Here is a 72,089-nt window from a genome sequence, read left to right on the forward strand (position 1 = left end):
GTCCTAAAAATTAGAAGAATGCTAATTTTATATGACTTCAAACATTAGACACCTAAGACTTTTTGTAATTGACATGTTATGATAGATAAATAGCTCATTAGATAAGAAATGTAGAAAACGGGGAAAGTAGTAGTGAAATAGGCGATTTCGGGTAAAAGCCGTCCTAAAACTTAGTAGAATGCTAATTTCCTATGATTTCAAACATTAGACACCTAAGACTAGTTATAATTGACATGTTATGATAAAGAAATTGCTCATTAGATAAGAAATGTAGAAATCGGGCAAGTTAGAAGTCAAATAGGCGATTTTTGGTAAAAGTCGTCCTAAAACTTAGAAGAATGCTAATTTGCTATGATTTCAAACATTAGACACCTAAGAGTAGTTGTAATTGACATGTTATGATAGATAAATAGCTCATTAGATAAGAAATGTAGAAAACGGGCAACGTAGTAGTGAAATAGGCAATTTTTGGTAAAAGCCGTCCTAAAAATTAGAAGAATGCTAATTTGCTATGATTTCAAACATTAGACACCTGAGACTTGTTGTAATTGACATGTTATGATATATAAATAGCTCATTAGATAAGAAATGTAGAAAACGGGCAAATTGGTAAAAGCCGTCCTAAAACTTAGTTCGTTGAATGCTAAATCGGGCAAGTTAGAATGATGTTTGAAATATTTAACATATATATATATTATTTTTTAATTATTATTTTGAATTTTATTTAATATATGAATGGTGTTTAATGTTTGGTATTTTTTTCTTTTCAAAGGTTTGTAAGATTCAAAGGGAAGACCCTTTGACAAAGGAAGAAGTTGATGAAATTCGCGACATGTGGGCTTTTTTTGTGACATTTGATGGCATCTAGGTAGAATATATAATATATATGTGTTAGTTAGATAATGAATTAGATTGAGTTTATTTTTATTTTTTTTTTTTTTTTTTTATGAACAATTAATATTTAGTTACCATATCTTTTTTATTTTTAGTAGTAAATCCATATGTACATTATATTACTTATTTGTAATTAGTAATATACATTATTTATGAGTTTTATATATGTTATTATTATTATGCATTTTATTGTTATTGAATTATTATTATTCCAAAATTTGTAATATTTTTAATTAATTATTATTAATTATTAATATTAATTAATAATATTAATTAAAAATAATATTAATAATAATAATATCTTTTAAAAAATTGGATTAATGTGCATATCAAAACAGGTCACTAATAATATTATTATTATTATTAATAATTATTATATATATGAAAATAAAAAATAAAAAATAAAAAAAAATTCAAATGGAAAGCGGTTTTGGCGCCAAACCGCTTGCCATTCCCCCCAAATGGGAAGCGGTTCTGAACCGCTTGCCATTTACATGGCAATTGGCAAGCCCCCTAAACCCATGCGGTTTAGAACCGCTTCCCATTTGGGGGTTTGAACCGCTTCCCATAATGTTTTTTCTACTAGTGTATAGACATGTCTAACATGGTTGTAGATAGTAGCATGAGCGATGAGAAGAAATTTACAGCATTAATTGTAGACGATAACATTGCCGTTCAAAATGTTGAACAAATGTTGCTCCATAAGAAAGGATTCGAAACTAAGGTTGTGGCAAGTGGCCAAGAGGCTTTTAACATTTTCAGTGAAGGCAAATGTTTTGATGTTGTTTTCATGGAAATGAAATTACCAATCATGGATGGGATTCAAGTAATATTTTGTGCATGATCTATTGATGTCTTTCTTAGTGCTATAAACATTGATGTTAACTACATCACTGTTAATGATCTAAGGCTATTAATATAAATATTTAAAATTACAATTAATAAATCAATAATAATAAAATATTAATTGGGTGATAATACGAATAGGATAATAAAAATTGAACCATTCAAGATAAATTACATGAATTCCGTAATATTACATAAAATTTGAGTATGTATAATTAAATTGCCAATATATATATATGAAAAAAAACTCTTTTGTATTCACGATCTTGTTCATTCCCGATTTTCCCGACTAACAAAAATAAATTTGATGTTGGTAGTAGTATTCTAATAAAACTAATGCATAATTAAATGGAGAAATGTATCACCCTTCATTCTTAACTTATAAATTTAAATACTTATATATCTTATATATTTATATATGTATATTGATTTTGAATTTAATTCTTTTATATAAAGGCAAGTAAAGAGCTGCAAGCTATGGGTGTTAAGTGCTTAATCTTTGGCATGATAACTTCTGAATCCAAGTTTGACATTCAAGCATTCTTAGAAGCCGATTTAGATGGATGTATTATGAAACCTCTGTATTTTGTGAAGATTGATAATGCACTCAAAAGCATCGAAAAGTGATACTGAAAAATTATTGGCACAACAAATGAAATATGTAAAATATGCTTGATAAAATATATTTAGTATCTGGTACTTAAATGGTGTAATCCTGGTTTCAATATTTTTTCATTTTGTTTTTCACAATTTTCATTCAACACATTTATGATTAAACTATATAATATTTCATAGGGAAATTCTAAGTAATAATCCTTTACTATTGCGTTTTTCACGTTGTGCCTCTTCATTTTAGAAGCTACACATAGTAACCCACACTTTAAATCCACACACACTTTAAATCCATTAAAATGTCAAATACTTCTATAGATGTTTAAATCAAATTCATACAAACAAAACTTATTAAACACTAATCAAAATTCTCATAACCATAAATTGATACGTCTTATATGAAGCATCAAATTACAAGTTACTGATTGACTATAGTTTTTAAATTGGCTTGATTAATAAAGATATTTGACAACAAAATTAAAAAAAAAGGCAATATGAACCCAAAAAATCCAACAATAAGCAAATTGTAACAAATTAATAATAAAGAATAAAATAATAATAATAATAAAAAAAACCGAATGATGATTGATTATATTTCAAAATGCAATATAAATTAATTGATAAGTAAACCAAAACTTTTAGGAATATGGAACTTTCAACAACGGTATGTAAAATACTTGAATAAAAGAATCCATTTTAGCATAAAATATAATTTATTGAACATCATATCCATCCGAAAGTATGATTAATACTGCATACAAAATTATCCATTAAAAAATAAAGTATGAGTACACTAAGTGATGACCACAAATTAAATCTTCACTGCAACAATAACATTTGTAAAGACCCAAACTTAAACCAACAAATTTGGCTGATTCAACCATATAATTAGCACCTGAATTGCAATATGAGAAATCATATAACAACGACATCAAAGAAACTAACCATTATCTTGACAAATAAGTTGAATAGGAAATTTGTTGCAAGTGCTTTATGAAACTAAGGAGTCGTCTTAGCCACTTTGCAAGGAATAATAATTTAAACTGTATCATGTAGTTTAATCGAAATTATAGAATTATTGAATAGAAAGAGAAATAAGAGGGGAAGAAGCAAGAGGGAATGAAAGAGATTTCTAAATTGAAAAATGGGATTTTTTTGTTTGGAATGGAAATTGGAAATAAAAAAGAAACTTCCTCAAAAAAAAAAAAGGAAAAAGGTAGTTATGTATTTTTTCAAAAAAAGATTTTAATTTTTTTTAAGAAATAAATTTTTTAGGGAAAAGACCACGTGACACTCTAGATTTCTTGTAAATGTTCCTGTTTTAAAATAGTATATAGATATAGATATTAACAAGTGAATATTGGGCCCCACTAACGGTGATTGAATCAACATAACAAAATTTGTTAATATCAGGGCAACAACAAGGTCACAACATGATTTATATCTGAAGGTTACAATGTGTAACTTCCAATAAGAGGGGGCACAATGTGAAAAAACGCAATACTAGAGGGTGATAATGTAGAATTTTCCTATTTCATTTATTAAGAGTCACATTATTATTAAATCAAAGTTACACACACACACACACACAAACATTCTTATATATTGGTTAGTATATTTAATCAAACGTCAAAGTTTTTGGTCCATTACAATAAGTTTTTAAAGAAACACATAAATAAAGAACATACTGGCCAAGAGAGTATTTACCTTCTCAACAATACAGAATAGGCTGGAGTTTATAAAGGTGTAAGCATTAACATATCTTTTGGAAGACTATTTTACATTTTCAGGTTTTCATTCTATGCTCCCCCCCCCCAAAAAAAAAGGGTTTTCATTCTAGTAAAAGTTGTTAGGAATATTATGACCTTTCAGCGGTTTGCTTAAAATATAACGATCTTTGGATTTTCTCGGAATATTACGACCTTTGACCCTGATCTGCCATAAATGGAGCGCAATTGGTTGGTGACCTGTTTAACAGTGACACTTGTCACTTTGTAATAGGGTTTTTTTTTAAAAAAAAATAAAAAATTAAACCCATAACCACCACCTTTTGCCAGCGCCACCTTCCCTACCCCCACCCCCGTTAGCCCGATCACCCTAAAACCCCATGCCAGCGCCACTCGACCCCTACCCTTGAACCGCCACCTCCTCCTTTCCTTTAACCGCAATCTGCAACCTCCTAACCTTCATTCTACACCTGAAAAAACCCAACACCAATCAAATTAAGGACATGACCTTGGGGGATTTGAGGTGGGGCATGGTTTCGACGAGGGGGTCATGAAAAGGTACGACGTAGGAGGAGGAAGCGCTGGAAAAGGGTTGTTGCTCGATGTCGTGGGAGGGTGCGGTGGGTGAGCGGAGGGAGGAGGTTGATAGGATTTGAGCTCGATAGGCGGCGCCGCAACGGAGATGGTGATGAATGAAGGGGGATTAGCGGTGACAGCCGGCGGTAAGGGGGTGGGTGTTGTATCGGCGCCAGTCGGCCGGCGGGGAAGGGGTGGGGTCTGCAGATACGGGAAGGGGGGCTAGGTTTTTTCTATTTTTTTTCCTTTTATTTACAAAACTAAATAATTAAATATTAAATTTATTTTTAAATCTTAACCAATCAGAACATGCCACGTGTTTAGGTTAACCTGTTTAATAGGCAAACGATTTTTTATCCTATTTATGGCAGATCAGGGTCAAAGGTCGTAATATTCCCAAATAATTCAAAGGAAATTTTAGAAAATAACACCTGAAAAAACACAAAATTTTGTTTTTAACACCACAAATTTTAAAAAGTTTAATTATACCACAACTTAAAAAAATTAATTTTTGGTTTCACCACCAGATAACGGTATACGTGACGGAAAACATGTGTGGGGCCCACAAATTAGTTTACCCTCCAAATTTTACCCATTTCAAATCGATTCTATCTCATTCCATTGATTGTCCAACTACTCCTCCTTCATTGAATTATCTCCTTTATTATTCAACAACCTAAATTACTGTTTACAGTCAAACCCTAATTTCATTTGTGTGGTTGAGAAATTGAATTGTAAATGGAGGTGTCAGATTAGGAGCGTACCAAGTGAGCTGGAAGTCAGCCATTTTCGTCAACAAAAAAGCTTGGATCTTTGTTGGATTCTAACAGGAACAACATCAAGATTCCAAAAGAGGTACTTTTTGGACCATTTAAAGTATTTGTTAGCAGTTGTCGAAGTTAATTATGCCATTTTCATTAGGATTGCAGGGTATTTTGGGGAAAAATGTTGGAACCCTAAAAAAAGTAAAATTGGGTGTGATTGGGAATGACTTTATGTATTGTGAAAACTTGTAATTAAAGTAGTATCTGATTAATTTAAGTACCAATTAGTGTAATTGGTTAATTAATTACTTTAATTGATTGTGTTTGCTGACCTATTGAGTACTGTGTACATACTTTGACTGTTTAACATTGGGTAAAATATGCTTGTTTATGTTGATTAAACTATTGCCTTTGACTGTGTTATTGTACTTTGATATGCTGGTTTTGTTGACTTGCATCACATTTGTTTATTGGATAGATAAATGGCCAACAATCAAGGCAGATTAATTTATATAGTATTGAGAGTGGGGGGGGGGGTGCTTTTGTTCCTAAAAGAGTGTCCTGAAGGAGTTGTGTCTTCGATAAGTGCAATTACTAGATATATCAAGGATCACTATTATGGAGATAATAAGTTCGTTCCCTTGGGGCGTCATCATCTGTTGCTAGACTATGAGAGATGATCTTTGAACTAGTCAAATAGTCCAAAGCTCGTTAGAATGGATCCTATGAGGTCACACACAAGGGTATTGGGTTAAGCAAGTTAGAGGCCCATTAATGGGCAATGAGGCCCATTAATGGGCAATGTTCTTGCTCGATCGCACGTGGAATCACGCTTCAAAGGTACGATTATATGTTCTTTATGTGTTATGCATTAGATCTTGGGATTAGGTACTGTATGAATATGATTCATGTTTTTCCGCTGCGTAGTACCTATAAACTCCTACAGTGGTATCAGTTAGCCTATTGCATTTACGCATATTGACTATAATTCTTTGATAGTCCACAATTTTAATTCAATTAGGAGGGAGAATAATTTAATTATGGGTCAATTATTATATTAAATGTGATTTAACTCTTGGAATTGATTAAATGTGATTTAATAATGCTCAAAATAGCCATGAAGAGATCCGAATTTTTCCCTAGATTACTCGAAAATTTCGAACCCCCACCCTATTTTTTCGAAAATTTCGAAACCCTTACCCTAAATTATGAATTTTGTGTTTTGGTTTTGATTTAATTCGTTTACTATGTAACTAATGATTTTAATCTATTTGATTTCATGATAAATTATGAATTTTTCATGATCAAATCATTTAATTTAAGAGTTAAATTAAATTGGGGATTAATTTCATGAAGAATCCTAATTTCAAGATTGAATGTGATTTAATTTTGAAATTAATTGGACCACATTAACATTAATTTAATTTTACAAAATATGTTTTGTTTTATTTAAATTAAAAATTAAAAAAAAAAAAAGGTTTTTTAGCATCGACAACCACGGCTGGGTGGCGCAGCCACGGCGGCTGCTGTTGTAGGTGGTCCGGAGGGAAGGGCGGGGCAGGGCAGCAGGTTAGGTCAGGGGTGCAGCAACAGCAGCACCGTGCAACATCTGCACGACACTACTGCTGGTGCTGTGCGGCCAACGTGGCCGGCTTCGGCTGGCCACACCACGGTGGCTGGTGCACGATTTTCAAAAAAAAAATTATTTTAAAAATATTTCAAGATAAATATGATTTATTTTGGATGAGATAAAATATTTTGAAAATATGATCTTTTATTTTGAAAGATAAAATCGATTTTATTTGGATAAAATCTTTTATTTTAGGATAAAATCAAATATTCAAAAGTTGTTATATTTGATATTATCCATATTTAAAGTTGTTAAATTGGTAATTATCCATGATTAAAGTGGTTAATTTTGGATAAGATTTGTTAGGATATTCTGAGCATATTCCAAAAGGATAATAATTGATTTAAATAATGTGATTATCCCATGATTAATTTTGGATATAATTGATTTAAAATTTTGTGATTGGCTAGTAATTAGGATAGAATTTCCTAACTTTGTTAGGATAATCTTTGAGGATAAATATGATTTATCTTTTAAGATTAAAATAAGATTTGATTCTATCTCATGACTAATTTAAAATATATGATATTTTATTGATAATGGTCATGAATAATATATGATGTTATCTAATTACATTAATTAAAAATATGAGATATTTTGGTGTCATGTTTCCTTAATTGTGAACAATTGATGTTGTAGTTTAGGAAAGCATGATGAGTGATTTATTATGTGGAAATTTTATAATATATGATATTGTTTATTGCTATATAATGACTAGTATGGCCCAGTAGATTGCTAAATACGATATGCGCATCGTGATGTTTTTTTGTAATCTTAGTACGGTCTACGTGCCGATAAAGTATTTTTGTAATTTATTTCATTTTGTTTAAGTAGTAGATAGAATAGAGTATAATTACAGGTTGCAGTTAATCCAAGAAATCCATGGAGTGAAGGCCCAAAGGAGCAAGATGGATGAGATCCATGAAGGTTCAAGTGGGAGTTTTTTGCTTTATTAGTTTTCTTAGGATTAGGGGCCATGCTATGTCTTGTTTATGCATTCAGTTTGTTATGCATATTAGATTTTATTGATGTTTTGTGATGATGCGCTAGAGTTCACTATTTAATCACAACATAATAAATCTAGGTCCAAGTAATATTGAGGTTTCTTTTCCAATTAAAAACCCGATGAAACCTTCGATATTTATGATAGGTCATGCCTCAGCTAGGTGTCATATTATATCTTAGGGGAGTGGGGGTAAATCACGTTTTACAATTTTAATTGGTTATACTCAACAAGGTTACCTAAAGCGTTTAGAACTGATATGTCCATTTTATATAGTGTTTTATCCCCGTCCCTTGGTCGTTATTAGTAGTGTTTTTGGCTCTTTCGGGCCACTTTTATTACTAATTTGTGTGTTCTAGTGTTTTCGTAGTTTTAGTTGTATTTTACAGGAAATTGCACTCTTGGATCATTTTCCCGGGCTTTATGGAACGACTACGGAAGCTAGAAGGACACGACCACTCTTGAAGCCCAGGATCGGTGAGAGCCGGTGATTAAGGGCTCGGTATGCGATACCGGGGCTATTGGATCAATTAATCAAGACCCGATGAGGAAATCCAGATTGGGCTGAGGAATCGAGCCCAATCGAAATCCAAGCCTCAGAGAAGAAGCCGGGCCCGATCGGGCAAGCATACGCCCGATCGGGCGAGTTCACGCAAAAGCAAGCCTCATGAAGAAGCGCGCCCGATCGGGTGAGCGTAGGATCGATCGGGCGCAGCATACCAAGCAAGGGCAGAGCAAAAAGGCGGGCCCGATCGGGCGCGTGTTTTCTTAGTAGCTGATTAGTTTAGTTTTAATTCTTGTTTTAGGAGAGGTTTAAATACGATTATGTACAGAATTATTTAGCTTACCTTCTTTCTTAGACTTTCTCTCTCTACTTAGTATTTTTCTCTCTCTTAAATTCTCTCTAAACTTTTGTTCCTAATACTTCCTTTAATTCCAGATTTATTTTTGGTACAATTTCTTCCCTTTTAATTTCAGCTATTTTAATTGCTTTTCTTGATTATGTTTTTAATTATTTACTTGGTTGGCTTAGTTATGATGATTAGTGAGTAGTTTCATTCTAGGGTTTATGGGGATCCATAATTAATATGAAGGGATAGTTTGTTATTATTGATTATTGATATTGCATGATAATTTCCTATTGAATTGTTTTAATTCTTTGAAATTAGATTATGAATCGAGCAGATGTAATTTGATTGTGAATGTTTAGCAATATTGAATTGATAAATCGAGCAGATGTTGATTTAATATTAAAGGCTAATTTTAATAGGAACTTAGGTCTAGTAAATTGCGAGAGCCTGTTAGATCTATGTTGATTAATAAATTGCGAGAGCCTGTTAATCATGTTATCTGTGGATTGTTAATTATTAATTACTTCGTTCTATCCCGGAATATTAATTATTGGTGAACCTGTGACCCTAGGCTTCCTTATTATTGTTTCTTTTCTCCCTAAACTTATTCTTCGTAGTATAGAATTCATACATAAAAATATTGGTTACTTAGATAATTTAGATTATAATAATTAATTAGAATTAAAAAGACCTGTTTCCCTGTGGAGTTCGACCCTACTTCCCTATCTACTTTAGTTAGTGATTTAGGTAATTATTTTTGATTAGGGGATACGACTTTACCCTGTCAAGAACCTTGACAGCCGTTGCCGGGGAAACGATTTTATTTTTGTTTTCTGATTATATTTTTGTAGTCTAGATTATCCCCCTTTTTGCCTCAGAGAACATTAGTTCTTTGAGGCAATTCTCATATTTGTCTTTATTTCTTTGTTTATGCCCAGGTGTTCCAGATCAGGTTACATCCCTTTTGATCCTGAGATCGAGCGTTCTTTTCATAGGCAAAGGAAACTCTATAGACAAATTCTGGCGGGTTCTGAGGAGGACAACGATCGAAGAGATCCTCCCCCTGATTCTAGTGACACAGATATTCCTTCAGATTCAGAATCAGAGATGACGTCCCAGAAGAAACTAAGTGACTATTCGCAACCGAAGCTCACAAATTTCCCGCACCTTACTCCCACTCCGGCTCTAGATGGAGTTCAATTTGAGATCAAGCCCCAATTTATCACTATGATAGAGAGGAAGCAGTTCAGCGGAGCTAAGGGTGAAGATCCCAATCTTCACATCGCAGATTTTTGCCAATATTGTAACACCATTAGACAAGCCGGGGTCACGCAAGACCAAATCAAGGAGATTCTTTTTCCCTTTTCATTATGTGGCAAAGAAAAATTATGGTTTTAATGGTTTGAATAGAACTGCACTTGGTATTACTGACTGGGAAACTCTTGCTTTGAATTTTTATAATAAATATTATCCTGCAGAGAGAACAGCGGTGCTAAGGAGTGCTATTCAGAACTTCGCTCAAGAGGCCGACGAAACATTATATGAGGCTTGGGAGAGGTTCAAGGATCTACAGAGATAGAGTGCCCCCATCACAATCTAGCACAATGGCAATTGATCCAAGCATTTTATAATGGACTTGGAAATTCTTCTAGATCAGTACTAGATTCGGTAGCTAGTGGGAGGTTTATGAATTTAAATGTGGATGATGCAGGACAGGTTATCGAAGACATGGCAATACACAACTCCCAATATGGGAATCCGAGAGGGTTTGCAAATAAAGGAAAACATAGTGTCGATTCCGTATCCTTTTTGCAAGCTCAATTAACATCTATTTGTCAAAAATTAGATAATCTTACTGCTGCTCCTAACTCTGTAGCTAATGTTTCTGCTGTTGCTAACCATGAAGCTTTTTGTGAAAATTGTGGAATTGTAGGTCATTGGGAGCAAGATTGTAGGAGCTCTATGGAACAAGTTAATGCCTTTCAAACCTATAGGCAAAATAACCCCTATTCCAATTCCTACAATGCCGGTTATAAAAATCATCCTTATCTTTCATACCGGAGCACCAATGTACAAAATCCTCCACCTCTACAACAACCACAACAACAGACACCACCACAGCAAAAATATTATCATCCTAATTCTGGCCAGAAAAGCCAAGCATCACCCTCATCATCTTCCGACCCTGCCATGACAGAAATTAGAGCAATGCTTGCCAACATGCAAAAGCATATGGAGAGTAGGGATGCGCAAATTGATTCTATCCTAGCCCATAATAAAATCATGGACAATCAAATTGCACAACTTTCATCTACCCTACAATCCCATCCGCGGGGAGCTTTACCATCACAACCTATCCATCCTACAGATCATGCTAATGCAATCACTCTAAGGAGTGGTTCACATTATGATGGACCTCCTATGCCAAAGGAAGATAGACCAATTCCTGATCTAGATTCCTCTATACCAAACGGTAATCCTGCTAGCCCTGCAAGGCTACAAATAGATACTAACCCTACTAATGTTTCTGTGCAGGGTAAATCGCAGGATAAGGGAGGAGATGTGCAGAGCCCAGTTATCAAGCTTCCATTCCCTAATAGACAACTGAAGAGTAAGCTTGATAAACAATTCGGTAAGTTTTTAGAGGTTGTCAAAAACCTGCAGGTAACAGTTCCCTTCACTGATTTAATCACTCAAGTACCTGCTTATGCTAAATTTATGAAAGACATTCTGACTAGGAAAAGGGCCTTTAATGAAGTAGAAACTGTAGCTTTCACAGAGGAGTGTAGCGCTTATTTGCAAAATAAATCCCCTCCTAAATTAAAGGATCCCGGTAGTTTTTCTATCCCTTGTCACATTGGGAATGTTTTTATTGATAAAGCTTTGTGTGATTTAGGTGCTAGTGTCAGTGTCATGCCATCATCTATCTGCGCTAAATTAAATATGGGAGAATTAAAAATTACTAATATAACTTTGCAAATGGCAGATCGTTCGGTAAAATACCCCTTAGGTATTTTAGAGGATGTACCTGTCAGAGTTGGTAAATTTTTCATTCCTGTTGATTTTGTTGTTTTAGATATGGCAGAGGACACACAAATACCCATTATATTAGGTAGGCCTTTCCTCCACACTGCAGGAGCGATTATTGATGTAAAAAATGGTAAACTAACCCTTTCTGTAGGCGACGATAATGTTACCTTCAATTTAGGGAAGGTTTTGAAAGGGCCTATGTTAGAGGAAAATTGTTGCTACATTAATACAATTGATATAATGGACGATATTTGTGATGATAGCTTGCCACAGGTTCTTGCGAAGGATCCCTTAGAGGAAGTTCTCTGCGGGAATTTATCTAGCGACAATGCAAGCGTTTGGGGTAATGAAGTATAGGATATTGAAAAGGCTCTTTCCTTAAAAGAGTTAAGCCCTAAGGAGACAATGAAGGTAGTAAATTTAGTTCAGGAATCAAAACCTGCAGAGGTCAAGAAACCTGAGCTAAAACCTCTCCCTTCTCATTTAAAATATGTTTTTCTCGATGAACAGGAACTACACCCCGTGATCATCAGTACTGCACTCACTGACCTACAATATTCCCAACTTCTAGGGGTTCTCAAAACCCATAAGAAGGCTATAGGGTACAGTATTGATGATCTCAAGGGTATTAGCCCTGATTTTTGTATGCACAGGATTCATCTAGAGGAAAATTACAAGCCCTACATTCAACCCCAACGAAGATTAAATCCCAACATGCAGGAAGTAGTCAAGAAGGAGGTGATGAAATTACTTGATGCAGGTATTATCTATCCTATTTCTGACTCCAAGTGGGTAAGTCCTGTGCAGGTAGTGCAAAAGAAGGGTGGGATGACTGTGATAACAAATGAAAAAAATGAATTAATTCCCACTAGAACTGTAACAGGGTGGCGTATGTGCATAGACTATCGTAGACTAAATATCGCCACTAAAAAGGATCACTTCCCTCTTCCCTTTATAGATCAAATGCTTGAGAGGTTAGCCAATCACAAATTCTTTTGCTATTTAGACGGGTATTCGGGATTTTTCCAAATTCCGATCCACCCTGAAGATCAGGAAAAGACTACCTTTACATGCCCTTATGGCAATTTTGCATATCGTAGAATGCCCTTTGGTTTATGTAATGCACCCGCTACCTTTCAATGTTGCATGATGAGTATTTTTTCTGATTTCATAGAGTCTATTATGGAAGTCTTTATGGATGATTTTAGCGTATATGGTTCTTCATTTGATTCATGTTTAATTAATCTCGCTAAAAGTTTGAAAAGATGTGAAGAGTGCAACTTAGTCCTTAATTGGGAAAAATGTCACTTTATGGTGACAGAGGGAGTAGTCCTTGGCCATATTGTATCTGATAAGGGCATACAAGTAGACAAAGCTAAAATATCAGTGATTGAGCAATTACCCCCCCCCAGTCAATGTTAAGGGAGTTAGAAGCTTCTTGGGTCATGCGGGGTTTTATCGCCGCTTTATCAAAGATTTTCTAAAATTGCTAAACCACTGACACAGCTTTTGCTCAAGGATGCCCCATTTATTTTTACTGACGAGTGTCTTGAGGCTTTTAACAGGATTAAGCAGGCTTTGATATCGACACCCATCATATGTGCTCCCGATTGGAAACTTCCTTTCAAGATCATGTGTGATGCAAGTGACTTTGCACTAGGAGCCGTGCTCGGACAGAGGAAGGACAAGGTTTTGCATGCTATTTATTATGCTAGCAAAACCTTGGATGAAGCCCAAGTCAATTATGCCACCACGGAAAAGGAGTTTCTTGCTGTTATTTATGCTTTAGAAAAATTTAGATCATATCTAGTTGGTTCTAAAGTTATTGTTTTTACTGATCATGCAGCACTAAAATATTTGATAGCCAAGGCGGAATCAAAGCCAAGGCTACTCCGGTGGGTTCTCTTGCTCCAAGATTTCAACATAGAAATAAAAGATAAAAAGGGAGCAGAGAACGTTGTGGCAGACCACTTGTCACGTATCAGGTATGATGAGGGTAAGGATTCTTTACCCATAGATGATTCTTTCCCTGATGACAACCTATATGTAGTTGTAGAGCAACACCCATGGTATGCAGATTTCGCTAATTATTTAGTGGGTGGTACTCTACCTCCTGACTTGTCTTATCAACAGAAAAAGAAATTCCTTTATGATGTTAAACATTATTTTTGGGATGATCCTTTTTTGTTTCGTGAATGTGCAGATGGAATATTTCGCAGGTGTGTTCCCGAATGGGATGCTCATGGCGTTCTTACCGCCTGTCATACCTCACCTTATGGAGGACATCACGGCCCCAGTAAAACGGTGGCTAAGATTAATGAGTCAGGCTTCTATTGGCCTACTATGTTTAAAGATGCTAACACTTTTGTGCAGGCTTGTGACTCTTGCCAGAGGACTGGCAACATTTCGCGGAGGCATGAGATGCCCCAAACTGGGATTCTTGAAGTAGAAATATTCGATGTTTGGGGTATTGATTACATGGGGCCGTTCCCATCTTCCAATGGGAATTGCTACATTCTTGTAGCCGTCGATTATGTGTCTAAGTGGGTTGAAGCCATAGCTTCACCAACAAACGATGCCAAGGTAGTCACCAAGCTCTTCAAGAAGACCATATTTCCAAGGTTTGGCGTTCCACGGGCTATCATTAGTGATGGAGGTACCCACTTCCATGAAAAACAATTGGATAACCTCCTTAAGAAGTATGGTGTATATCACAGAACAGGGCTTAGTTACCACCCTCAAACTAGTGGTCAAGTTGAGGTCTCTAATAGGGAAATCAAGGCGATCCTAGAAAAGGTAGTAGCCAAGTCAAGGAAGGATTGGAGTATAAAGCTTGATGACACACTTTGGGCATACCGAACAGCATTTAAGACACCGATTGGTACTTCACCTTATAGATTAGTTTATGGTAAGGCATGTCATCTTCCCGTAGAATTGGAGTACAAAGCCTTTTGGGCGATCAAAGAGCTTAATATGGATTCTAAGGCCGTGGGTAAGAAGAGACTTCTTCAACTCAATGAGTTGGATGAGTTTAGATTGTCGACATATGATAGTGCGCGGATCTACAAGGAGAAGACCAAGAAGTGGCATGACAAGAGGATCTTACCAAGAGAGTTTGCACCGGGTGATAAGGTTCTTCTCTTTAATTCTAGATTGAAGATTTTCCCAGGAAAGTTGAAGTCTAGGTGGTCCGGTCCCTTCACTGTCACAAAGGTGAACAAGTTTGGTTCGGTGGAGTTGGTGAATGACAAAGGTGAAGAGTTCAAGGTAAATGGCCAAAGGTTAAAAGTGTATCATGAAGGTGCTACCATTAGAGCTGTGGAGGAGACTCTCCTAACTCCACTTCCAACATGAGCTTCAAGGTGGTAAAAAGGTCGTGCGGGACCTAGATAAACCAGCGCTTTGCGAGAGGCAACCCGTATTTCATGCTTTCTAGGCTACTTTCCCTTTTCCTTATTTTTGATTTTTATTTTAGAGAGGCGAGTAGAGTGATATTTCACCAGTTATAAGTGTTGTTGTACAGGTATGAATTTGACAAGTATAAAGACTTAGAAAAATTTGAAGAAGAAAAGAAATCGGAGAAAAAGGAGTGCAGCCGAGTTGGGCTCGAGCCCGATCGGGCGAGGCTCGCCCGATCGGGCGCGCAAGCAACCCAAAATTTTAGCCACAAATTCGCCCGATCGGGCGCGCAAGCAACGTTGAATTCGGACCTATTTTCGCCCAAACGGGCGAAGTAGCCCGATCGGGCGCGCAAGCAGGGTTGAATTCGGAGGTATTTTCGCCCGATCGGGCGAAGCTTGCCCGATCGGGCGCATTTTTGTGGAAAATCGAGTGAAGGAAAATATATGTCGGGCGAGCAAAGTGGAGAAATTTTTCTTCGTGTTTGCGCCCGATCGGGCGGAGCTCGCCCGATTGGGCACGCAACTGGAGTTCTAGAAAATCGTTTGTTCGCCCGATCGGGCGCGCCATCAGCCACGACCCCCTTTATTTTCTTTTCTCTTCTTTCTTTCCTCACTTTCTCCTTATTTCATCTTCTTCATTTCACTTTCTCTCTCTAAAACCTCCATTTTCAAACCTTCAACCTACACTTCAATTCAAGATCTCCTCCAATTCTTCCATCAAAACTCAAAAATTCTTACATATCCCAACTCCCCTCATCTTCCTCTACAATCTACACTAATTTTCCACTACTTTCTCTCAAATTTTCTCAAACCCTAAGAGAGAGAAACCTTTAATTTCCTACTATTTTACAAGAAGATGGCCTCAAAACGTTCAAGGACTCAAAGGGGTGAGAGTTCGAGGGCACCACAACCAACGGTCAACCCGGATCTTCAAATTCCGGGATGGGAGGAGGTTTTCATTACCTCGGAGGAGCAACGGGTTAGGATGGTCAACCTCATCGATCGCCAGGTAATCTCTACCCGTTTTATTCATCATCCCACACTTGTTAGGTTAGGCCTAGATAAATATTTGGAAAAATTGTTCAAAGGTATAGGCATGAGTGGTTTCTTTCAAATGTGCCATGATACATATGACTACTTAACATTGGAATTTATTTCAAGTTTTAATGTTATTAAAATGAATGCACTAATTACTCATGTACAATTCCGATTATTAAACAACGATGTGAGACTAACTCTTAAAGAATTTGGAAAGTTGTTTGATTTAAAATCGGATAAACCAATTGAACCCTCTTAAGACCACACCGCCGTGGTCTATAAGAGGCTAACTGGGGAGGATTTAGTGAACCTCCAGCTTGCCAAAGGGACGTGGATTCAACATCCCGTCCCAAAACTTTGGCAAAGATTTGCCGGCCTCACTATTTTTGGGAGGCATGAACCGGCAAATGTTAGGAGAGATGAATTGGAACTATTGACATCCTATGTAATTCCTACCGCTGAAAAATTGAACATACCCCATAGGATAGCCAATCACTTCCAAAGGGCGGCCAATGCGGCCGAGGCTAGTAGGTCTAGGGCACCTATTTATTTTGGGGGGTTAGTGACCCACATTGCTAGGAAACACCTAGGTTGGAACCCGGATGGGCATAGGAAAGTTGTGGGATCGAACCTCATGGACCTACCCTATTTAGGGAGTTTGAACTGGGTGCAACCTGTGGGGAGTGATACTTGGTGGATAGTCCATCGACAATCGGGTAGGAGAGACCAAGCCTTTATCTTACCCAACCCCGCCTTGACCAAATTTGATAGGGGGAAGCCCTCTTATACTTTCGAGATAAATGGTCAAGGTGAGGTTCAACCACCTCACCCTTCCCCACAACCCCACCATTCCCCCACTCACCATTCACAACACTACCAACCTCCTCCACCCTTCACCTATGGCATGCCCACTTCCTCGGTCGATTACAACATCGACCCCAATGCCCCATATGAATTTTCGGCTTTTAGGAGCCAATTAGACCGCATCGAGACGGGGCAAGGGAGAGTTGAGGGTATGATGCAAAACCTAGACTCTAGGTTAAGCACCTTAGATGGGCGGGTTGGTTACATAGAGAGGAACCTAGGGAGGGGCCTTTATCCCATGTATGATGATTACGCCCGTCGGGGGGCTATTCCTCCCGATTCACTTACTCCCGATTGGTTCCAATACCCCCAAGGAGGGTATTCTCACCCCGGTGCGTATGGTACTTATGTGGACTACTCTTCGGTCCACGGATATGGGGGCGATGCTCCTTTTGGGGGTATGGGTGGGAATGTGGACCCTAACTACTTTGCAGGTGGTTCGGGGTATGGAGGTGGTGGCTCTATCCATGGAGGAGCCGGTTCTAGCCACGGCGGGGGCTATTCAAGGATGGATGAGGATGAGGAGTAGGCTACTCTCCCAAGTCAATGAGGGCATTGCTTGATTTGGCTTGGGGGGGTGTTCTTTCACTTGGTAATTCTCTTCCTTTTCTCTCTTTATTTGCTTTCTAGTATAGTTTTTATTTGCTTTCCTAGGTTAGTTTTATTGCTTTCTTTATATATGAAAAATACAAAAAAATTAAAAAATAAAAAAAAATCAAAAATACGTTCCAATGAATTGTAAATCATGCTTACCTGTGCCCCATACTTGAGAAAAATTGTTTTGATTCTTGGTATTTGATGATGAATATTGTGGATTTGTTGGTCATGATTTGAAGTTTGATTGCTTGGATTCCTAAACATGCGTCAATTTTGTCCAACTACTTGTGAATATAGTGCTTGACTAGTTGATTTGGTTAGGAAATGTGTTATAGTTCCATAGTTCCTGGTATGTCAATGAATTTGAGTATTGATTTGCAACTATGAGTAGTGTTTCATGACTCACTATTATGCACATGTGGAGGACGAAGGCATTTGTTCTTTTAGGTAGCCTTCAGATTTATTTAGATACATTTGTTCCCTTCTTGCTACCCATGTCGTTGCCTTGACTTTTTATTGTTTATAGCCACATTACAAGCCTTAATTGCCCCATTGGTTACTAGTCCCAAGCTTGGCTTAGGGGAGCTATTAGTGAGTGAGGTGAGGGAGTTTGTAGTGTGCACATTATTTGCACAATTTGGGTGGGTTTTGAGAAGTAATTTGTTCTTGATCATATTTTTGTTTTGATGAGTTTAAGAGTTGTATATATTTGAGAAAATAAAAGTGTGATGAAAAAAAAAGAAGTTCAAAAAAAAGTGAGAAATTTGAAAAAAAAAAAAAGAAAGTGAACTTCTAAGAGAAAAAAAAAGAAAAAGTGTTTGATGTTCAAATGTTCTAAGTGAAGGTTAATCAAAATAAAAGAAGAAAAAAGTTGAGTTTCTATGTAAATATTTCAAGTTATGAGTTCAAAGTTTGTTATTCACTCTTGTTCCATATTGTCATATTTTTATGAGTGAAATGGTGAGTGTTGGGATTGTTTATATTGTTTGGAGTATATTTGGTGGATTGTTGTTGGAGTTGGTTATGTTGGAGATGTGTATGATCATTATTTTTTATCATGGGTTTTTTAGGATTTGAGTCCCTTAATGCATAGCTTTTCTCTCACATAATCCCAAATTTATCCTACCTTTACCCTAGCCTTACATTACAAGCTTAAAAGACCTTCCGACCTTGTGCATAGAAGTAATGTAAATGTGAAAGTGTTGTTTATCAATGCAAGTTATGACTTGGCATATTTCGAGTCGACTAGTAGGATGAGCGTTCAATGTTTTTACACACACGAGAGTGTGAGTTGGGAGGGCATTGTTCACATTAAAGTGGTTGGTTGGAGAGCGATCGAGTACATTCTTTACTCGCCACATAAATGAGAGTTGAGTGTGTGAGCACTAGTCTTGAATTCTATATGCTCTTGTGGTTTGCTCTACTTGACAATTGTTGGGGGGGGGGGAAGGGTGATTAGATGAATAAGATTGATTGATGTTGAAGCGTGTTCATTAGATTTGCCTTGAATCGTTGGTTTTTGATTTGATTATTGGGGTGAAGTATGTTTTATATGTTCATTGATGAGCTCTTTGCTTAGGGACAAGCAAAGGTTTGGCTTGGGGGAGTTTGATATGTCCATTTTATATAGTGTTTTATCCCCGTCCCTTGGTCGTTATTAGTAGTATTTTTGGCTCTTTCGGGCCACTTTTATTACTAATTTGTGTGTTCTAGTGTTTTCGTATTTTTAGTTGTATTTTACAGGAAATTGCACTCTAAGAGCATTTTCCCGGGCTTTATGGATCAACTACGGAAGCTAGAAGGACACGACCACTCTTGAAGCCCAAGATCGGTGAGAGCCGGTGATTAAGGGCTCGGTATGCGATACCGGGGCTATTGGATCAATTAATCAAGACCCGATGAGGAAATCCAGATTGGGCTGAGGAATCGAGCCCAATCGAAATCCAAGCCTCAGAGAAGAAGCCGGGACCGATACGCCCGATCGGGCAAGCATACGCCCGATCGGGCGAGTGCACGCAAAAGCAAGCCTCAGGAAGAAGCGCGCCCGATCGGGTGAGCGTAGGCTCGATCGGGCGCAGCATACCAAGAAAGGGCAGAGCAAAAAGGCGGGCCCGATCGGGCAGCCCTTCGCCCGATCGGGCGCGTGTTTTCTTAGTAGCTGATTAGTTTAGTTTTAATTCTTATTTTAGGAGAGGTTTAAATACGATTATGTACGGAATTATTTAGCTTACCTTCTTTCTTAGACTTTCTCTCTCTACTTAGTATTTTTCTCTCTCTTAAATTCTCTCTAAACTTTTGTTCCTAATACTTCCTTTAATTCCAGATTTATTTTTGGTACAATTTCTTCCCTTTTAATTTTAGCTATTTTAATTGCTTTTCTTGATTATGTTTTTAATTATTTACTTGGTTGGCTTAGTTATGATGATTAGTGAGTAGTTTCATTCTAGGGTTTATGGGGATCCATAATTAATATGAAGGGATAGTTTGTTATTATTGATTATTGATATTGCATGATAATTTCCTATTGAATTGTTTTAATTCTTTGCAATTAGATTATGAATCGAGCAGATGTAATTTGATTGTGAATGTTTAGCAATATTGAATTGATGAATCGAGCAGATGTTGATTTAATATTAAAGGCTAATTTTAATAGGAACTTAGGTCTAGTAAATTGCGAGAGCCTGTTAGATCTATGTTGATTAATAAATTGCGAGAGCCTGTTAATCATGTTATCTGTGCATTGTTAATTTTTAATTACTTCGTTCTATCCCGGAATATTAATTATTGGTGAACCTGTGACCCTAGGCTTCCTTATTATTGTTTCTTTTCTCCCTAAACTTATTCTTCGTAGTATAGAATTCATACATAAAAATATTGGTTACTTAGATAATTTAGATTATAATAATTAATTAGAATTAAAAAGACCTGTTTCCCTGTGGAGTTCGACCCTACTTCCCTATCTACTTTAGTTAGTGATTTAGGTAATTATTTTTGATTAGGGGATACGACTTTACCCTGTCAAGAACCTTGAAGCTAAGGGTAATAATTAACCATGTGTTGTGTAATTATTCAACCAAGAGTTACAAAGAGTTGTAATCAGTAAAGAGTTTACTCACCTTGAAGATGCAATACTTGATGGTAGGGCCTCAGTCCGGTCAATTATTGCACAAATAAAGGATCTTGGAATCATTTTATTCCATAGGGATCAAATTAAAATTGAATAAATGCTTTAAAGTTGCCAATTTAATTCGCTTATGGCACTTTAAATTTTTATTAAACATAATTGAATTTTGCGTTTACTTATAGGTAACATGTCGTTCTAATTTTATTATTATATATAATCTCCTCAATTGAAAATAAAGTTGAGAAACGTTCTCAAAAGGTTAAAAGATAATCTAGAAACCTATATTTCAATTTGCTAAGACGGTTCTAAAAGGCAAGTTTTAGAAACCCATGTCACATGTCTAAGGTTGATTTTATTCAAAATGTTTGAGTAAATTACCAACATATCTTCATTTTGAAAAATGTTTCAAGGGATATAATGGGATGGGAGGTACAAACCCTCTAAAAGACAAGTATAAAAGTCCAATAAAATCTCTTATCTTCAATATGATTGAATATAAGAAAGTGATTGGAATATAAGAAAGTGATTGGAAATCTCTATGATCAAAAGTTGATCAAATGACGCTATTCTTCATCCACTTTATATAAGAGTTAAATAGTTGATTAAACTCTATTATAAAAAATGATTGAATAGACTTAGAAAAATCATGAAAAATGCTTAAAGTAGTTAAGCAAGCATCATTTTGAACCTAAGAGAAGTGTTTTAAGTGGCTCAAATGGGAAAGTTTTAGGAATATATGAGGATTGCATTAAGAAGTTATAGGCCAAGAAATGCAAACAAGTTGCTACTTCTCAAACCTAGAACTTCTTACATGCTAAAAGTTGTTATGAACAGCAAATGTTTCAAATTAAATGGACCAATTCCAATTGATTAGAAACTACCTCATATAGTTGGAAGGTAACAGAATGGAAATGTTCCAAATTTAAGAATTGTATTATAGAAATTGATTTAGCATATTGCTAATTCTTGGAAATATGATGTCTTGTTTATATCACTCATTGCACAATGTGGTTGAACTAAAGGAAGAAGTTATGGCTAAAGGAGAAATAAATCTACAAGTTTAGAAGCAAACGTTGCTACTTCACAAGTAGAATCTACGAGTCTGGAAGCAAAAGTTGCAACTTTACAAGTAGAACCTATATTTCACCTTACCTTGTTATTGGCTAGAATTAAATAAATGTTATTCATTCTTGCCATTATCAAAACACCATTCAATGTTAGTAATGACTAAGCATCAAAGATTCAAAAACGTGGAATAAATGTTATTTTATGCTTCATTGAGTCATAATGTGTTTTGAAATTGCTAAACAGGTTTAAAGTTCTATATGATAGAAATAATTAAACCATTTATATATATATATAAATTATCTCTAATATGTCAATTAATTCGAATGAAAAATGAACATTGCATGCGAAAGATCCAAAGGGATGGACTTTCAATATCATTGGATTATGAATCCATTGATATATGTAAATATCATTCTAATTTGAAAGTATTGACAAAGTCACCATTTAGAGAAATGATGATGAGGATTCAAGGTCGAATACATATCGATGTAAGAAAACCAAAGGTTCAAAGGCTAGAGACGGACAATGAAACTTCATTTGTGATATGATCACATGTGCTTAGTTGAAGCATAAGTATGAAAATTTTAAAATGTTCAAAAGGTTCAATATGGAGTTCAGTATCAACTTGATAAGATAAATGTTTACATTATAATATGATTGTAATTGTGAAAATTTGAGTCAAGACATTAACTTGGCAACACATTCAAAGTATTGCGATATGATCGTAATAATGAGAATTTAAGTCAAGACCTTGATGAACATCCAAGAGTTGTGAAATCGTTTTACGACAAACTCCGAAAGAAAACCTTGTGAAGTGTTTATGAAGGGAGCTATCAATCTATATAAGATATATTTTGATAATGGATGAAAATTACCTATCTTCCAACCATTGTTCGAGAGATATAATTTTAAGATAAGCTACAAAACTAAACAAAGAAACATAGGTCAAATCAAAATGTAGCAAAGGTTTCATATGTGATACGGATAAGAAGAGTTCTTATAAAGTCTTTCTACAAAGAAAGGAATAAAAGTTGTATTAAATCATTTAATGCACGATCAATTCCTATACAGAGCACAGGGTACTACTACACAAATCATACTTAGCACAAAATGTTTGTTGCTCAAGTAGGTGCCCTTATGGAAATTATTCCAAAAGGTCAAGTGGGAGTAGTATAAATCTCAGAAGAGTTTGAGAAAAGCAACAAACAAACGTGGTTCAAACCATGATTGGTTCACCTTATGCTAAATGTGCCTCCTCAAAAGGCAAGTGGGAGTATAAGATTCTCGAAAAGTTTGAAAGCCTTAAAAAGTTCAAGAAAAGTGATTTTGAAAATCTTGAAGAAATTCAAGAAGTAATCGAATAAAAGCAACAATATGAGCATGATTCACCTCATGTTACAAATGACAACGCGTGGTCTCATTAAGTATAACAGGAATAATAACCATGTGTCGAAGGTAGTACATTCCAAGTGCACATCCTCAATTGTCGTTTCTCATTGAAAGTTAAACAAAGCTGTTGTATGAGTTTCAATTGTTGCATAAAAACCCACAATGATGACTAGCATATGTAAAACTTAGCCAAAGAAATATGGTTTCATATTGACTAAGAGTTCTAAAATATTTATTTTGGAACATGATGATTATGCAAGTAACAAAGATGATTTGACAAGTTATAACTCCAAGTGGTTTAAAAACCAGGAAATCTGAAATAGATTCTAAATCTGTAAGAAAGTGTATGACCTTGAATAATTTGCCTAATTGGGTGAGACCCATTATAAGCAAAACAGACAAGAAAGAAAAAAAAATTCTAAGTAAGCAAAGACTTGTGAAAGGATTCAACTAATTCATAGTATGACTATGACTACGACGAAAACTTTACATTAGTCATGTTGCAAAGATCTATTAAAGATATTTTAGTGATTATTACCTTATAAGATTTGGTAGATGGACTTCAAAACACTTTATTGAAATTGTTCGTGAAAGAAGATTTGTATATGATACAATCAAAAGTTTGAAGATCCAATAATCCTACGGATGCATAGCATAATGGAGTTAGTGTTCTTAATTTTGTGAGTAAATCAAATCGTTTGATGTTCTCGTAAAATGAAGAAAAGGTCTTGTGTGTACAAGATGTTTTGTGGGAGCTATGAAGTCTTCTTGGTCTAGTATAAAGAGAAAATTATTCATTTCTTGAAGAGTCAAGTGGTGGGTAGTGCATTTTGTATGAAAAACCTTGAAGAGGATGATGAGTACATTTGGGATTCAAGATCTATAGAGATAGGTCTCGAAGGATGTTTGAGTTTGGTTAAGAAGCTTACATTGATAAGATTCTTATAAGGTTCAACATTATATTGAAAGGAGTTTCAATCCCATGTAACATGACACGTTGATTAATGATTCAATGCTTTGAGAAAAGTTGATGAAATTAAGGTTTTGAGTGATGATACTCATGCAATATGCAAAAGATGCATCATGCATGTCATGGACTATACTCGTCTATCTGATTCACGCGTTTAAAAAAACAAGTGATAATAGATTACAATTGAAATCCAATTTGAATTTGGAATACAAATTAGAAATTCCAGGGTTCCTTGCGAAAAGGCGAAAGAAAATTCTTAGTGTATGGAGATGAAAATGATTATAAGATTTAGAAATTGCAAAGTTCATGTCTATGAGAATGTCTCATGAACTCTACTTACTAAACCCCTTCCATTTCCAAAGCATGAGAAACATGCTAATAAAATTGGATTGAGGAAAATGATGTAATTAGGAGTTGTATTTGTTTTTGGGGAAAAACAAGTTACATGTGTAATACATTCATTTGCAGAATTATGTTTATCAATTGAAACAAAGTTTCAATCTTATTTAATCGTGGTTTCAAGATTAAATAAAATGTCCAAAATAATTATGAATTGATGGGCTCATCAGGTTGATGACCTGGTGAATGAAACCCCACAGGTGAACTAAATTCATATATTATTTAAGTTCCTAATTCAAAATCATTAAATTGGACATAAATGATTTCAATTAATGGACTAGCATGTTAAGATTGATTGGATAACGCAGTTTCATGGGCTATAGGAACGTAGTGAAGCTCGGTCAATCACATGGGTATACGTGAATGATGCGTGATCGAACTATAGACCTACTTTGAATTTCAAGTATAGAGCTTTCGGATATATTAGTGGATTCCTTTCACATGAGTGGAACATTGATTCCATTCAATGGATGATTTGACTGTGGTACATTCAAACGTCTGCCCGTAACTGGAGATTATAAAGGATGTTTCCCGGTTACTTCAAAAGTTGAGAAGGAGCTTTGGTTGCCACAAGATTGGATTGAGTCTACCTATTTAATTAGGAATGTGTCTTGGCCCCTTGAAGAGGGAGAATTCAGAAAATGCATGGTCGTGCTCAAATGCATTACATAGTAATCATTTGTTCTGTGAATCTAACTTAGTTTTTCAAGAAAAGATTTGTAGACTAATATGATCACGACATGAGATGCAATCATATTATCAAATCGACACACATTAACTTAAGGAATTTGAATATTGCGCACTTGTCTCAGACAAGTGGGAGATTGAAGGAGTTGTGTCTTCGATAAGTGCAATTACTAGATATATCAAGGATCACTATTATGGAGATAATAAGTTCGTTCTCTTGGGGCGTCATCATCTATTGCTAGACTATGAGAGATGATCTTTGGACTAGTCAAATAGTCCAAAACCCGCTAGAATGGATCCTATGAGGTCACACACAAGGGTATAGGGTTAAGCAAGTTAGAGGCCCATTAATGGGTCTCATGAGCAATTAACTAATCATGAAATGGATTGGGCTAGCATAGTTAGATTAGAATTAGGTTTTGGGCTTTTGACATAGGCTCTTATTTAGAGATGAGATCTATAAATAAGATCCATGCCTAGGGTTGCATCCAAGTAGTCATAATTCACACACAGTGTGTTGGACTTAATGATTTTGATGATGACACAACCTCACTTACTTACAAACTAATAAGTGCTTGATTGTTTAAGTGTGTACTCAGTTACAAAGACTAGGAGAATAAAGGGTCTTGTAAAAATACCATGAGGAACAAGAAGGCCAGAAGCAGAGCTATCCTTATAGAAGAGTTCCCACACAGGAACTGGCGCTTCAAAAATGAAGACTGGAGAAGAGAAGGTTCCCTTAGGGAACAGAAGCTTCAGAGAAGAAGCCTCATCAGAGAAGAGAAGTTCCTCCCAAGGAACAGAAGTCTCGGAGTAGAAGCTTCATCAGAGAACATGAAGACTAAATATATTTTTATATTTTAGGATTTATGTAAGTATAAGATATTAAATAGCACTCGAAAAATCTGTGTGGAATTGGTCTAAAAGATGAAATATGTGCATGCTAGTTTTAGGAAAACTGTTATCATTTAAACGTTTATCTTTTTCTCAAGATAAAAAGATTTTATTTTATTTCTTTTTCTGATTTTCGGAAAATATCTTTTACAAAATAAAATCTCCCATGTTTTCCAAAACTTGCGTCCTACTCTCCCATGTTCTTCTTCAGTCATGGGTTTGCACATTAAGGAGTTCATGGTTCCTTAATTATAGGGACATGATCTTCTTGGTGGGTATGAGTAGTGGCGTAATGGAATTTCTGCACAAAGAGAATTTTCCAAAGCGTTTATTGATCTATAAATAGCCATTAATTTCTGTTGAAAAAACTCACCCTTGCTCACATAAGTTTTCAAGCTTCAAATCGAGTCAAGTGTCAATTCCACACAAGTTCATTAGAGTTTTCTTAATGTTCTTATACTAGAGTTTGTTTATCTTTCGAGTTGTAATTTGGGGAATGGGGAAGTTCGAGTGAACGTTTGTGTTTAAGAAAGAGAAGTGAGGAAGAGAAGAGAAAGAGAACAGAGAACAGAGAAGTGAGAAGAGAGAAAGAGAAGAGAAGAGTAACAAGCTGGGTGACTTGTTCCTCAGGGTCTTAAGTTCATAGAGGAACTTGAGTTTGAGTCTTTAGCTTGTAATAGGATAATTTGCCCTATTATAGTGAAGATTCTTTTCCCAAAATCCCAAGTGGTCGTGGTTTTTCTCCTTGTTAGGGCCAAGGAGTTTTCCACATAAAATCTCTCTTGCATTCTTTAGTTCCTTTAGTTAATCTTTCAGTTCCTTTAGCTAACTTAATTTTAATTCCGTAAAAAGCTTAGCTAATCTCTCATACTACAATTCAACCCCCCTTCTTGTAGTATTCTTTGAAACAACATAGTGTATTTTGACATCAAGGAAACCAATCCCAAAACCCTAATTCCTCTCTCTAACTCACGGTTTTCTCTCTCCTCCCCTCGTCCGTACGGCCGACCACCTTGGTGGCGTGTGTGGTGGTTCGTGGTGAATCGTTGCTCGCACTTCTCCATAGAAGGTCAATTGAAGGGTTCAATTGCAACTAACTAGCATTAGTGGAGGTCTTAATCTGTGCCCGTGGACCAAGTAGAGGAATCACACTTGAGGTTCTTTATCTCCCAATGTTCTTGCTCGATCGCACGTGGAATCTCGCTTCAAAGGTACGATTATATGTTCTTTATGTGTTATGCATTAGATCTTGGGATTAGGTACTGTGTGAATATGATTCATGTTTTTCCGTTGCGTAGTACCTATAAACTCCTACATGTCCAACACCAAAAATTTGCTTTGCTGGTGTGAGGGGTTATGTTATTGGAGAAGGGATGTGGTAGTGGACAAGATAGATGTCCATTATTTGAAGGAAACAGCTGTGCATGGGTTTGTGTATTTTAATGTTCATGTACCTCCAAACTACAGACTGTGGTATAAACAAAGAGGGAGGACCTTTAACATAGGGAGGAGGGAGCTAGTAAATGAGGAGGAAGTGAAGGGGTTGTTAGAGTCAGTGAATGGGGAAGGGTATGTGGAAGTCTTTGTGACTGCAGATGAGACATTAAGGCTCATACATGAGACCCAATCCACTCCAAAAAAGGCTGAGGGAAAAAGGAAGAAAATTACAGGACCTATTCCAGCTAGGAAGAGCCCAAGACTGCACAAAACTAATCCTGATGTGATTTTAATAGAGAATCCTAAACCTAGATCTACAAATGAGAAGGGTAAGGGGATAGGAAATAATGAAGGGGTTCCTTTAAAGAGTGAGAGGGTTTCTAGTAGGGGGAAGCTGTTAGATAAGGGGAAAGGTAAAGTTAAGGTTAACAGGGATTCTGGCAGTGGGAAGGTGTTGGATAAGGGGAAGGGGAGAAACAAATCTGTAGCTAAGGGACTGGTGTTTGATCTGATGAAATCAATGAGGTCAATGAATTTGGGAGTGAGGAAGGCTATTCTTCTACTAACAGGGGTGAAATTGACATAACTTAGGAGCCTGGTGAGGAGGAGTATGATAGTGGGGATGAAAGGTGGTTTATACAGAATTCTAAAGAGATATTCCAGAAGGTAACAAAAAGTCTTGGGAATAAGTTTGATGTATATGATAAGGGATTGTAAAGGATCCTAGGGCAACTTTGACTGAGAACTAACTTAGATGTCAGTGAGGTTCAACTGCAAGAAGAGCTTGAGGGAGAATCAGATGAGCTAAGGAGTTTGGATGGTTCATCAGATGAAGAGGACAAAAGTCCTTGGTTTGATGAGAAAACTGACTTCACTAAAGCTATTGTTCTTGTTAATAGACTGAAGTTCAATAGTGTTGTAGTGTTGAGGAGAGCTCTTAGAGTACATGCCATAGAGAATAGGTATGGATACTACTTTTTACACAATGACAGTAGTAGGATTACTATTCAGTGTAGGCACAGATGTGGCTGTAAGTTTGACACAAAGACAAGTAGGATGCCTATGTGTATATGCAAGGGTGGAGTAAGGTGCAACTTCAAGATTCATGCTAGGAAGTTAGTTAGACAACAGACTTGACAAATTAAAAGCATGAGGTTAAAGCACAACTGTGTGAGAAGCAGGGAGAATAAGAAGGTCACTGCAGAGTACATTGCTGAGAGGTACCTTGAAGATTTCAGAAGCAACCCAACTTGGAAGGTTAAGAAGATCAGGGATAGGGTACTTCAGGACCTAGGGGTTCAAGTTACTTATTTTAGAGCTTGGATGGCTAGATGTAGAGCTAAGTTGATAATTTTTGGAAGTGCAAGAGAGCAGTATGCAAGGGTCTGGGACTATGGCAAAGCCCTAATGAAACACAACCCTAGTTATGGTTGTAATGTGGTTGTAGATGGGATTGAGCAGCCTGAGGCTCCCCTGTTTTTGAGAATGTTTGTGTGTTTAAGGTCTTTGAAAGATGGTTTCTTGAGGGGTTGTTGGCCAATCATACATTGGGGTGGATGGCTGCCACTTGAAAGGTGCTTATCCAGGGAAGATTTTAGTAGCTGTGTCCAAAGATGGGAACAACAAAATTTACCCTATTGCTTGGGCAACATGTGAGGCTGAAAACAAGGGAACATGGATTTGGTTCCTAGAATCACTGATGCAGACCCTTGGGAGTGCATATGGGTCAGGTTTCACCTTCATGTCAGACAGGCAAAAGGTATAATGCTCTTGTTTTTTGAATTGATTATGTTGTTGTCCTATCATTAATTGTTTAGAGTAAGACACATGTGTTTGGATTGTGTTAAATAGGGACTGGTAGAAGCATTTTCTCAAGTTGTGCCAGAAGCAGAAACTAGATTATGTGTTAGGCATATTTGGGCAAGCTTCAAACTGAAGTTCACTGGATCTGTTTTCAAGGAGTTATTTTGGAATGCTGCAAGAGCAACAACACAAGTAAGTCTGTTCTTTACACTGTTTTGAACAACTTATGTATGAAATGGTGTAGCTAATAGTATGAAAGGTGGTTGTGGTTTTGTTATGTGTAGAACAAGAAGTGGGTTGGATAGTAGGTTTTATCCTCTATTTTTTTTGGGTACTTTTCTTTTTTAATTTGTGCTACTAATGTATGTGTAGCTTGATTTATTTTGGAGTGATGTATGTGTAGCTTGATTTATGTCTAGCTTGAATTATGATGTACAAATTTAAGTAGTTGACTAGGTCTATGTTCCTATTTTGTTTGTGTAGCTTGAATTTGAAATACCAATGCAGCAGATTAAGGAGCTTGATGAGGAGGCTTTTGATTACTTGAACAAAATCCCCACTGTGCACTGGTGCAGACATGCATTTAGTGAGAACTGCAGGTCCAACATGTTGCTAAACAACATGTGTGAGACTTTCAATGCAGTTTTTAGAGATGCCAGAGACAAACCTATCCTCACCCAAATGGAATGGATGAGGAGGTACATGATGAGTAGAAACAATGAGAAGTGGGAGGATTCCAAGGTAATCACAACCAACTTGACTCCATATGCTCATAAACTCTTTCAAAGGATGAGCTATGTGTCTAGGAATTGCATTATTCAAGCTGCAAGAGATAACACTTATGAAATGCAACTAAAGGATGACCAGGTTCTAGTTGACTTGGGAAATAGGAGTTGTTCCTGCAACCATTGGCAGTTGACAGGCCTCCCATGTATTCATGCCTTTGCATGCATAATGGATCAAAGAGCTGATGTTGAGCAATATGTCCACCCCTATTACAGTATGGCCACCTATAGAGCAGCATATGAGCTTGCAATTCAACCCATGCCAGGGCCAAAGCACTGGGACAGAGTAAACATGAGGGAGCCTCATCCACAAGCCATCAAGGTGCAGCCTGGGAGGCCTAAGTTGAAGAAAAGAAAGTTGGAACCTGGTGAGGGTACTTCTGCATCAAGGGGGCAACAGGGTGGACAGAAAAGGAAAAACCAGTGCAGAAATTGTGGTTGACTTGGACACTATGCCAAGACTTGTAAGCTTCCTACTATACCAGAACTAACTGAGGAAAAAGCTGCAGGGAGACCACGTTTAAACTCACCATGGGTTGTAGAGTAGAGGAAGAAGAGTGAGATTAAAGCAGCTAATGTATTGTTTGGCACTTGTTCATTTTTGTTTGATTTTTTAAAGCATATACTAAGTGTTGTAATTAACTTTTTTTTTTTGTGCTATCCACAGAGTGCAGTAGGGGCTGGTCCAAACAACGTTGGGAATAAGACTTTTCCCCAAGAGCAACCAGGCTTTGAGCCACTCAGCAAGAGGAAAGCCCCTCCAAAGTCCAACCAGCATACCACCCCATCCTTCAGTCAACCTGAAACCATAAACAGAGAAACAGTGCAGAATGCTGGAGTGCAGACAAGGAGATCCAAGCCGAAGACTTTCAAAGAAGCAGATTTGACTCAATGAGCCTGAGCCTGTAGTTGTTTCCAGTTTCTAAACTAGACTAGACTTTTAGGTTGTTTATTTGAACATTAGCATGTAGTAGCCTAAGTATAACAGTTAGAGGTTGTTTTTTGAACTCATACTTTTGGTGTTAGGCTTCTAGTAATCTTATTTTGATCAACTAATACTGTGGTTCATATTTGGTGTTAATGCAATTACAAGTTTACTAAAATACTTGTTTTATTGATTCCAACCAAAATATTGTTTGCATTACATTGCAAAAGTGGTTCTATGCCACTATTAAAGCATTACACAAGCATTACTACTATTATTCATTCCATTGGACACATTACATTTTAAACATTACAAACCCCCCAATAATAACCATGACTAACATGACTACAGTAATCCCAAAAGCAACACACAAAAAAGGGTGCTCTAATGATCCATTTCTCCCATGCATCTCTCTATTCATCTTCTTCCTATCTGAATTCAAAGCCTTGCATTTCATATTCAGGTTGTCCACTTCATTGAGCAAACACCTCATCTGTCCACCAAGTTCAACTTCTTGTCTAACAACAAATTGTTGATCACCTCAGTTTGCCAGGCTGTCCCATCAGGTTCATCAATCCATTCAAATGCTTTGCAACCCCTGCTCTCAGTTACAGGATCATAGAACTTGCAAGTTCTAAACTTTCGACCTGGTTTCTCCCTTGTCCAACTTGTGAGCTTCGCAAAGGGTACACCACACTTGCACTTCTTCTTTGTTGAAGGAGAGGAACTTATGAAAGACATCTGCATCAATATGCCATCCACAATAAGATAAACCATTCATACTATGATAAACCCCAACAAATGAGCCAAGGAAATTAAACAATCAGTCCTAAAAATCAAAACCCCCAATTCAGTTTTCCGATGAACCCTAACTTTAATTTTTCGCAATTACCATGACAATTAACACATATACTTCATGAAATAAGTACGAATTATATAATTACTTACACATGCGAACTGAATTATGCACTAGTTCAACAACATGGACTGATTTTCGTAACATTTAACAAACCTCGAAAAAATTAGGGTTTTCTGCAATCCTATTGACGCAATTACCTGAATTCAAATCTTCCTCCCACCGAAACTTGATGATTAAATCAAACAGTTTGCTAAGTTTGATTGTTGATTGCAAAATTTGAGCCCTAATTTTGTGTAAACAAATCATCAGTTGAATGCGTTTGAAGGATATCGAAACTATATAGAAGAGTTTGAACAAAATAGTCGTTGGAGTGGGCCCAACAAACAGTTTCTCTAACGTCTTAACCATTTAGGTGGTGAAACCAAAAATTATTTTTTTTAAGTGGTGTTATAATAAAACTTTGAAAATTTGTGGTGTTAAAAAATTTTTTTTGCGTTTTTTAGGTGTTATTTTCTAAAATTTCCTAATTCAAAGGTTGTTATATTTTGAGCGGATTGCTAAAAGGTCATAATATTTACAATTTTTCCTTCATTCTATACATTTTATAAGTTTCAATGAAATATACATTTTATTTTATGTAGGTTGAGAATAAAAATTGGTTAACAAATTAGTAAACTACACTTTCGAGTATCTTACTTGATTTGCATAAATTTTGATTCTCCAATAACTATGTATGGCGAATACGATAGAAATGTATCCCTCAGTACACATCAAAGACGTGGGTTACATTAATACATATGTAAAACTCACATCAAAGATGCACATTTTACATGCTTAAATTCTATACCAGCAAACAATTGGCACAGCAGGCTCACAGAGTCACAGCTTTATTCCCTATCTCGACCAAAACTACCGCCTTGAATGTCTTTGCACATTTCGTTTTCTTGAAATTGAGATGCCCTTGGTCTTCGTGATAAAAATACCTCAGCCAACCATCTGCTTTGCTTCTATGTTAACTTTCCAATGACAGACCATGTTTATTTATTTGCTCAAGTTCTACAACCATACCAATGCGAGCTTGAGCTTCCATAAACAAGATGAACCAAACCCCAAAAGCACGTGGGGCCACGAACCAAACCTGACGAAGGTCAGTGTCACTTACTTACCTCCAACTTGCAATATGAAGACTTTTGAATCTTTCATAGCACGTTACATTCTCATGCTCTTTTCCCACTGACCAGCAGACCTCTAGTTGCCAACCAGAAAACCACATTGAAATTCTTGGAGAGTGCCAAAGAAAAAACCAGCTCTCCATCCTCGGTCGAAAAGCTCAATTAGTCCACATGCCATATCATGGCTATCTTCTATATGAGTGGGTGTAAGTTTTATAACTATCTTGCCAATAGCGCCTGCTGCTACTCCTCTCAAATGGATAGCCTTGACTATAATGCTCAGAGTATCTCCTAGAATTAGTTCTAATATTACTGTTCTCCTTGAGCGCTTTTCTCATATCCTCTTCATCATCATACTCTTCACGCTGAAATATGAAAAAAGAAAAGAGGTCGTTTGAGAGGCTGAACCACTGAAGGGCAATTACATGCTAGCCTAGAGAAGAATAGTAAATATGCAAACAACATATAATGAAATTGCATCGATTGGTCGAACCAATTTTAGGTCTTGTGACCAAGGGATGTCAAGCATTTAGTGTTGTGTAACATTGGCTCCAAGGCACAAATCTGAAATCTCTATCCTTAGTTCCTTATCGATTTGGGATGTATATAAAATGAGACAGTTTTTGGGTTACTTATTGATTTCATGATTAAAGATAAACAAATTTCTGAACAATGATAAATATTACTCCCCCCCCCCCCCAATCCCAGTTTAAGTTAACAATTAGTATGTGGCCCAAAGATAAGAGAAAAAGTAGAAACAAAAACCAGGATAAATAAAATGTTGACTCCGTGATGGAACACTACTTTTCTGAAGATTTACACTCTTAGATATCATCACAAAATTAGTTATTATCCCAAAAATTTCATTCATCGATCTCATCGCGTCGAGGTAAATCTAATCATTATAAATAACAATATATTCTAATTTGACATGCATAAACAATTTAAGCCCAAACAATTGTTACTGAATTTGATGTAAAATTTCGTATTCTATTTTTTAAAATACATGAAATACCACATGCTAGGTCGTCAGAACTCAAAACTGGAGGGATTATTAAGATAAAACCAGAATTACCTTTGTTGGATCTGATAGCACAGCATATGCCTCACCAATCATTTTAAACAGTCTATCTGAATCCTTATGAACCAAATCTGCAATGTCCTTCCAGTGACGCCCTTCTTCTCCAACTTCACCACTTTTTACTAGGGACTGAGCAGCCTGCATGCATTCAGGATATCAGTAAGCCAACATTTTCATTGAATAGTATCTCATTGGTTAAGTAGTATCTCATCGATCAAGTGAAAGATGCTAAGGCCAGGATTAGCTATACAAGAATAGACTCGTTTAACATACCAAATACATGCTTTTTTCATATACAAAATTCCCAGGTTCATAACAACAGAATCAAACAAGCAGAAATTGCTGTACCTTGTCAGGGTGATGTCTAAGTGCTGCCTTCCTGTAAGCCTTCTTGATTTCAGAAACTGTATCAGATTTTTTAACTCCCCTGGAATTGAAATTAACAATTGAGACAGAATGGGCAACAAGATGCAAAAACAATTTTGTCAACTGAGACAGAGAATTTGACTGGCAAAAGCAACATGTTACGTGTTGCTTTTATCTAGCAATTATGTTTGAAGCTATGTTACTCGGACTCTTTCATTTACCTCACGTGTCCGTGTCGACACGACACGTGTCGGACACCGACACTTGGACACTTCATTTTTAACTAAAAACACAACTTTTTCCAAGAAAATGGACGAGTCCGATGCTTGGACACCCGTGTCTAATTTGACACTTCATCCGAGTCCAAGTAACATAGGTTTGAAGAATCATCCTAGGGATTGAAACCATGTACATAATTAGAGAGAATGAGAAAGGATTAGGGAGGTAATGGGTGAGATAAAAGTTGGAGACTAACTAGGAGAGTGGTAGCCTAAAGCTACTAGTTTGTAAAAAGCTATAACTTTTGCAATCAAAAATCAATCTTTCCCTCTCCAAAATCCTGTTATTTTGTGTAAGCACTAGCAGCAATTTTTCTTCAAAAACAAAAAGTTTGCAGTAATTTGAGGCCATTACGAATCATTAGTTAATGAAACAATTCTATACCCCATCTCAACCACACCCCAAATAGAGGAGCTTAAAATCAGTTACTCACAAAATAAGGTAAAGGTCCAATGGGGTATCTCTTTTTGCTTCTTCCTCCATCAGGTAAAGCCGCTGCTGTAATTGCCTTAACTCCTTCCCATTTCCAGAACCAGATTGTTTTGATTTTTCCGCAGATTGCTTCTGATGAAGGGGCAAAAGTCTCTGGAGATCAGCAGCAGCTTGTTTGTAGTCTCTAATCATTTCATGCAAAGTTGCTCTTCTAGAAACTGCCTGAAGGACAGAAAACAAGGAGTTATGAAACAGTAGAAATTCAATTAGGGAAGTGAATGGTCTGCAAATTTAGTTAGACTAGATAGTTACATAAAGGCAATGGTCACAAATTCTGGGAACTACTCTACAGAAGAATATGCACCTGATATACTTCCTACATTTTCTTTTACTTGCAACACAGCCTTTAGGCACACATTTTAGGAGGTGATTAGTGAAGGTGAACAAACTATTTTATCAGATCATTTTAGCACCAGAATTAAGGAAGGGTTAGGTTCCATGTGTAAAAAACTAATTTTGATTAATTTGTTCGTTTACATTATATAATCTCGACCTCAAAGAGCGTGCTACAAGGCTATGTTGCAAGTAAATAAAAATGAAAGTGGTGTGTGCGTGTGCGTGTGCGTGTAACAAAAAAGTAAAAAAACAGCAGCATTAATTCAGACCTTGGCATAGTTTTCATCAAGGGCAATCGCTAAGCTGCAATCTGATATTGCGTCAGGGATTTGGCCCAAAGCTTGGTGTGCAGCAGCACGATTGCAAAAGCAGATTGCTGCAAATGGGCGGGCTTCCATACCACTCAATATAGCCGAGGTATAATGTTCAATAGCCTCTGCATGTTTTCCAGAGTGAAATGCAGTATTACCAGCACTCTGCAGAAAAAGAAGCATGATGAATTGACGATAGATTAAAGATCAAGGACAATTCACAACACATTACATAGTACAGAGAAGATATAGTTGCAAAAAAAGAAATTGAAATTACTAAGAGATATCAAGGACAAGGAAGCTCAAAATCAAAGGCAGAAGAAAGAATTATGAAGATTATATAGAATTTGTCATTGCTTCAAGGATGAGCAGACCGCAGAAGCAAAAGACAGAAAATAGTAAAGAAACAATGTTTCTCCTTTCTTTCTTTATATAGAAGAATATGCACCTGAAGTATGCATAGTGCATATACATATATACATAAGCATAGACTTGTTTTGTTTTAAATGCAACACAACTTCTTGACAGGCTATTTTAGGAGTTGAATTGAGTAAATAAACGAGCGGCTTTATCAAAATAATTTGAACACCAAAATTAAAGAAGGGTTAGTAGCTACGTGTATAAAGTATTTCATATAATTTACCCATTTACATTGCTTAATCTCTTCCTCAAAGTGTGTGCCAAGAAGGTATGTCGTAAAGTATAATATATGAAACAGTAGCTTATATTTGATGATACCATTGATTACGCTAATAATTTACAACAGCTCGAAAATGTTCTGTTACCTGAAGACAGCAGTCATGCAGGATGGAAATTTCTCATCACACACCAATCAAAAAATCCACGCCAACTTCCAAATACTCAATTAAACTTATAATGACAAATGGGCACAATATTACAATCATAAAGAGAGTACCACTGTCTACAAGCGTACCTTCTGCTTTAGCAGCTCATGAACAGTGAGAGCTAATGGGTCTGACGCTCCCTGTGATTTGTTCCTGAACCGATACAAAATATAAGTATAGCAGAGAATTTTAACATCTAAAATGTACTAGGAATAACAAAGGGAGGAGAAGTGCCCCAATAATTAAAAAAATGAGAGAAAAAAAAGAGAGAGAGAGAGAGAGAAGCTGCTGCGTTAAATTGAGCGTCCAAAGAGTTGTTAAAGATAGGATGTGTGATTATCTAGATGGTGAAAATGTATATTTGACTTACACATGCTTCTCCAGAAGATCAAGGGCCACCTCAAGGTTTCCAAGATGAAATTGGCACTTTGATAAGGTACGGTATCTCCATAGACTTTCATTTGAAGAGCCATCAACCTTGGAATTTATAGAAGTTGTAGTTCTAAAGTTCTTTTCAGCAAAATCAAGTGTTTTCTGGCATAGTGCTATTGCCTCCTCATGCCTAGATAGCTGGAAACAAAACAGGAAATAGCATATGGTTAAACTAAGGCCTCCAGATTCGTTCCATACACCATGAACTGGAAAAGATGTAAAAGTTGCATCACATACCATGCAAAGTGCCTGAGCTTTCATTTCAAGTAGTTTTTCAGAGTTTATACTTATTGCCAATGCTTCAGCAATATGTTGCAAGGCATCAGAAGCAGCTTCAGAAGTCTTGAGTTTTAAAAGTTCAGCAGAACGCCTGGTGCACTCAATCACTTTCTGCAAATCAATACAGGTGGGAATCAAGTCAGCTGGAGATATAAATAGTGCAAAAATATGACACTATTTTTAACAAAGGGGCACTCGAGGAGAAAGAAACTATAGAATCTTTCTTTACATACACGCAAGATGAAGAGGCAATGGAACTATTGAGAACACACTGACACTTAATTCCAAATACTTTCTTTTATGAGTTAAGCCATTTTTTGTTCTTTCAAAACCTTTATACTATGTATGTCACTACAACATTACTTACAATGGAAATTTGTGCTAATTTATAATTTTACATAGATTTCATGTTTGGCTTTTTAATACAGGCAACCTAGTGTCAAAAACTTTGCTCACCTACTCAACAGATGTAATATCTGAAGGCCAAAGGGAAATAATTGAATTCTTATTTCAGTTGTTTGGAGTGTAGAGTGTTAAAAAAAATAAGAAAATCTGCACAGAAAAATATGCCCATGTGTCGATTTTCTCACACCAAAATTGCTAGATGCATAATAAATTTAATAAGCAGACAAAAGTGAGAGAAGTCTTTAGCATGAAAAGTTAATATATCTACCTGAGACTTTTGAATCCCATCAGATGCTGAAATAACAACTTTTCTGTCCAGACAAATAACATTACTATCGCCCATGTATTTGCCAAAGCATTGCATGGCTTCCTCTACCTCTCCCAGCAGAAGATAACAGCTGAGACAGAAGAAAAATTGAAATGACATTGTGATAATTTGCAAATGCAGCCAGTCCATCAGTAAACACCAAAATTCGAGACCCTACTGAAGTATGGGATAGAAAGTGAGGGCTAAGGTTAATCTTGGGCCAAGGCTCTAAATTAAAAGCAAAAGCATTTTTAAGCTAGAGTATTACAGAGATAAGTTCGATCACAATTATATAAAACCTTTTAAAGCGCATGGCAACTAGCCTAAGGAAATTCTGCACAAGTTACGCTGTTGCACGAGTCGATTTAATTATGCAATTTATGATGACTATCAGAAGCAGAAATTTGCATTCATGGTGTAAGTGAATTATAAATTTTCCTTGGAAAGCCAAGGACTTCAACAGCTACAATTTACATTTACGATAAAATAGAGTTACAGTACAGATAAACAGAATAACTGTACAATGACCAGCTATGGGACACAGAAGCAGACAGGTAAAAGATATGACCTGGGGCAACACCTCTTGGTTGCAAATGGTATATTCGTTACTCATTACATGTAAACCGTAAAAATACTAGCATTCATAGAAAAATTGAGGAGAATAATGCTTACGCAAGTGCAACAAACTGGGTTTAAATGTAGCAAAATTGTTTGCAGCAATAGACAACAGATAATCGAAAAGACAATTTTTAATCAAGAATTAAAAAAACAGGAGTAAATTTTGACAGGGAAATTTATGGTAATGGTAAAGAATCACGTATTGGAGTCACCAACATATGACAACAAAAACCTGATAAAAGTTGTTATGAACACCAAGTAAGCAAGGTTTATCTTTACTGAAAAACATGAATTTTTCAGTTAAGCAATCAAATACTTATTACCTAATACCTAGAACACAGCATTTTAGGCAATAGTTACTTGCTACAGCAACAAAAAGGAAAAGTATGCTATGAACTGACAATAGAGGGAGGGGGAATTTTGGTAGTTGCATTATGATCTAGGGGCTTGGGTAATAAGCTAGTTAGGAAAATCACTATAAATGAGAGTTAATTAGAGAGATAGGATTTATAGTGATGATTGATGAGGACTTTGGAGTTTGGAATAAATGGGAGAGAATCAAGCCTCTCAAAAGTTTGAATGATCCTTTTATTGCTGTTTTCCAGAGATTTATTTATCAAACATCCTTTTGTTGCTTTAATTTCTACCATTCATCTTTGGATCTGTCCAAAGCTATGTTATTTTATAGCAAAATGCTATGATCAGTCATAATTAATGATGGTTAATGAAGGGGAAAAAAAACGGATATAGGTGTTAACTACAACATATTATCATCTATATTAATCTCAGGAAGATCCCCAAACTTGGTCCAAGCTAATAAGAGCTAAGGTTGCATACATAATTACATACTGACACTCCTAAACCTGCAAGTGGCTAGACCCATACTTGGTGTTCTTATACTATATGGAAGACTAGTACAGTACATCTAAGGATCACAGCAAAGAACAATTAGGAAACGCATTCAATCACAGTTCCAGGCAGGAAGAAGAAGAACTATAAAAGTCTAAATTTGAAACAGATAAACTTACTTTCCAGCTCTTATTTGTGCTCTATGGAAAGAAGCATCAAGCTTAACCGCCATATTGCAATCTTGTATGGCCTCTCTTACCCTACCAAGAGCCATCCTTGTTGCAGCACGGTTACTGTAACAACGCACAAGAGGTCTGAAGGCAGCATCAGATGCATCTCCCGGTGGGATGCAATTCACCCCCCATGTATAGAATTCCTCAGCTTTAGAGAGCTCCCCCTTTTCATAGGCTTCATTTCCCCTGAAGAAAAGATTTAAATAATCAAAAGCTGCAATTACCAAAGGGAAAAAAATACTAGTAGTAATAAAAAAAGATAACCATGTTTCCAAACGAAGGGAAGTCCTCAAATAATTAGCCTTCACGCACAAAAAATATATACCTCCTTCGCCACTTCTCACAAGCTTTTTCGGCACCACTATATGCTTCAGACTCATGCTCTTCACCAGCTTCAGTTTCACGCTTATCCTTGCTTGAGGAAAAGAAGTTTCCACCAGCACCCTGCAACTTACTGAGAAGAGGAGTACCATCCAAGGAAGAACCTCGGACCCTAGATGCACTACCAGTTATAGAAACAGGTTTCATACGGTACTTCTTCCTCTGTGAGCGCTTCAAAGATGAAACATGATCCTGAGCAGCAGTTGATGTAGTGAATGTAAACTTGGCTGCATGTCTACTAGCTTTGTCAGAACTGATAGAAAACTGGACCTCATTACCCCCATAGCCATTAATTTTAGATCTGGTGTCAGTACTAGAATCATGCAGTTCTGATTCTGTGTGCACAGCAAATGGTTTTTCAGCTGTTACCTTAGTTTGACAAGTTTCATGATGGCTACTAATCGGCACATCATTATTCGAATTAGTGTCCTCATAAGGGGAAAAGTCCATGGGTGAATAACATTCAGATGCTTCTTGGCCTTGAGTAGCACTAGCACCTTCACTAGATAGCGGGGTTTGTACAGGGTGCAGCTTAGTGGGTTTTGACTGCTTTGATTTTCCCTTCGTTTTCCTCAAATTTTTGTCTTTCAAACCTCTAGTCTTTAGATAAGACTCTGCCTTTCTACCTAACCCACTAGTAAAATTAGCTGAGAAGGATAATGGGGCATCTTGTGGTAATTCAAACTCTGAGAAAGACACACCAAATCCCTCAGGCAAACCTGAAGAACTTGACTCCACCTTCCTCTCACTCGAGGACGAGTGTACCTCATGTTTTGCATTACATGTTTCAGCTTCTAAGCTTGAAAAAGAGAATGACGAAGAAAGCACATCTTCATTTACTCTTGCTCCATTTTCAGCTGGAAAACCAGATGATTGAGAGCTAGAACCCCCCATCTTAGCGAAGTTCCCAATGCTTCCAAACACGAAGGCACTTTCATCGAAATTTCTAGACCCAAAGGCACCCATCTTACCCTCACAAACACCCTCCCCATTTCCATTCAAATTCTTAGCATTCACATCACTTTTCAATGGCACAGAACCTTCACCACACGCATCCAAACTTTCCCCACCAGTCTTAAACACAAAAGGCTGATCCCCACCTTTTGTTGCATCCAAATTATTCAATTTATGAGAAACATTGTCTTCAGTATCACATCTTTCCTTCTCAATTTTCAATTTCTGCAACTCATTCAATAGTTCCGCACCAATTTCACCCTTTTTTACAGCATTACCACCAATTTGATCATTGGCACTGGCACTAAAGCTAAATGCAACACCATCTGAGCAATAATTATCTTTATTTTCCTTATTCTCACAAAAGCTAAATTCTTTCTTATTCAAATTACTATCTCTAAACCCAAAAATTGATGCTTCTGCTGCTACATTACTATCAAAATTAAATTTATTACTATAAATATCATTTGTTTTCGTATTCGAATTCGAAACCCCGAAAACAAAACCCACATTTTGAAACTGACCAACAAAACTACTACTATTACTATTACTATTAGAATTAGAACAATCTGAAGTATCAGCATTTAGGGAACTTACTGATCGGAAAGGGTTGATCCCGGAACCGGGTTCCGACAAACCCGAAGACGGTTTCGAGCTCTTCCTCTGCTTAACAAGCCCGGGTTTGGGCCGGGCCGACGAAGAAACCCGGCCCACAGCTGTATATGAAGTAGAAGAAGAAGAGGAAGACCCAGTATTGAAGCTACAACCGTTACTAAAATGGGTTGCAGTTGTAGCTGAAGCAGTAGCTTGAGCTCCGGCAATGGTGGGACCATTTTGGGAATTGAAATTGAAATCCGAGGGAGGTCGGGAATCTACCGAAACCGCCGGAGGAGGCATGATTTCCGGCGGAAATGCGGCATACAATTGAAAATTAGGGTTTATGGAGAGAAATTAGGGATTTGGGGAAAAGGGGATTTGGGGGGTTTTTAAGGAGGAAAGAGAAAGAGAAGGGAAGGAGGCGAAGAGGGAAGAGTGGAAAATGGAGAGAAGGTTTGGTTTTGCTTTTCGTGTTGTTGTTGTTGATGATTGATTGATTCTTTTGAACTTCTTTCTCTTGAATTTGAATCAAGTGTATGACGTTAGAGCTTCCAAGGGACGGAGGGAGTCTTTTTACCTAAAAAAAAACGACCTATTTGGTCAAAATTTTGTCCCAAAAAGAATGACTCATTTGCATTAAAACACCACCAATTTGCAACAATATTTGTGCAAAATTAGTTTCCCCATATAAAAGTTTGATTTTCCATGTTATTTTATTATTTTCTCTCTCTATTTTTTTTACAAACCCCATGTAAATTTATTTTTCCAATACACTTTTACTTATTTTTACTTCTTTTTACTTAACTTCCTTAATACCCGCGTAATCAACCCAAATGGGTCGTTCTTTTTGGGACGGATGGAGTATTATCTTATGATTATTTCATGGGTTACAGACTCCATTAGATTGTTATTACAGCTAGCATCATAACATAAAAAGGATTGCCGCCATTAAACAAATTGTGGTAACCATAACTCATTTTCTTCCTTGGACGGTTGAAACATTAAGGGTCTCCTTGTCGAAGACCCCGAGAAGGCACCACATCACCCGAAACATCCTCATTCACCTTAAAAGAGAAAGACACAATGGAGATACAACACATAACACGCTTTATCCAAGTCGTGCTAAAACCCATTTTACCCATCACTTTCTCTCTCTTCTAGCCATGGCATTAATGGCAGTAGTATTTTTTATTACTCAGTTCAAAAAGTTTTTGAAATATGGTACAAATGGTGATTCTATCAATGAAGGGTCGATTACCAATTCTCAATCTGATGGGTATGACAATATCATCTTTAATCGTGGTATGATTTCTGCATTCAACAATTATTTTCTACTTAATGTAGTGCTATATGAACAACATTATGTGTTACCCTGTTTTTTAATTTTTCTCATTGTGATGGGTTTGATAATATTATCGTCAATCTTGGTATTTGTATGAATTAATTATTTTCTTGTAAGTTTTATAGTAATTTATTACAGTAATTATCCATGTTCTTCTTTCTCTTTCTGGGATTTTATTTTTTATTTTTACTTCTTAAATAAATTGACTGAAATTATGATTTACCCTTTTTTTCTGGTTTTTTTAGTACCAATAAGTTTTTAGGTTTTTTTTAGTACCAAAAATTTCTGGGTTTTTTTTTATTTTAAAAAAATAAAATCTATGAAATCGTGTTACCATGCTCTTAATTTTATTATATTAGCAGATAATTTCATAATCATCATTAAAATTTATTATAGTGCAATTTATTTGAATTTAGTATTATTATTTTCTTGTGGATTGTATAATCTAATATATACACAAATAAAATAGGCATTTTTCAAAAGCATTCGCGGCGCCACATAAGAAAAGGTATTATTTTGACCAATGATAATTTAGAATAATAATTTATTTTAGAATTAAAAATTTTGCTCACCACCTAAGCAAAAGTGACGAATAAGATTCAAGAATTTTGCAACATAGGTATAAATAACGAATCTTGAATAATTAAAATTTAAATTATATAAAAAAAAAACTAAAAATTATCTGTTTGAAAAAAACTAACAATAATTTTTGAATATTACTTCCTCTTTTCTTTTTTACTTGATCTGTTTCTTTTATCGCGCAATTTAAAATTTTAATGATCAATAAATTTAATTCTGTTATGAAATATTGTATGGATATTCATTATCCTCCTTTATCATTTCAGAATGTTCTAGAAATAGGGTTTATTGTTATCTAAGCAAACCCTAGTTATATTGTATGTATATATATATCCCCGCTCTATGGAATAAGATAGACTGATATATTCTCCCTAATTTCTCCTCTTTCTCTTTAATTTTATAACACGTTATCAGCACCAAATCTCTAAACCATTGATTAAATTAGAATCCAATTTGAAGAATTTTTTTTTCCTTTGGCCACATGATTGACGAAGTCTCAATGGGCTTGATCTCGTGCTAATGAGGGCTCGTTTACATAAATCGGCATATTATGCAATTAATACAATCTTTAAAAGCTTTTAGAATTTGCATCATCATTGATCTATCTTTGCTGGTGCCAAGTGTCGACCAAAAACCCTTGTTTTGTCAGCTAATCATTAATTAAATAAAGAAGCCCACTTGCTTTGATATTGTTTTTGGTGGGATTCATATTTATTTATCCTAAGGATTGAGAAATTTTTATTTATTTATTTGAATAAAGAACATGGTGACTGCATTTATCTCAATGAAGTAATGTCGAAATTAAATATTGAATTTGTCACCAATTATGGAGGAATTATTTCCTACTTGTATTGTACAACAACAAGCGTATAGTATTCTTTCGGCCGAAGCTTTTGTTAGCTCGCTGATTTTTGGTGGACATTGTGTCATCAAACTCGTCAAAATCCTTGTTATAGGCGCCATACATCAATTGAGAACGAAGGCACAATGCTGTGTTAAACGTGCTCAAAATCAGGGAAGTACTCCACTCAGAGTTATGTTAGTTTGGCTTTAATTCTAACTTGTCTAGTTAATTGTCTACCTAATATACTGTATTTATTATTATGTGCCCCTCTACTTTGCATAATAAATTGTTATTATTAAATTTTGTCCTGCTATGTGGGCTGGGTGAGTTAGATTTTGTGAACTAGTGAGATGGAAAACTTTCACGACTCGTTGTTTTCTAAGCTAATGTGCTAGTTGAATGGTAGAGTTGCATGTTTTATTACTTCGGCTAATTTGTTATCCCATCGATTCATTGTGTTTTATTATGGACTTTGTTATATGTATTATCCTTCATAGTACATACTAGGGATATTATTCTAATATTTAGAGTTTGATTAAAGTTTGATCTTATTTATTTCCATATTAGTTTACAAGGGTGATTAGTTATTATTGGTGAACTTAGCCTTTTATTAAACTTGAAATGTATATACTTGTTAGAGGTGTAACATTTATTTTTATTTTCTTGATATAGATAGCACCTATTATTCCTCTATGTTTGATAGCAGAAGTGAAAAGCTCGGTTCAATATAATACCAGTAAGCAAGGTTATACAAAGGTTAGTTTGTAATCCACACGTGATAAAATAAAATAGGAAGTTTGAACCTCTATTTCTTGAATACTTGTGATTATTTATATGGGGTAGTAAATCTATTTTAGTGATTTATACATAATATATGTTATTTATCCAAGATGTTAGTTATGTTAAGATGTAATATATGTTATTTTCTTATTCACATGTCATATACATATTGTGATGCATAGGGTTCTTTTAACTATGAAGAGCATAATGCATAGAAGTTATAAAGTTATGATTGATGTGTACACTGAATTATGCACTACATAAGTTTATATATGCCTTGATATAGTGAATTCTGTGAAATATCTAAGTATGTTTTTCTTCATTTTGCTGAAATGGCATGTATGTTAACAACCTTATAAGTTGATATTATCATAAAATGTACTGACATGATTTTTATATTGAAAAAGTTATTGATGCGTGATTAAAATAGATTATATGTGATATTATATGCCTACATGAAGTTGGATTGTGGGAATGATGTAAATTGAACATAGAATTCTCGACATATGAACCTGAAGTTCTTTAAATTTATATGGGTCCTTCTAGAACAATTTAGAAATGTCTAATAGTTTTTGAAAGTATGTTGACTAGATTATTCTCCGTTCACAAAACTAATGTGTCCTAATATATGTCATTCGAGACTTATTACCTCATTTTTGGAAATAAATGAGAAATTTCATGATTATTAAATAATTAACAAGTATATTTGTATGTTGTTTTCTTGATCATGTACAAGTAATATAACTTATGAAAAAGTTCATAAGTATTTGAGCAAAGAATAGTATTATGAGTTTAAGAAATTAATTAAACATGCTATTTTAAGCAAATTACTTGAAGAATGTATTATGCCCATAGTTTACAAAATTTTCAACATAAAGATTAATATAATTGGGCAAGTGGAACAAGTAAGAGTTTTATAAGAATATTTTTCTTTGCTTGATAGATGACATTACCAAAAGAATTTATGGTTTAAGTACAAGGGACTTCAAGGTTGTTGGATGACTTAATTTATTTCATATCCCCACATGCAAGGATTAGGGGGAGATATTATTCATTTTGTTATTATATGTAATCCTTACACATGAATTGTATGATATATTGATAGTCAGTAGTGCATACATTAGCATTAATATGACACCATCCTGAAGATGGATGTAAATAAATGAATGTTATTGATCATTACTAGTTGTAAATGGTTCAATTAAAATTATTGTCCCAGAAGGACATCGGTTACTAATGAAACCTAAAGCACGGCTGAAAGCGTTGTAGTCCAATAGATTAAATAATAATAATAATAATAATAATAATAATAATAACCTTCGGAAAAAGGAATGGAGCAACTATTGACAATGACAAATTTGAGGAAATGATAAATCCCATTACATTTCTAGAATAAAATCATTTTTAGGAAAATCAATATGTCTCATGATTATATAAGTCTCCAAAACAGTATGAAATATCCAACAAGATTAATTAACATGTATCAAGATTATAGTCAAGACTCCAATATATTGACAAATATTAGGTGATCCCGAAGATCACCACCTAGTGAAATTACAAGAAAGTATGAGAAGATATCCAAACATATTGGATTCATCTTTGCGGCACTAGAAGATCTCAAATTATGTATTCATCAGGGGGAGAAAATACGCACTGCACTCTTTTTCCCTTGACCATGGTTTTGTGCCAAATTGGGTTTTCCTGGTAAGGTTTTTAATGAGGCAGCATCTCGAGCGTATTACGAAGAATGATGTACTCTTTTTCCTTCACTATGTTTTTATCCCACAGGGTTTTTCGTAGTAAGGTTTTAATGAGGCACAGTTTTCGATAATGGATATCCAAGGGGGAGTGTTATGAAATATTGTATGGATATTCATATCATTTCAGAATGTTCTAGAAATAGGGTTTATTGTTATCTAAGCAAACCCTATTTATATTGTATGTATATATATATCCCCGCTCTATGGAATAAGATAGACTGATCTATTCTCCCTAATTTCTCCTCTTTCTCTTTAATTTTATAACAAATTCTCCATAAGTAAGAATTATAAAAGTGATATAATAATCTATTATAATCCATTTTTGACTGATTGCTTAACAATATACATCTAATTAGCATAATTTCTTTAAAAAAAAAAAAAAGCATAAAACTAGGAATAAGATATACTAGCCTAACTTAATAAACATTTATACGGATAAATATGTGCAAAATATTTTTTAATAAATAGCATAAAACTGATAAATATAATATATTTCAATTTATCTCAACAATTTTCGGTGTTATTCTTACTCTTTATTTAATCCTGTATTGTTGTTATTCGCATTATGTATTTGTGATGTATTCTCGTTGCAACACTTTTGAATAAGAAATTTGCTTAATAAAACATCATTTTTTTTCATGTATTTTATTGAGTGATATAATCATGTTTAATGGGTATCTGACCACTGGTATGTCAATCCAATCCTATTCAATGTGTCAACACTTTATAACAAGGTTAGTATATGAAGTTATTATGTAACCAAATTTTACTTTATATACATTATTGCAGACCTTCTATTAAAGATCAAATAATCTTTCAAAATTACAAATCTCTTGCATTTCATAGAGTACCTACCTCTTGACAGGGTAAAGTCGTATCCCCTAATCAAAAATAATTCCTAAATCCTTTAACTAATGTAGATAGGGAAGTAGGGTCGAATCCACAGAGAAACGAGTCTTTCTATTCCTAATTAATTAATATAATCTAGATTATAAAGTAACCAATATATTGTAATCAAAGGAAACTAAACTACGAAGATTAAGAGTAGGGAGAAAACAATGAATAAAAGGCCTAGGGTATAGGTTCACCAATAAATTATATTCCAGGGTAAAACATTATAATCAATCATCAATGTATATATTAATCAGATCATAAAGGGCTTTCGCTACGTATTACAATCACATAATTAATTTACCGGTATTAAATCTCATCTCTCGAATCTCGACTTAACCATTTATAAATTAACCTGCCTATTGAAACTAGACCTAAACATTAATTCTCATCTATCGAATCTCGAATCAATATTGTTAAACTCATGCATAAAAAAACTGCGCAAATCTAGTCACAGAGTATTAAATCAATCAATAGGAAATTAATCTAGCATTGACAATTAACAACAATAAATTACCCCTTCATATTATTTATGAATCCCCACAACCCTAGAAAGAAAACTACTTGCACATAATTAAATCTAAACTAAACTAAACAATTAAACGAGACATGATCAAAGAAAGAGAATAAATTACTGAAATTAAATCAAGAGTTGTAGAGAGAGAAATAAGAGAGAAAGTAAGACTAAGAGTTTAATTAAAAGGAGAGAGATAGAAAGAGATAAAGAAAACTAAAACTAAAAACTAATCTAAAACTAAACTAAAAAAACTTATGAAAAGAAAAACCTACCCCCCCGTAATACTACTACTCCTCCTCGTTATAAGGAAGAAAAAATCCTATCCTCACTAAAACTCTTATTTTATTATTCTTCTTAACAAAAGTCTAATACTACTACTTTTCAACAAAGGAAAGGCTAGTGGGCTTTAAGAACAAAGCCCAATATTAGTAGAACCCCAACTCATGAAGGCAGTAATATCACGCCAGCAACAATGCAGTAGAAATACGCGCACCCGATCGGGCTAGGCTCCGACCTATCGGGCCCGGTCACCATAGCAGCGAGTTGGGCCTTTTTGGCTTCGTTTGCCTTTGGCCCGAAGCTTCTTTATTTCATACTTGATCTGCGACACTAATTTGGTTCATGATATTAATTAAACATTGAAATTTTGGACCTCTTTATTGAATCGAGCCCTTAATTACCGAACCAAATTCCTTTAACTTAATTATATATGACTAGACTCTAGTCTAGGAATCTTACCCTACACCCCTCCCTAAACTCATCGTTTAACACCCCTTCCCCCAAATACTTATAGTAACTACATAGTAATAACTGTACTGTTTCCCCCACCCCATATATTTATAATAATAATAAAAAAAAAACAGCCATTATCATTTCACTTTCTCTCTCCTCACCCATTTTCTACATTTTCTCTCTCTAAATCTATTTTTTGTATTTTCAAATCTGAAAATTTCTATGAATTTATGACAAATTATCAAAAAAATTGTTCAGTTACTACAACTAATCAAGGTCGAAATTCAAAGGAGTAAGTGATGATTTTGTTCATATTCAGTTCGAAAAAGAGTATAAACCCTAGTTTTAGTAATTTTTTGTTGCAATTGTATTACAGGATCATCATTGAAGTATAAAACATAGAAAAAGAGTATGAAGTATAGCATTTTAGTAATTTTTACTAATTTTCGTTTAAAAACTAGTAATTTGAACAAGTACCTATTGATTTTTGGGTATGAACTATGTAATATTCCTTTTTTTTTTTTGCAGTTGAAGGAAATAGTTTCAAAGAAGAACATCAAAGAATCTGGAGAAAAGTAAGCATTAATTAAATTAGTTCGTAGTGTTTCTTTTTTATTGAATGTTCATTTCTTTTTTAATAAATGTTCATTTATATATTAGTATACAATCATTCACATTTTAATAGACGATTAATATAAATATATTACTACATTTTATATAATACTACATAATCATTGTATTAATGTTCATTCTTTTTCATAGTTTGGAGTGGAAAGTTATTTTGGATGAATATTCATTTGTATTTTGGTAGATGTTTAATCGTATAAAAGTATATGGTTTTCACATATTAATATACGATTACTAGAATTTTAATAAATATTTATATTTTGGTCATCTTCTTCAAATATTTCATGCTCGGTTAAATTTTGAGTTTCAATATATGTCTTTTTTTCAGATGCATGTATGATAAATCACATATTGATAGCTTCAAGAATCATTCACGTATATATCTCATGCTTATTGATTGATATCTTTCATAGGCATTTTTAAACTAATGCATGTTCATTTATATATTAATAGATGTACATTTTCATATTCAATTATGTAAATATGTTCATTATTGTATTAATAGTTGTTCATTCCATATTAATAGATGATCATTTCTACACATATATATGTTCATTTATATATTAATATATGTTCATTTCCATATCGATCATTTCAATTGTTATATTTTCATATTCATATGAAAATTGGTTCATTTCAACACTTATTCTTGCTCAAATATAACTAAAAATTCTTGTTTTTGTCTATTAGTTAAACAAAGAATCATGGATATAGTGAGATACACCACACGATAGCAAGGAAAAAAAAAGGAAGACGACAAAAATAAGGAAATCAAGAATGCATGACCAATAACACTAGCTTGAATTTTTCGATTTTGGATTGAGAATACATTGTGTATAATAATATGTGTAGAATTGAGTTGTATATTTAATATTCAATATTTTAATTTTTGGTGATATACATGATTTTAATAAGAAGGAAATAAACTTTTTTGTTTCCCAAAGTATTATTACAAATCACATCCTTCAAAAGCAAACATTTAAATAGTATATATATATATATATATATATATATATATATATATATATATATATATATATATATATAATACTAATATTTTTTGACGACTTTGAACCATCATTCACTAACTACTAAACATGGGCACGGGCCGTGCCTGGCCGTGCCGGGGTGGGGGTCGTGCCGTGCCTGAATTTGGCACACCCCAGCCCACGGCACGGCACGGCCTTGCGGGCCGTGCCGTGCCGGGCCGCGGGCCAAACCGTGCCAACCTTTTTTTTTTAATAAATGAAAAAAAAACGAATTAAACAATATATATTTTTTTTAGTACAACTTAATATATGTGATTAATTTATGTTTATGTTAAATGTTAATGTTAATATATTTTGTTTTCATTTTTTGAACAACTTTATTTTAATTTAGGTTATATAAATTATTTATCTAATTAATAATTATGTTTAAGTTTATTTAAACAAATAAAAACAATTTTATTAATTTAGAAAAAAACAACAATGCATATATAATAAAAAAAAATACGAGTGCGATAATCCGAAAACACAAAAAATTGAAGAATAACTTATTTTATTATATGACGGTAGCCGGTACGAATGTACGATAATTCAATAATACAAAATAAGTAATGATAATTAAAAATCGTACAATAGTGTATGAATATTGAATAACTTCATTTATTATACGGAATACGAAGTTCGATAATACAAAAAGAATACAATAGTGTATAATGTAAATATGTAATCATGTAATTATTATTGGTCGTCTTCGTCTTCGCCTTCGTCTTCGTCTTCGTCTTCGTCTTCGTCTTCTAGAGGTTCAAGTTCATCCGCCAATTGAGTTGATTGAGAAGTATGAGAACTAAAAGAAGTCGACGTTCCTTCATCGTCGTCGTTTTGTGCATAAGTACGATCTTGAGAACGAGTTTTGGCATCCAACCAATCCTTGAAGCAAACACACATTTCAAGTGTTTCGGGTTTTAGTCTTGTTCTTCTATCGTCTAAAACTCGTCCCGACGCACTAAAAGCTCTTTCGGAGGCAACGGAGGAGACTTGGATTGCAAAAATATCACGAGCCATTGCCGACAAAATTGGATGTTTCACGGTTTGTGATTTCCACCAATCGAGGATATCGAGGCCAAACTTCTCTTCATCGTCCATGCCTTTCATGAAGTCGTAACTTAAGTACATTTGCAACTCCGAAACATCGCTTTGTGTTCTCTTACTTGATGATGATTCCGTACCTAAAAACTTGGACATCATGTTAGCAGCTTGTGCAAATAAACCTTTGGCCCGTTTACTTACATTTTTGGATGTTTGAGAAGGGGCAAATCGAGACACGGTTCCATATTTACTTTCATAAACTCTATATAAAGAAAAAAAATCATTTGTCACCTTCCTTTTAAAAGCTTCAACATCATCTTCAAAATTCATGTTACTATAATAAATATCAATTAATAAAAAGGTGCCATCATATTTTTGCCTAGGATCTAAAACAGAAGCAAAAATATAAATCATAGGAATATCGGTGTAATATTTACGCCATTTTTCCTCCATGGATGGAAGATATCCACGATAAACATGTTGAGATCGGTGTTCCGCAAAAAGTTGTGCAAGTAAACATGCATTACTAAGAAAAGAATGAGAACAAGGATTATATACAGAAGAAAAACAATGTGTCATACCATATAGTAATTGTAAAAACTGCATATATTTTTCACAATTAACCCAATCATCTTCTAGTAAAGCATTTTGTGGAAATTTCATATTATAAAAAAGTGTTAAATGAACCTTGTACTCGATTGCCCGACTCAACATTTCATAGGTGGAGTTCCACCTAGTTGGACAATCCGGTGCTATTTTTATGGTTTTTATCCGTTGTTGCCTGCAAAAACCTTTCCATTCTTGATATCTCATGTTAGAGCTATTAATAAACATAATAGCATTCCTTATTTTGTGATAAAATGGACCAATTGCTTGTGTTCCATCCTCCACACACAAGTTAAGAACATGACAAATGCATCTAACATGAAGTGCATCTCCATCTAATATAACATCGGTCAATTGGTTTTTGACCAAATTCGCACTATATGTCATAGAAGTTGCATTATCGAAAGTCATTGACATGATTTTATCCCTAAGACTATATGCATCAATGGCTTCCATTAAATGATGTGAAATGTTAAGACCGGTATGAGTGTATTCAAGCATTTTGAAATGAATGATGCGTTTTTGTAACATCCACTCATTATCTAACCAATGACAAGTAACACATAAATAGTGGAGTCCGTAACCACCATCCCATGCATCGGCGGTTAAAGAAACTCTACTAGGAAGATTAGCTAATTCATTTACTAATTTCAATTTGTACTCTAGATAACTCTTCATGGCAGCAGATCGAACGGTTTTTCGGGAGATTTTTTTGTGTTTTGGTTGTAGTGCTCGGTTAACATAGTTGTTGAAGGCATCATTTTCGGCGAAAAGAAAAGGTTGTTCCGCATGTACAATCATTCTCCCAAGTTCATCCCTATCTCTCTCGTAATTGTAAATGAAGCCTTGTGGATGGAATTGAGAAATTTTGGGTTGGGTTGGATCACTAGATGGTCCACCACATTTTTTTGTATGTCTATTAAGGTGTCCCGTCCCTCCCTTGGTATCGGCCGAGAAAATTTTACCACAAGTCCGACACTTGGCCTTTTGTCCATTTTTACTTAATTGATAATGTGACCAAACTTCACTCTTTCTTTTGGTTTGAGCAAAATCCTCTTCGGTACACCACTCTAATATGTTAGGATTTTGGGTGTTGGGCATTTGGGTGGATGGTTCACTCGACCCGGAGGCTTGTGTTTGGCTACCTTGGGAAGGATGAGGAAAAGGAAATTCATGTTGTTGAAATTGGCTTTGTTGAAATTGGGTCCAAGGAGCCATATCATCCATTTGTTCTTGCCCTCCCGTGTTTTGGGGATGAAAGAAAGGGGTGGAAGTGTTTGGAAAGGGCATGTTAGGGGAGGGAAAGGGCATGTTGGGGGGGGGGGCATAGGCATTGAAGTGTTTGGATTTGGTGATTCCCTACGTTTTGACTTGGCTTTTCTAGAGGAGGAGGAAGCGTTCGGGTTTGATGCCATGATTAATTAATAATAATAACAATAAAAGTAACAATAACAATAATAATAATAATACAAATAACAATAATAATAACAATAAAAGTAACAATAACAATAATAATAATAATAATACAAATAACAATAACAATAACAAAGTAACAATAACAATAATAATAACAATTCACAACAATAATAATAACAATAACAATAAGAATTAGTAAGTAGTTTTTATATAAATTAAATTTTTAAAAATAATTATAATTATAGTAGATTACTTGGATCAATGAGATCCCAGGTAGGAGAGGTTAGGAGCGACGTTGTCCAGAGCCCAAGTCCCGCCTTAGACAGATTTCAACAATCCAAATAACCCACAATTAAAATAGAAAGTAGTTTTTATATAATTAAGTAGTTCCAACTTCCAAGAATACAATAATAATAATAATAATAATAATAATAATAATAATAATAATAATAATAATAATAATAATAATAATAATAATAATAATAATAACAATAATAATAATAATAATAATAATAATAATAACAAGATTAACAACTAACAATAACAAATTAAAATAAAGTTGAGTTAGATCTTACAATGACGCTTCAATGCTTTCCCAAATTTATAATTTCCCGAACTTATAATTTCCCGAATTTATAATTTCCCGAATGTAAATATAACAATTTTTTTTTTTTGGTAGTAGACTAATAAAGGTAATAATAGTAAAAATGTAAAATTTATAAGAGAGTAGGAATTTTTTTTTTTTTCACAAAAGAGAGCAAGATTGTAGGATTTGTAGGAATTTGAGAATTGAGAATTTGGGAGTAAGAAAATTAGAGAATAAGAGAGAAGAGATGAGTTGATGAATTGTGAAAATTTTGGAGGAAAATATGAGGTATTTATAGGGAATTTGGGTGGGAAAAGGGGTGGAAAACTAGCCGTTTATAGCTATTGGAAAACGGCCATAAACGGCTAGTTTTCCAACGGTAAATGGCACGGGCCGTGCCGTGCCGGGCCGTGCCTTGCGGGCTCGTGCCGTGCCGTGCCCGGCCGTGCCACGTGCCGTGCCGCCGAGTCGTGCCAGCGTGCCGGCCACCGTGCCGCCCGCCGTGCCACGTGCCGTGCCCGTGCCAAATCCCACAAATTTGTTCACGGTACGGCCCACGACCCACAGGTGGGCCGCCGTGCCGGGCCGTGCCGGAGTCGGGCCGTGCCGGAGTCGTGCCGGGCCCGTGCCGCCCGCGTGCCGGCACGACCCGTGCCCATGTTTACTAACTACATTAGAATATTTGACACTATATGTTCATAAACACATACTGTACAAAAGTTAAACATTCGGTTCTTGTATCAAGTCTCTCATAGGACCTAATATTTCTACACTTATTATATTTATAACCCTTATTAGAACAAATAAATCCTTTCATAAAAAATGAGTCATCCCTTCGCCTCTTACTCCTCCCAACTCTGATCCCAAAACCTTTCATAAAAGCATACTCATTATATATTTCATAAGCATCATCTTCAGAAGGAAATTGTTTCCCCCAAAAATCAAAGTGACTTGCTTCTTTAAAAATAACAACATCCTCTGTCCCACTGCAATAATTAAACATGTAATAAATGAACAAATACAGTAGCAGTAATGGTCAATTACAATAATGCATTTGATCAATTACAGTAAAATTATCATATATAAAAATATAAATGATCATCTATAGTTACATAACTGAACATTATTAATAAAACTACAAAACAATGATAATCATTAAAAGTTACATGTAAAAGTTACATGTAAAACTTACATGTAAAACTTATAATTCCATAAACACAAGTGTATATATAAATGAACATTAATAATTGCATAATTGAACATTATTACAACAAAACAGAATAACAAATGTTAAACTATTTTTTTTTGAGGGAACAAATATTAATATATGTTCACTAGTTAAAATTTATGTGAGCGTCTTTAAAAGAATGAAAATCATTGAAATTCACATGTACAACATATATTTTCGTATACGACTACAACAAACCTATAGTTTACTACAGAAACATACATTAAACATAATTGAACATTTACTATTACACAAGTGATCATTTTTTTTAACTAAGATTATTTTTAAACGACACATCAAGGTGATAAAAATAATCGGTTTAGCAAAATTATAACAACTATAGATGTTCATATTAGACGCACAAAATTGGAAAGGCAACAATCAAATAATAAGATTATAATTAATCAAAATTACAAAATAAAAACAATTACACAAATAAGATTCAAATTAGAAGAATAATACAACCAAAACTATGAATCAACTACTAATAACAATAGTCTTCAAAAAAAAAAAAAAAAAAAAACTACTAATAACAATAACAATACCAAAACCAGAGCATTATTATCAAAATTAAAATCAGTAGAACAAAAACTATGAAATCAAAACATTATAATCGTACAATTACAATCGAAAAACATAGCATTATCAAAATCGATTATTGATTATCATTTAAAATACGAATTACTTGCATTGATGTTTAAACGAAACAAGTAATCTAACTCCAATAGGGAAAATTGACTCACAATCATGATCAAATGCAATTGAGTTTGAGATCTCCATGGAAGAAGAGAGAGAAAATAAAATCAGTGAAAAATAGGAGAGAGAAAATTAAAAGTTAGAACTATAAAATATATATTTGGTTTTCTTGAATGGAAAGTTAAAAAAAAAAAAGAAAAAAAAAAGATGGCATTTAGACGTAGTTAGTGAGGAGGGGGTGTAGGGGAAGCTACCTACCGTAGAGTGTAGTGAAAAATTTGTACCTTTAACTCGGTCTTGGGCTTAAATTATTCGTTCATAAAATACGATCAAACTCCAATATCTTTGTAGTGGTCTAATAAGCTCTGAAATTGTCACAATTCTGCAAATTCCTACAAAATAATACCAACTCTACAAAAACACTAGAACATGTATAATAGTAATAAAATTAGCTCCGCAGAGCTCAAATAGGCACAAATATGACCGTAGGACGGGGAATAAAATATATATAAAATAGACTGATCAAACTCCCCCAATCCAAACCTTTGCTTGTCCCTAAGCAAAGCAATGAATAAATAAATCAATATTTCACCCCAAATACAATTTAAATCAATAAATACGATTCAAGGTAAATCCGATAAATACGTACCAAAGTCAACTAATCAAATCCCTCCAACTACCAATCTTCCCTAACAATTGTCAAATACAGCAAACCACAGGAGCATATAGAATTCAAGACTAGTGCTCACACACTCAACTCTCATTTATGTGGCGAGTAAAATATGTACTCGTTCGCTCTCCAACCACCCCTTTATATGTGGCGAGTAAAAGATATACTCGTCAATAATAAACCCTAAATATAGAATATTCTACAATAATACAAGAGGTATAATGGACATCCACATAGTATTTTATCTATAAAATCCATTAAGTTTAATGTAGATCGATTGGATTTTTTTGGTATTCACTTAGTAAATAATTTCATGTAATTTGTTTTGGTATTCACGTAGTAAATTACTTGTAATTTGTTTTGGTATTCACGTAATAAATAATTTCACGTAATTAATAAATTATGAAATTAATGAATTTATTTATACCTTTTGTCATCCAGTATTTGAAAGTTCGATGTTTTATGTTATAATCACTATTTTTTAAGAAGAATATTGTGTACACATAGAGAAATAATTATTAATGAATAAAAGAGTACAAATTTAACTGAACAAATGAAAAAGAAAAAGAAAATTAATATTATATTATTTATAAATAGGAAATTATTAAGGAAAAAACAAGTGTCATCAATGGATGTTCTTATTACGGTACTTGTTTGGTAACAAAATATAATAGAGAAAGTGAATAATCATGAGAATTGTTAATTAATTTAACTTCCCACAAAATATAGGAAATAGATTATTAAGGTTCCTTTGATTAATTAAAATTCGTGAGAATTTTATCAACTTTTCATTATTATAACCAAATAACATTAAAAAAAATTCTAGGAATTTTATTAGGGAAATAAGTTCCACAAAAATATTAATTTTTAAGGGAATTTATTTTCCGTGTCAGCCAAATAAAGTTATAGTGTGACATTTAAGTCAAACTCAAATTAGTTTATATAGTTTTAGATGAGCTCATATTTAACTCAATTTTATTTTTAAATCGAATAGGAAGAAAGTGATTTCATTAAATAAAAGTAATCATTCAACACTTACAATCATCCATAGCAGATTTAAAATCCAATACAAATATAATACACCTCTAAACTAATGGTGTTGTTTATAAATTGATATGGATAATTTTAGATGAGTTTGTATCATTCTTGACGAAAAACCATTGACGTATAAGCGTAAAAGTGATAAATTTTGATTGGTAAAAAATTGGCAAATTTACTAGATAAATCTTTTAAATTTGTAACCCTATACCAAAAGACATGCAACTCTACAAATTTACTAAAAATCTTCCAAATTTCTATTCCAACAAACAAACCAACAATAATAAAAAATCTTACCACGAGGGAACAAACTAAATCCTATAAAAGAAAGAAACTAATTAAATACCTAGTAATTTTATTCAATTTTTCATTGTCTTATAATGATTAATTTCTTAATGATTTGCTATATAAAAATATATGATATAAAGTATGAGAAAAGATGGGATAGTTGTTTAGTAAACAATAATATGTAAAATTCAAAAAAAAAATGTAAAAAATTTAATGGTCAACCCTACTCTTCAACATGGGGGCTCCCAATCTCCCATATGTTTCTTACGGTTTCTTTATTTGATAAGAGGAAAAAAGTGCCCACAAACCTTAGTCAATAAGGGTACCAAGTCACTGTTACTCATTTTGTGATGTCAAGCCTGAGTAGTCATATTTCTCTATCCTTGTTACCTATTGTTCATCAGGATGTTTATTATCAAAATTTAATGGAGTCAACGAACCGGTGATTAAGGGCTCGGCATACGAGATACCGAGGCATTGGACACCAAGTATTCAAGCCCCCAAAGAAGAAATCCGGATCAGGCCGAAGGATTGGAGCCCAATCAAGAAGTCTAAGGAACCCAAGTGGCCTTGCCCGGCTCAAGGGCCTCCGCCCGAAGGCTCGTCCGGCCGGGCGAGGCTGATGAAGAGAAAAGGGCATGCTTCGCCCGATCTCGCGTCCGGTCGGGCGCGAGAGACACACTCATGAAGAAAAGGCGCGCCCGATCGGGCGGTGTGGCGCTCGACTGAGCGCGTGTTTCTAGAGGAAGAATTAATCGTCGTTTACTTTCGTTTAAGAGTAGGATTTGTTAGCTTAGTATAAATACGCTTTTGTTAAGAGAGTTTAGGACTTCTTTTACTTTCTCCACTAGTAGAAAAAGGCAAAAAGGCACCGCTCAATGGCCACCGGTTTTTAAAAACCGGTGGGGGAAAAAAAGGGGGAAAATGGGCGGGATTGTAGGGATATAGTATTGCCACCGGTTCACCCGAACCGATGGGGAAAATATTATTCCCACCGGTTCAAAACCGGTGGCTTTGTTATTTGAAAAAAAAGTCCCCCTTTATAAACCCCTAACCCTAGCTTAACTCTCTCTCCTCAGAGCAGCCGTTCTCAGCTCTTCTCTCCCCTTTCCTCCTGCTCTTTCTCTCCCCTTCTCTCTTTTCTCTCTCTTCGTTCTCTGTTCTCGTCTCCTTCTCTTTCTACTCCTCCTTCGATCTCATCTCCTCCGTTCTCCTTCGTTCTCATTCCTTCGATCTCCTTCTCCGTCCTTCGATGTCCTTCGTTCTAAACCCACTTGTTCTGGGTTTAAATTAATTCTACTCCTCCTTCGTTCTAATCCCACCACCAAGACCACCACCGCAACAATAACACCACGAAGACCGACATCAACAACGACTTTAATCGAGGTTAGGGTTTAATTTGACTTTAATCCAAAATAATTTTTGGTTAGAATTTAATTTATGGGTTTAATTCGACTTTAATCGATTTTTATGGATTTAATTTTGGGTTTATTTAATCAATTTTTCTGGGTTTAATTAATTGATTTTAATCGATTTTTCTGGGTTAAATTAATCGATATTTCTGGGTTAAATTAATCGATTTTTTTCTGGGTACATGCATAGGTTTTTTGGGTTTTTTTTAGTTCGAGTTTTCTGGTTTTTTTTTTTATTTTTTCTGGGAATTCTGGGTTTTTTTCTATTTTTTTTTTATTATTTTGAGTTTTCTGGGTATTGTATGGAATATTTCAAGCATTATCCCAAACTTGAACCCCACTGTGATCATACACTTTAGTACGGTGGCGTCCAAAGGGAAAGAAGATAGAGCAAAAGAGTCTCCAACAAGTTTTAGGAACTTGTAAACCGTTCACGAGGTGAAGGTTACACCCCTTAACGATCCAGGAGATCATCAACTCCAATAGGTCTGGAACCAAGACTGGTAGTTCGGGGATGAAGGTACAAATCCAACCTAAAAGAGATTGAACCTGCCCTAATAATAGGCCTCTACTTTATTCTGATCGTATTCATGTGCGCTTTCTGACTAACATGCAATCAATAAAGATTAACCCTAAACCTGTTTATCTATGTTGGTTGAATATTAATGCACAAATAAACTATTATTGACGATTACTTGAATTATAATCATATTAACCTTAAACAAGATTATTTGTTATCTTATTAAGCGTGATTACAAGTACAAATTCCCTTTAAACATGCAATAAAAGGTGTGACCAAGCAATCAGGCCCGACCCTTAGGGTGTGCAGGGTGAGCAACTGCACAGGGCCCAAAAGTTAATAGGCCTCATATCAATTTAAGAATATAAAAAATAAGCTAGCATTATTATTGAGAACCTCCGTAGGTAGCTCAATGGTCAGATGCTGGAGAATATTTACAAGTGGTTCAAGGTTCGATGACTATTGTGAGCTTTACTCTTTATTTTTATTTTTTTGGGGTGACACAATTATAAATTGGATGGAGGCCCATTTATTTTTAATCGCACAGGGCCTCCGTATACTTTGGGACGACCCTGCAAGCAATAACAATATATATCAAGCAACATAATAATAATCGTAACAATTATAATAATCATAATAATAATAATCATCATAAAATAATCATATTTATCATAATCATGTGAAAGCATAATAATAGCAAGATCCTAGGCATGATACTAACAAGATTAATAACAAACCCTAGCATGTCACTAAGCAATAAAGATCAAAGCTTTAACCCTAACATGATACTAACATGAATATTAGGAAGGGAATAGGAAGCATCGCATGAATCACAATAATCATATTTGATATTAGAAATTATAGTTGTTACCCTAAACATGATACTAGGAAGATCAAAACGCCCTAACATGACACTAGGAACCATAATAACCTAGACATGATTTCTATATCATAATAACAATGCAAACAATTAAAGCACTTACTTGGATGCCTCGTACCTCTTTCTAATAACAAAATACACACGTTAGTAACTTCAAGGAAAATAATAAAACTAACAATTAAATTAAATAATTGAAAGAAAGATTTGGGACCAAACCCTCAGAAATTAAAACCTTTCACGTCTAGGGCGAAGGCAACTTCGAACAATGCTAGGTGTGTCTAGATCTTGTGAATGCGAAACTTTGTATGAAAAAAGCTAGTTTGGAAGAGAGAGAGAGAGATCAAGAGAATCTTGAAGAGAGTATTAGAATTAGAGAGTTGTTGATGATTGTTGATAGAAACTTATGATCCAAAACGGAGGTTTTAGGAGGCTATTTATAGAGAAAATCAGTCGGATGGATAGAAAAACGAATCAGAGTTTCGAAAAGAATAAAACGCTATTAGCGCCAGATGCCAGACATTAGCGCCAGACGTACGCCAAGCATTAGCGCCAGGCGCTAATCCTGTCGCCAGGCGCTAGAAAACAATTCCACGCGTTTTCTTAATTTGATAAAATTTAGCCGTACAGAAGGGCAAAATCGTATTTTCCTTAAAAATACTTCTTTTATTCTGATTAAAACTCTAAAAAGTCAACTAAAGTCAATTTATCAATGCTAATTAAATTAGGAATGAAAAGAACCTTCTAGAAGAATCTAGAAGACTATAATCAATTCTAATTGCATCTTTTGTATACACCCGGTTTACACTAATATTAGTGTACATCGAGCAATATAAGGGTAACTTTTAGCTAATTTTAAGGTAACTTTTTTTGCCTTTTTTTGGGTAACTTTAAACATAATACAATTTTTATATAAATAGACAACAAAAAAAGTTTTATAAAGGTAATTTAATTACATTCAATCACTAATAATTGATTTTTTATCATTTAAAATGTGATTCTTTACTAATAAAGCGTAGATAATTTTTATTTGTATTGGGTTACTTTTATGCATATTGGGGTAACTTTTATTCATTTCAGGGATAACTTTTTATCACTTTAGGCTATCTTTATAATGGATGTACAATAATTATTGTACACCCGATTTTTTTAAGAGTTTGTGTAAATCAATATTAGGCCATCCTCTAGATCATTAGGCCGCATATAAATATCAAACCGGGCCCAGTTCACTAATTTGGCCATAACTTCCTCATTATTCATTGGATGGGCTTATAATATATCGTTGGAAAGCTCTTTTTGAACCCGACCCAACTACACTATTATTGGACCCTTGCCATGGACCAAACCAAACTGGATTGACTATTTTCTTAAAAATAGGTTTTCAAAAACAGAGAGAAAGAAAAGAAATAAAAACTAACTGCAACACTAGACTTTCCACACTTTCACTTCATTCGATTATGATTTGACGTGAAAGGTACTCATCGCTGGGTTTGGTTTTGGGGAGACACAAATGGGTGTCTACAGGTACATGCACGCGTTTTTTTTATTTTTTTATTTTAAGTTCGTGAAATCTATTAATTTTTGTGTTTTAATTGATGCAGGTATTAGTTATGACTCCACATAGAAGAATCAAGATTGATTTTGGAATATTGATTTAGATCGATGTTGTAATTTTTTTTTTGTGCTTTTGATGTAATTTTTTTTTCGATTTCTATGTTATAATTTTTTTTTTAATTTCTGTGTTGTAATTTTTTTTTGATTTTTATGTTATAATTTTTTTTTTGTATTGTACAATAACAATTAAATGATTGTTTTAAAAAAAAAAATTAAAAGATAATTCTATTTCTGAGTATATTTCGGTTGATTATGAATTATGATATTGTTTTGATTTTGAGTTTTTTTGGTATTCGGTTATATTTCAAGTGAAAAAAAAATACATGTACATTGCCACCGGTTAACCGGTGGCATTTAGATTTAATACCAAAAAAAAAATGCGGGAAGGATTATTGCCACCAGTCAACCGGTGGCTAATAAAGGGAGTATTGCCACCCCCCAAATGCCTAGCAGTTCAAAACCGGTGGCATAAGGGGGTTTTGAACCGGTGGGCATTTGTCTTTTTCTATAATGCTCTTAGCTTTTCTCTCTCTACTTAGTTTTTAGATTAAACTTCTCTCTTATTTTTCTCTCTCTATAACTCTACAGCTTTGTTCTTAATTGAGTTCATTATTTTCGTTAACTTTGGTAACGAATTCTTCTCTATTATTTTCAGTAATTTAATTTCTTTATTTCATCATGACTTGTTTAATTGCTTTGGTTGTTTAGATTTAATCATGCTTGAGTAGTTTTCTTTCTAGGGTTTATGGGGATCCATAAATAATATGAAGGGGTAATTTATTATTATTGATTGTCAATGCTTGATTAATTTCCTATTGATTGATTTAATGCTATGCAATTAGATTAGGCCTGGTTTAATTTTATGAGTTTTGCAATATTTATTCGAGTTTCGAGAGATGAGAATTGATGTTTAGGCTTAGTTTCAATAGGCGGACTAATTTATAAATGGTTAAGTCGAAATTCGAGAGATGAGATTTAATACCGGTAAATTAACTCTGTGATTGTAATACGTAGCGAATGAAAACCCTTTATAATCTGATAAATTGATGCATTGATGATTGATTATTATGTTTTATCTTGGAATATTATCTATTGGTGAATGGATTTTATTCATTAATTTTCTCTAGTCTTAATCTTAGTAGTTTAGTTCCTTTTAATAACAATAATTTGGTTACCAATAATTTAGATTATATATATTTTTATATAATTTATATTAATTTAGATTATATTAATTAATCATAAATAAATCAACTTATTTCCCTGTGGTTCGACCCTTCTTCCCTATCTGCATAGTTAGTGGACTTAGGAATTATTTTTGATAAAGTGATACGACTTTAGCCTGTTAAAATTTGGCGCCGTTGTCGGGTAAACATATTTATTTTTATTTCTGATTGTTTTTGTAGTCTAGATTATTCCCTCTTGTCTTAGAAAACGTTAGTTCTTTGAGACAATTCTCATATTTGTCTTTTAGTTCTTTGTTTATGCCCAGGTGTTCCAGATCAGGTTACATTCCATTTGATCCTTAGATCGAGCGCTCTTTTCATAGACAAAAGAATCTTTACAGGAAAATCCTGGCGGGTTATGGGGGTAGCGATATTCCTAGAGGCCCTCCAACTGATTCTAGTGATTCAGAAGATTATTCAGAGTCAGAATCAGAGATGACAAGAAATCCACCTAAGAAGCTCAACGATTATTCGCAGTCGTCCCTAACGGATTTTCCACACCTTTCTCTTGCTCCAGGTCTCGAAGGAGTACAATTCGAGATCAAACCCGAATTCATAACAATGATTGAAAGAAAGCACTTTAGTGGAGCTAAGGGTGAATACCCAAATCTTCACATTGTCGATTTTTGTCAATATTGTAATACTAGTAGGCAAGCTGGGATCAAGCAAGACCAGATCAGGGAGATTCTTTTTCCCTTTTCTTTATGTGGAAAAGCTAAACTTTGGTTTAATGGTTTGAATAGAACTGCACTTGGTATCACTAATTGGGAAACTCTTGCTTTGAATTTTTATAATAAATATTACCCTGCAGAGAGAACAGCCTTATTGAGAAGTGCAATTCAGAATTTTGCCCAAGAGCCAGATGAAGCGTTATATGAGGCTTGGGAAAGATTCAAACATCTGCAGAGGGAGTGTCCCCGTCATAATTTGGCACAGTGGCAGTTGATTCAAGCCTTTTATAATGGAATTGGCAATACATATAGAACGATTCTAGACTCCGTAGCTAGTGGAAGGTTTATGAATCTTAATGTTGATGATGCAGGACAGGTTATTGAAGATATGGAAATTCATAATTCCCAATATGGGAATCCTAGAGGCTTTGCAAATAAAGGCAAACACATTGTTGATTCAGTATCCTTTGTACAAGCCCAATTGACATCTATTTTCCAGAAATTAGATAATCTTAGTACTGTTAATCCTAATTCCATTGCTAATGTTTCTGCCGTTTCTAATAATTCTAATGAAACTTTTTTTGAAAATTGTGGAATTGTAGGACATTGGGAACAAGATTGCATGAGTCCTATAGAGAAAGTTAATGCCTTCCAATCCTACAGGCAGAATAACCCATACTCTAGCACCTACAATCCTGGGCTCCGGAACCATCCATACCTTTCTTACCGGAGCACCAATGTGCAAAACCCTCCACCTCCACATCAGCCACAACAAGTTTCACCACCACAGCAGAAATATTACCATCCGAACTCTGGCCTGAAAACCCAAGCACAAACTCCTCCATCATCTTCTAACCCCGCCTTGTCAGAAATTAGAGCGATGTATATATATAAATACATTCGACTTGCATGCAAAAGGCGCATTTATATATTTTTAGGAATAAAAGAACTAAGGTTATATTAAAGTAAGATGTTCCATGCAAGAATCTTTGATAAACACTCTTATGCAATATCAATAATCATCAGTTTAAATAAAATCGACATCTATGAGCATAGAATCTTCGATCAACACTCTTGTTTCATTGGCTTCCATCCAATTACATCTGAATCAACTCTAAACTCTTCGAAAGTGTCCAAATGACTATGAAATAATATGAAACATTAAGAAAAACACAAAAGGAGCGTAATAGAGCGATATATGACGACTTATAAAATTATGTGGCCCTAAAATCGACCAAAAAGACTAAGAAAAAGGTATAAAAACTAACATAAACGTGCCTATGAACCCTATATAAATATGATTCATCACACCACCCTGTTCGCACCTCCCCTCGAAAACCTTATCGCACCTCCCCTCAAAAACCTCGTTACACCGCTCCCGTTCACACCTCCCATACCCCTTGTCGCACCGCCCCTGTTTGCACCGCCGATAATTAGGATTTTGTGGGGTTTGAGATGATGGATAATTAGGGTTGATGAGTGGGTGGAGGTTTCCGGGGAGGGGAGGAGTGGTGGATGTGCGACAGACTCCAGGGGATGCCAAAAAGATGGTGGTTGGGCGGAGGGGTAGCTGGTGAAGTGGGAAAGTGAAGGAAAAGGGAGTTGTGTGGTGGTGTTGGTGGTGGTGATTCCCTTTGGTTTTTGTAAAACAAACAAAATGCTATATGGAATAGGTTTCATTCCATTCTCTTTGAATCCCTTTGTTCATTCCATTCTGTTTATCCTGTGCAAACCAAACGACCCCTTAGTGTTGGGGCTTTGAAAGAAGGAAACATTGAGTTCCCTTTCTATCACCCATGTATGTTTATGATTTATCCTCGTTATCGATTATTTGATTTAACCCCATTTACCCCTAACACTTCTTTCCCTTGACATTTCTTTAGTCAAAACTAGTAGTCCTCAAACTTCCAATCCTTGATTCGGTTTAGCTTATTATAATTAATAGTTTCCCCTTAGTCCTTGTGGAAGTGTAGATACCCAAATGTGTCTCCCCAAAACCAAACCCAGTGATGAATACCTTTCATGTCATTTGATTATCGAACAAAGCGAAAGTGTGAAAAGTCTAGTGATGAGGATGTTTTTATTAAAATATCTCTTCTTTCTGTTTTTGAAAATATTTCTTTTCTTACCCTATTTTATGAAAATAGCCAATCCAGTTTAGTTTTATCCATGATAAGGGTCCAATAATGGTGTAGTTGGATAGGGCTTGAAAAGACCTTTCCAAATATATATTATAAGCCCAATTCCGATGAATAATGAGGAAGTTATGGCCAAAATACTAAACTGGGCCCGGTTTGGTTCTTACATATTGCCCAATGATCTAGAGGAGGGCCTATTATTAATTATCATTCTTAAGGCTATTAGGATTGATTATAGTCTTCAAGAATACTCTAGAAGGTTCTCTTAAATCCTAATGGAGTTAGGATTGATAATTATGTTTCAAAGAGTTTAAAATTGAATAAAACTACTCTTGAGAATCCTTATTTTGTACGAAATGGAATATATTCAGATATTATTTTCGTGTCTCATAATATTTATCCAAATTTTACATGGTTGGATAGATCTTGAAATTATCTTTCCAATGATATATCATAATATTAATTTCGAGCTATAACGAAAAAGATATGAAAGAAATACAAAATTCTATCCAAAACTGACACCCTTCCACTATTTCGGCCATATCTTTTATATACAAAATATTTTAATCTGATTCTAATTGGATTGGAAATTAGACTTCAATATCTTTCCAACGACATATTATATGCCTTATTTGGATTTCTGGATCAAAAGATATGATAAAAACAAAATCCGCAAAAACTGTCTTGCAGATCCGGGCGACAGGGGCTGTTGTGGCGACAACGGCGTGTTTTATTCCTCTTCAAACTCTAATTCTTTTTTTTTTTATCAAATCCGGACTGTTTTCATTATAAATAGCGTCCTTAGACCTTCATCAATTCTCATCAAGAAATTCTTGATACTCTCTCTTTTTTCTAAACCAACTTTTTACAAACAAAATTCCGCATTCACAAGATCTAGATACACCTATCATAATTCGAATTTTCCTTTGCCCTAGACGTGAAAGATTTGATATTTCTGAGGGTTTGGTCCCAAATATTTATTTCAATTATTTAATTTAATTGTTTGATTAATATTTTCCTTGAAGTTACTAACGTGTGTATTTTGTTATTAGAAAGAGATACGAGGCATCCAAGTAAGTGATTTAATTGTTTTATTTATATTATGATATAGAAATCATGTTTAGGTTGTTATTTTGATTCCTAGTATCATGATAGGATGCTTTTCTTAGTATCATGTTTAGGGTAAGAATAAGTTTCTTAATTATATCAATTATGATTTCTGTGATGCTTCCTATTTCTTTCTTAATAGTATGTTAGTATCATGTTAGGGTTAAAGCTTTGATCTTTAATGTTTAGTGACATGCTAGGGTTTGTTATTAATCTTGTTAGTATCATGCCTAGGATCTTGCTCTAAGTATTATATATGCTTTAACATGATTATGATTATTTTTATGATTTATGATTATAATTGTTATAATTATTATCATGGTAATTATGATTATGATTATTATGTTTCTTGATAGTAATGATATTTATTTGTTATTGCTTGATCACGCCTTTCATGCATGTTTAAAGGGAATTGGTACTTGTAATCACGCTTAATAAGATAATTAATAATTTTGTTTTGGGTTAATTTGATCGCCAATAATAGTTTTGTTTGTGCATTAATATTCAACCAACATAGATAAACAGGTTTAGGGTAAACCTAATGATTGCATGTTAGTCATAAAGCGCACATGAATACGAGAAGAATAAAGTAGAGGCCTATTATTAGGGCAGGTTATTTCTCTTTTAGATTGGATTTGTACCTTCATCCCCGAACTTCCAGTCTTGGTTCCAAACCTATTGGAGTTAACGATCTCTTGGATCGTTAAGGGGTGTAACCTTTACCCTGTGAACGGTTTACAAGTTCCTAAAACTTGTTGATGACTCTTTTGCTCTAACTTCCTTCCCTTTGGACGCCACCACGCTTAAGTGTATGATCACAGTGGGGTTCAAGTTTGAGGTAATGCTTGAAATATGCCCTACAGGAAGAATGACCCTTATTTACCATTATGCTTAGGTTAGTGGTTAGTTAGGTAGTTTGACTTTAGGGTGTTTGCCCAACAACCAAATATCCCTTCCGTCACTTACATGGTGCGACACTTTCTCCAAGTGTCGTTGTCTCATGGCATGGCTAAAAATTTAGCTTTATATATTAGTTATATACTTTCTCCGTTTCTTTATAGTTGCAACACACACTTTATCACGGTATTTAAGAAAAGTGGACCTTACATGATATAACACGCTTAAAATGGGGTTAAGAGATTGTTAGAAGTATAATCAAGTGGGTCATGTGCTTTAAATAAAGGTATTAGTACAATTTTCACCATAAAAACCTTACTTTTATGGTGTAATGCAACTATTGTGATATTTTCATTTTAGGAAAAATGTTGCAACCATAAATGAAGGGAGGAAGTATATGATATGATATGATAGGATATGATTACAAATTTTGTTTATTAGGGTAAAAATGAAAATAAATTAAATTTAAACATTTTTGAATGTGTGTCAATCACAAATGACTACCACGTACCCTACCACCTCCCAAACTTCTCACAACAACAATGGCGGCAAATGAAAAACTTACTTATGACGCACACCATTGATGCATTATCATCTTCAGTACTTTTCTCTCTCCTAATTTTCGTCATCTCATTGCGTCGAATTGTCTGATTCTCTCGCTAATCCCTTTGAATTTGTTCTTCATATTGTTGTTTTTTGTTGAGTAGTTTTATAATAATATTTCTTTCTCGTTTTAATTATTATTAATAATGCTATTGTTGATCATAATTTTGAAAATTTTGGAATTATTTTGGTTTTTCTTCATCGTAAATTGTTTTGTTGCTCTTACTATTGAATGCAAGCATGGTGTAATATGATGATTGTGGAAAATTATCATGATTATTTGAATCAAATGAATAAAAAAAAAAAAAAAAAACTAATCTTCTGAAGTTTATTGTTAATTAGAGAGTAGTTTTTATTTGATTATATGCAATCGGTGTGAATTTTGTTGACTGTTTGTAATATAAATACATTAAGATGATGCTCATTCTACACTATTTTTAGTTTCTCCACCTAAAAGTGCTTCATTGCAATCAGGGAGGACATTGTTCCTCTCCCGATTCTCCCTTGTTCGTTTTCCTAGATTCTCATAGATGGCTTTAGCTTCATCGATCACTTTGAGGCCACTCTTGTCAATGTTGATTGGGGAATTGAATGGGCATAGGATAACATATTTCCTTGATTTCCTTCTTCTGAAATATTCTTTTCCTTGGTTGTTATTCAAATGAACAACCACGAAAGATCCTTGATTCGAATTAAAGTAATGGGATTTCCCTTATTTTAATGATAGATAGTCCTTTTTGACATAGAAATAATGGAGCCCAACCTTCTTACATAGGCTCCGCCATATTGAGAATTTTGAAGAGGTTAATTTTACATCGGCCTCTATGCACAGTATATCAATATATCACCCTCACTTGAAGGGCCCTCCTCTTTCATCCTTTCTTGGAGATACTGTTTATTTAATTGTCATTTAAAGAGTAACAAAAAACTAACCTGGGTTAATTGATTGGGTGCACAACACACCCATGCATTTTTATGATTTTTTTGTAAGGTTAAGTAAATCAATAAATGATTCAAAAATATATGTTTAAATCTTTACAATATACCTCCATTAATTTTTAGTTGCAACTTATAAATATTTTGTATCTCACGAAAAATACTTCTATGTTGCAACTAAAAGTTAACGGAGGATATCTCTAATTATAGTTAAAGAATATTGCTATGCATATTCCTAGGATTTTTTTTTTTTTTTTTTTTTTTTTTTTTTTTTTGTAAATTAATTTAGCCTAAAACAATGCCATTACAATTTCGCTTCTTTATAGGTGCCCAAAAAGTTGGGTACCCGGTAATGAACAACATTGGTATTATTTACTTTTTATTCACTTATAGAAATCAACACTAACTACCCTTTTCAGTATTATTATTATTAGTGTGAAAAAAAATATTTTGATGGAATTTTATCATGATTTTTTTATAGGAAAATTGAATTTTACACCATAAAAACACGAAAAATGATTTTTAACACTATGAAAAAAAATTTATTTTAATAGCACAAAAAATTTTAAAAAATTGAATTTTACCACCACTTAATTGATTTTGTCCAATAATTCGTGAAGCGGGCGCCACAATGACATGTGTTCCCATGTTATTGGCCAAAAAAGAAAAATATAAAATCAAAGCCCTATCATATGTACCTCCTTCTCCACCCCCTTCACCCAGTATACCCACCATCTCGCCCTACCTCTAGCGTACTCCTTCCCCCAGCCTAAACCCACCCCACCTTCAAACTACCGGAACTTGCTGCCCTTCCCTTTCCCTTTCCCTTTCCCTTTCCCTTTCCCTGAGCGGCCTTAAACCGCCCCGACCCCCTTCCCCAACAAATGGCCACGAAGTCATCGGCCGGATTAGGCCACTCGGCTGGCAACAACTAAAGTTGTGATTGCACACGGCCAAACTAAAAAAAATTCTGGCTATGGCTAGCTATGGAGCTCGCATCATGCGCGTTACATGCCCTAGTTTCATTGAAATTTATAAGTTACATAGAATAAATAAATAAATATTTGTCATAATCTTCCGAAAGATATGTTGACACTTAAACATGCAATATAAGAAGCCTATTTTATTTTGCTAGGAAGATAAATACTCTTTTTGCCTCTGTTTTATTTAATTTATGCCTTTAAAAAAACTTATCGTTTAGAGCTAAAATAATAATTGATCGTATATTCTGATCAATAATATAAGAAAAAAATATCATTATGTGCTATTTTGATAGGTGTGTACTCTTCAATATATGAAATTTTGCATT

General features: G+C 34.7%; 3 protein-coding genes across 3 annotated transcripts; 2 read left to right on the plus strand and 1 right to left on the minus strand.

The window, feature by feature from the left end:
* Positions 1–1,498: 1,498 nt before the first annotated feature.
* Positions 1,499–2,367, plus strand: LOC110691616 (two-component response regulator ARR22-like). Its single transcript, XM_021868572.1, has 2 exons — positions 1,499–1,720; positions 2,197–2,367. The coding sequence occupies exons 1-2, from the start codon at positions 1,499–1,501 to the stop codon at positions 2,365–2,367; spliced, it is 393 nt and encodes a 130-aa protein (XP_021724264.1).
* A 26,583-nt stretch (positions 2,368–28,950) lies between these two features.
* LOC110691617 lies at positions 28,951–30,831 on the plus strand. The gene is made up of 4 exons (XM_021868573.1): positions 28,951–29,317; positions 29,388–29,560; positions 29,653–29,796; positions 30,088–30,831. Exons 1-4 carry the CDS (start codon positions 28,951–28,953, stop codon positions 30,829–30,831), a joined length of 1,428 nt encoding a protein of 475 aa, XP_021724265.1.
* Positions 30,832–32,873: 2,042 nt separating this feature from the next.
* LOC110691569 lies at positions 32,874–42,660 on the minus strand. Its single transcript, XM_021868508.1, has 11 exons — positions 40,504–42,660; positions 40,125–40,364; positions 38,440–38,569; positions 37,725–37,877; positions 37,426–37,625; positions 37,145–37,208; positions 36,169–36,375; positions 35,505–35,725; positions 34,775–34,853; positions 34,421–34,564; positions 32,874–33,710 (listed from the first exon to the last, which is right to left on the minus strand). Exons 1-11 carry the CDS (start codon positions 42,408–42,410, stop codon positions 33,531–33,533), a joined length of 3,525 nt encoding a protein of 1,174 aa, XP_021724200.1. The 5' UTR covers positions 42,411–42,660; the 3' UTR covers positions 32,874–33,530.
* Between the last annotated feature and the right edge of the window lie 29,429 nt (positions 42,661–72,089).

Source organism: Chenopodium quinoa, unplaced genomic scaffold (genome assembly GCF_001683475.1).
Source record: "Chenopodium quinoa cultivar QQ74 unplaced genomic scaffold, ASM168347v1, whole genome shotgun sequence".
NCBI lineage: Eukaryota > Viridiplantae > Streptophyta > Magnoliopsida > Caryophyllales > Amaranthaceae > Chenopodium > Chenopodium quinoa.

Excerpts from the sequence above, each read along its gene's own strand:
- LOC110691616 (XM_021868572.1), top strand. The coding sequence starts at position 1,499 with ATGGTTGTAGATAGTAGCATGAGCGATGAGAAGAAATTTACAGCATTA. Across the intron at positions 1,721-2,196 it reads CAATCATGGATGGGATTCAA|GCAAGTAAAGAGCTGCAAGC; the intron begins GTAATATTTTGT and ends TTTTATATAAAG.
- LOC110691617 (XM_021868573.1), top strand. The coding sequence starts at position 28,951 with ATGAGGTTAAAGCACAACTGTGTGAGAAGCAGGGAGAATAAGAAGGTC. Across the intron at positions 29,318-29,387 it reads TTTAAGGTCTTTGAAAGATG|GGAAGATTTTAGTAGCTGTG; the intron begins GTTTCTTGAGGG and ends GTGCTTATCCAG. Across the intron at positions 29,797-30,087 it reads CTGCAAGAGCAACAACACAA|CTTGAATTTGAAATACCAAT; the intron begins GTAAGTCTGTTC and ends TTGTTTGTGTAG.
- LOC110691569 (XM_021868508.1), bottom strand. The coding sequence starts at position 42,410 with ATGCCTCCTCCGGCGGTTTCGGTAGATTCCCGACCTCCCTCGGATTTC. Across the intron at positions 40,365-40,503 it reads TGTGAGAAGTGGCGAAGGAG|GGGAAATGAAGCCTATGAAA; the intron begins GTATATATTTTT and ends TCTTTTCTTCAG. Across the intron at positions 34,565-34,774 it reads TTAGACATCACCCTGACAAG|GCTGCTCAGTCCCTAGTAAA; the intron begins GTACAGCAATTT and ends GAATGCATGCAG.